The sequence below is a fragment of the Cryptomeria japonica genome, chromosome 11 (assembly GCF_030272615.1).
Source record: "Cryptomeria japonica chromosome 11, Sugi_1.0, whole genome shotgun sequence".
In the NCBI taxonomy this organism is placed as follows: Eukaryota; Viridiplantae; Streptophyta; class Pinopsida; order Cupressales; family Cupressaceae; genus Cryptomeria; species Cryptomeria japonica.
The window spans coordinates 567,587,362-567,659,450 of record NC_081415.1 but is presented as its reverse complement, the minus strand read 5'-3'; the positions used below and the strand labels follow the sequence as shown (position 1 = coordinate 567,659,450).

Genomic DNA, 72,089 nt, shown 5'->3' with positions numbered 1-72,089 from the left:
TTCTTGAAATCTTCAAATTCTCGAACTCTCGCTTCAATGTTTGAAGCTTGACCACTTTAACTTGATCACTACCCTGGTAAGCTTCTTGTAGAGTCTTCCAGGCATCTTTGGCAGTTGTTGCTGCTGATATTCTTGGAAATAAGCTCTTATAAAGAGCTATCTGAATGTGAAACAAAGCTTGAGCATTCTTTTTCCTTGCTTCCTTTCTAGCTATTTTGTCATTGGTTGTAAGGGCATTCCAATCAGCGAGCTCTTCATAACCTAATTCAATAATCTCCCACAAATCTTTTCCAATCAAAAAGGTCAGCATCTTAAAGCACTAATAATCATAATCATTCCCATCAAATTCTGGAATGGGCATATGGTTAGAATTCGACATGATTAACCTTGGTGAAATTCCAACAATAAAACATTAACCCAAAATAATTTTACCTGCTCTGATACCACTTGTAGAATTTTGAACCTAACCTATTATCTCTGAACCAACTGATTAGCAAACAATAATAGCAAAAAGAAGAAATTGCAAAAAGAAATCACAATTCAGAATAAAAAACAAAGTGCCTTGTTTTTTTGGAATTGCACACACCAATATCTTTATTGAAGCTTAATTATAAATTACATAGAGGCTGTATATATAAAGAATTTGTAGTCTAGAAGAATTAATAATAACTGCAGTTCTAAATATATTTCTAGCATTGCATGGAAAACTACTAAGGCTCTCAAACTAAAAAAAGCAAACTACTCCCTAAATTAAGAATACAATAAGTGCATGCACATCCTGCTTTATTTACTAAAAACAAATTCATGCAAAAAACAAAACTAAAAATAGTCCTAAGGATTAATGCATGTTGGAGTACATGTTTTATTTGCATGAATAAACAAAAAACTATTAACTAAACTAATCTAGCTACATGCTAGAGCAGCATCAGTTATCAACAAAATTCAATATTTTAAACTTCTCTTTGTGATGTACACAGAATTACCAACGATGGAATCTTAGCCTTACACTCTACTATTTTTAATTTTAATTTTACTTGAAGAGCTCTTTAGATTTCTGATTAAAAAGAAAAGGGTTCACCTTCATAGGCTTTTCCAAAAGAATGATTCATAATTAATACATAATGGTAAGTCGGTATACATTTTCATGATATGTGGAAAACAAATAATTGTAAACGTCGTTTAACTAATAAAAATGGACTGGTTAATTTTAGGCTACCGACTTACCATTGAGTATTCTCCGTCAACAATCTTTATTTTGGAGGATTTGTCCTCCAAATTAACAAACAATTAGCAGTGACCTCAATGCCTCCACTTTATAAAACGTTCATCCTGTCGCAATAATGGTCAGAAATTCACTGCGCTGTTATTAATTTTTAATCTTATTTTGGGGAACAATCATGGGAAACGTCATTAAATTAATTAAAAAAACTGAGTATACGAATGTCCCTTAGTGAAAGCAGCAATATCATTTTAAATAATAAGACCACTTGCTTATTACAGAACGTATTCTTGATTTGATATTTGTCAAATCCTTCTTCCTTAATGTCTACTATAACAGCAAATCAGTTGATCGTCAATCGTTGTAAGCAATGCGTTGTAGTTTTGAGATTTGAGGATAAATAAGTACGGGAGAGGGGCAGTAGTTATGTAGGTTAATTTTGTGACCATATGATAGTTATATAGAATATTATTTTTTATGTTTTAATATTTTCAAAAGGTCTTTCCTTGATATCGATTGGTTAAAATCGAATTTTGATGGTTCGTCAAGAGTAAACTCAGGTCGAGCGTTTGGGGTGGGGTAATAAGGGACTCAAGTGGCAGATTGATATATTGGAAATCTTAGAGTTCAAACCATCATAGAGGCTATTCTAATGGCATCGTAATGTTGCTTAAAAGGAAAGCTAGGATATATTGGAAATCTGAACACCTTATCTTGAAATGATCTGATTTTCTTCCTATGTTAGACCATATTAGAATTAATCACAGAGAAGGAAATAAGTACAGAGAAGGAAATAAGTTCACAGACAGACTAGCTAATTTTGGCCCTTTTTTCAGTCATCTTAAAATATGTATGGCTTTGCACAAAGTACCCGAAGATATTTGTGCTATTATCTTGGCTAACATAAGTCCTAATGATGTAGAATAATTCTCAGATCGTCATTTTACTTCTTGTCATAACCACCTTATCTGTCAATCATTTATTGTTCTAGAGGTGAGTCTTTCATACTGATGTCTTGATACACCGGGTCACACACCACATACACTTGGCAACCCTCAAAACCATAGGAATTCAAATTTGTAGAGTATGCACTAACGTCTGTTTATTCATACCATAACTTCATGTCTGATGTTATTTAGATTATTTAATCAAAAATTTTAACTTTTCTACACTACTCATTTGATAAGATTATGTCTTATTTTTATTTATGTTTCTACGAACTTTATTACCTAATTGTAAATAGAAAATTAAAATAAAATTATATCTGAATAAATTATGTTCCTCTCTAATTATTCTATGTGAAAGTAAAAAAGATCTAATTTAATAATATTAAATTTATAGACAAAGTACTTGTTGAAATATGAAATAGAATGAATAAATAAAAAGTATAAAGAATAAGAAGCTAGAGCTCTCTATTTGGGATGTGGTTACATTGCATTGTAGTCCAACTTACATAATGTAGTCTAGAGTATGCATTGTCATCAAAAACTATTGCAAAACATAAATATTAAAATTCTTCTATATAAAGGATGAGGACAAACACAAAAGTAGTCTAAAATATATAAACTATTATGGTAATACTAAAACAAAGTTTAGTCGATGGAAAAATAAAAATAGAAAGATAATAGAAGAATTAAATTTGATTTCTACACATCCATTATTTTTAAAAACTTGCTAGCTTGGACAAAGAGGAAGGTAATTTCTAAATACGATCTTAAGTCAAGAATATTCAAGACCTTATGTTTCTCTTTCAACCTCCATGGGAAACTAACTATGAAAAGGGAATGAAATAAATGCATTTTCCTAGCCTACTTGAATAGATAGAAAAATGGAAAGAGAAAGAGAAGAACAAAACCAAAATTCTATGCATTCATTATTTTTTAAAACTCGTCTTGGACAAAGAGAAAAAAAGGGTCTACATAGGAGCTTGCTAATAATAGTGAAGCCCCCATCTCCCCCTCTCAATCTCCATTGGGAAGCAAGGAAACAAAGAAATGAAATACATTTCTTCTCATATCCTATTTAATTCTAGAACTAGCACAAAATATGTAAATATAATGAAAATTGTTCAATTTTTACTACAAGCAAAAATCTAGTGTATATGAATTTCAAGGCTAGAAATGCCAAAAAAGTACCAAGAAAATAGTATTAATTAAAAAAATGTTAGAAAAAATAAAAATAAAAATAAGGTTGGAAATAACCTCACACCATGAATGAAAGTAAAACCTATAAGAACCACAAACTACATGCCTCAAAGATGCAAAGGATGGCAATGAAATCATCCTAGACAACAAAGTGCTCAATGACTTTTGGTATGATAGTATTATTTATAATAGTAGATAACATAAGAGCAAGAGAGCTTGATAGATTGTTCAAGAGTTAGAGTGAGAGATTTCAAGAGGTGAACTCAAAGAATAGGAGGAGAGATGAAGACATTAGTGGCATGAATTGCTTATTACTATTCAATACAAGTTAGTTACATAGTTGGTCACCAAGAGAAAGGTGGAAAACGCTCATAAAAGTTGTTGTTGTATAAAAAATAGGACCATTAGGGAATGATTGAGAATCAGGATTGTCGTATAACTCTTGAATGTGAGTCCAAAAGGTATGAGCGAACTCAGAAGAAACAAGTGAATCCAAGATGTTCTCATCTAAGTGTATAAAAATATCTCATAAGACTTGAGCCCTATTGTATTTCCAAACAAGATTCTAACATGGAGTGCAAGGAGGAGGAACAAGATTGTATAAATATAACAAAAACTAAAGCTCATTAAATTGAGTGATTATAAAATTTCTCCATTGCCTATAATTCCACTCTCCAAAGAAAAACCCATTTTCAACTGTGACAATACTTCAAATAGTCAAAGATATAACCATCACATCATAATATATAAACTTTCAAAAAGAAATATCCAATGGTGAAATAGAAATTTGATCGAAATTTGAAACGCCAACATATTGCCTTGAGGTAATAAACAAAAGAGTACCAGATAAGTTGAGAAAAAATTAGCAAAAACAATGTGCTCTAATTAGGGCGATGAGTTGGTGGGTAAGCGTGCCAACTTTCAATGTCAGCTCAAATTCTGCAATCAATAGTCATAGTCAAGAAACAACACGAGCTAAGCAACAAGCACATCAAAGAACAAATTATGAGAAAAATAACAAGTGTAGTAATTTCTAAAGAAGAATAATAACACATAACACTCAGATTTGCATGGAATAACCTAGTAAAAATATAACAGTAAAAAACCATGGACAAATTATCTTTTGTATTGATTCTCAAGAATTATAGAGTTACAAAAATCTTCAAAAACTGTACATCAAAACATGATTTTGAGCAGCCTAAAACAACCGAGTTACGGAGTACTACTTGAAGACAACTTACTAATTATAGTAAGTATGACTCGCACAACTACATATAAAACATATGCTGAAATTACTATTTATAGTAAGTTTCCTAACAAAACTTTCTATTTATAATAAGTCTAAAAAAATTTTGCACCTCCGATAGGACACCTAACTGTGAGCGTATAACAGTGCACTAGCTAAGAAGTCCATGATGACTCAACTGCTGCTAGATGAGAATCCATGATGACTCAATCACTACAAAATGAGAATTTAAGATGACTCAATCACTGCAAGATGGGAATCCAGTTTGAACTTCACATTCCAACACAGATCTCCAACACAGATCCGAGAAAATAATTTTTGATAAAATTATAGACAAAGCCACGAAATAAAGCAGATCACCATGGCTTCAAAGAATAATTCTTGGAAAAATATACGCTCTCCAAGCTGAATTTGAGCTAACAATCCAATGCAATAGACCACGAGCTAGATATAGAGCCACTTGTCTTGCATACAAAAAACTGCTACCGACATCAGACCTTTCAAAAGAAAATTGCCAATTGATTGGAAATGGAATCCGCTAAAAATTAAAATGCCTCCAAAAAATTCAAAGCAACCACCCGATTGTAAAACACTACCAGTGGATTTCGATAAGGAAACAAGCGTTAAGCCTCAAAGTACCCACCAAAAAGACATAATGATGCAGCAGCCAATGAAACACAACACTACACAGATGAATACTGCCTTCTCTGGAATGTCAACTGGAACCAAATAGGTTATCAATATATGACAACCAAATGAACTAAACATGTGATGCCAAGAGAATAATTGATCATCCTTGTGCAAGAAAGAGGGCCGCCAAATAATAAATGTGATCCTCCATGAAATGATCGGTCAACCTCTAAGAATAATTATACAGGCGAATAGAAAGAAACTTGTGCTATCAAATAGACTATGCGCTGGTACTAGAAGTGACCGCTAGTCAAAGGTACAATCACTCAGCTAATTATACGAGCCTGTCAATTTGAGATGACCTGATCCAAGCAAAGAAATTGCATCAGAATCGGCAACTAAATAAAAAAATGTTGAGCCAATATTAAAACCAGTGATGGAAAAATAATAAAGTGAAGACATGCATCTGCCAGTAGCTTTGGCTTCACAACGACACTACGACACTAGTAGTTTTTATTTAGCTGCAAGAAACTATTTTTGGTCGATTTCAACTACAATTACCACTGTTAAAGATTACTGCTTTTTTTCCTATTGGTGCTTAAATAATCTGCATGTATGCAGACCGTATTTCGGTTGTTCTCTAGTTTTTTATTTTTTCAGAACAGTCTATTAAGCTTCAGTTCCATTTCATAGAATCTTTCTATAGAACAATAGTTTGTTTTCAACCGAGTGAATCAATAACAGTGATCAATTTTCTTTCTCTGCTACACACACAACTAAGAGTTTCATGCTGAAATTTATATTATTTCAGTTATTGCAAAATATAATAATTTTATTTAGCTCTCTTTTTAGCATAGTGTAAGAGGTATTAATCATTTATCCTTTCGATTGGTAATAGAACCATCTTGTAGATTATTTCTTTGTGCAGATAGCAGTTCTTTTGAAGAAATTTCAATGGCAAACAACAACAACATACCATTGGAACTTTCGTTGTTCACCAGAGAGAACTATGAATATTAGAGCAAAGGATGAAGACTCAACTAAAGTCCCAAGATCTCTAGGAAGTAGTAGAAGTTGGATACACTGAGCCTGCAATTCAGAATGCTTATAATGCATTGAATCAAAATCAACATAATCAGTTGAGAGAAGATAGGAAGAAGGACAATCGTGTTCTCTTCAACATCCAATCTGCATTGATATTTCAATTTTTCCTCATATTGTAAGCATGAAAAAAGTCAAAAGAGGCATAGGAGGCTTTACAAACTGCACATCAAGGATCTTGTAATAACCCACTTTACTTAACCCAACAAAATTTGACCACTTTTTTTTTTTTGTTTACTTTAATCATTTGTGTTTGATTCAATCGCATACTCTGGGCATCCATCCACTAGGATTAGGCATTCATCCATTCGGGATGAGCATCTAACCATACGGGCTAGGCATCTGTCCATACGGAGCAGAAGGTTTCATCTATCCAATATGGGATAGGCATCTACCCATATGGGGTAGGCATCTATCCAATTGGGATAGGAGGTGCTCTGGCCAGAGACTTAGACTCATTGTGACCATTTGGGTCCCGAGTCACTCACTAAGTACTACACTCCTCTAATAGGAGTGCACCGAGGTCGCCGTCCTTAGGAGAAATCAAAATAACATCATACAAGCTTGAATTCCGCCTCGGAATTTGGCCTAAAGCCTCGGGAAGTGAAGCGAATCCATACGAGATTCCTTCTGAGTATGCATTGAATTACTTTTTCCTTTTATTATACGTATCTTTCAAATTAGGATTCTTCTCAATCCTTCTTCTTACCAAATCCTAGACCCCATCCATGAACGCTTGAGTACTAGGGACAACTCTGTCCCGAGACTTCCTACATACCCGTTTCGGCACGAGATCAAGGCGTAAAGTATGTAGTTTTGTCTTCTACTCTATGGTTTGATGTAAACTAATTAGTGGGTATGCAACCCTTTCTAGGGTCAATGTATGGTGGTAACACTTAAGAAAAGGCTCAAGATGGCCTATTGCTTGTGGCCTAAAATTATTAGATCCTAATACCTATCATAAGCGTCACCCTTGACCCAATTGTCAATCGTCAACATCTCTTCAAGGTTAAATCAATTTCATAAAAGCATTTCACTCAATCAACCCTAAAGGGGGTTTACTATGGTTTAACTTAGCAGATGTAAAATCATTTAAGGATTATCTTATTAAATTATCGATCCAAGGGGGATTACCCACCCCTTGGATTTTAACTTCCAAGTGTCCCTTATTACTCCCCGATGATTTATAGGGACGATGCCACAAACGTCATTGATGCAACTTTATTAGGCATTAAGTGTAGTAGTTCAACATGACGGCATTACCCGTAAGCGTGTTCCAGAGGCACCATAAATACCGAACGCTGCTAGGTTTTGGTTTTTTGGCTTCCTTTATTTAGTTTTCTTAACTAAGAAGCTATGAAAAACATCATGCTTGAAAACAATTATGAATTGAACGTGCATAATTAGACATTGCAAAACTTAATTAATTGAAATAACTACTTGATGAACCACGTGGAATAAAAACCATAACTAAATTATTTAATATTCAAAACTTGAAATATAACTTGCATAATAATGACAATTATGAAGCTCTCATATTAATAATTAAACGTGTAACTTGCATGAAGATGAAGAAAATGTAACTTTGTCATCAATAAATGCAAATAATGTAAAGTAATTCGCATGATGCAAGAATAGTGTAGGTTACATGCAAGGTTAAGCAATGTTTTATTTCTACCATGAGAATAATCACTTATAGAGTCACTGGTTCCAAAAATTGCAATTAGTTTAGACATTTGACAATTTTGGTTCAAATCATATTAATATGAATTAATTGTTTTTAATGAATCTAAAATGTCAATTAAGTGACCCAATGCATCTTAAATAGATTGAAAGATTCTAATTAGAAAATTTGATATATTTTAATTTACAATTATAAATTGCTAAAGATAAATTAATTATAAATTCACTAAAGATAATTATAAATTTACCTAAATTAAATTTTATTAAACTAAAATAATTTTTTTAACAAAATTGAATTGCCAAAAATTTAAATGTTAGGTAGTGGCTTTTTAAAGCCAAGTGGGAGTGGGGGCCACAGGTCCCATCACCACTGCAGACCTACGGGTGCAGGTCCGCAGTGATGAGGGGGCCGCCATGGTCCCCTCCACTCCCCTGCGGCCATTGTTGTAACAGTGACCGCAGGGTAGTGGAGGGTACCACTCCTGGCGGTAGTAATAACTTCACCCCCTGCATTGGCCCATTAATCCATGCAACATAAAAAAAAGACGAAATTTATTCTTCAGACTTCTTCGTACTATTTTGCATATATATTTTTTTTGTATAAATTTTAATAACATATATATATATGGTTTCCATTCCAGTTTATTTAATAATATATATATATATATATATATATATATATATATATATATATATATATATATATATATATATATATATATATATATATATATACAAAAAGAATGTTATTATAAAAATGAGAATAAGAATTTAATCATAGGGATGAAATAAAATAGAGAAATTTGTTTCAGCAATATATAGATAACTAAATTATCACGGAGATAGGTAAATGCTTAAATTTTGATTCCATGGTGAGCATATCCAACAAGTTTGCCCTTATGTTGAGATAAGCAAAACTTTCTTTCAGAGATTTTCAGGAAAATAATATTCACAGAGAGATTTGTGGAATAAATAAATAACAAAACAATAATGAGAAGAATTCATTTTTGATATACTATTTCTCATAGTGAGATTTCTCAATACAAGTGATTTTATGCAAAGAGAGAGAAAATATCTGGAGAGATAAAAGAATTTGAGTTTTTCAAAAAACAAAACGATAGAGGTGTTGAAAAACATGACTTATTTATTTTTATTTCCAGATTCGAGATTTTCTCTAGATTTCAAAAAGAAAAACAGAAAAGTAGAATCTAATTTCTTTCTTTTAAATAGATTAAATAAATAGATTAACAAGTAAAAGAGAAATCTGCATTTGCATTTTAAAAAGAAAAGAAACTTTTATCAATGTATTTCTTAAATGAAAAACATATTTCCTTTCTAATTAATCTATGTAAAAAAAAAAGATTTCCTTCAGAAAGCTATATTCAACTAAAGAATCTAAGAGGAGATATTTCCCTTGAAAATATAAAAAATTTACATAAGGAATTAACAAATGCAAGGAGGGAACCTGGAGAAGTCTTTTGATGTTGAATCCTCTCCAAATCTTCAAGCCTAGCCTTCCTTGATCCTTCCTTGCAAGCTTGGAAAAATTTCTTCAAAACCACCTTAACTATTCTCCAAATGAAAATATGACTACTAAATACAAACTATTTGAGAAAACTTTCTTCAAAGAATAACCAACTCCCTCTTTTGAAAACTTGCATACAGTGAATCATAGAAACATCTAGTGATGATATTGTGACTGATATGGGCACTATGAATTTGAATTCAAACAGAAAAAACCTCACTTGAAAAATTCAAGAGCCAACTATGCTGAAGAGTCTTTTGAAGAGGCCAAGCACTGAAAATTCTTTGCATGCAATTTTGCAAAGGAATCTCAAACAGATGTGTGGTTCCTAGACAGTCGCTGCTCAAATCATATGGCAGGTAAATGTGATTTTTTTGTCAAGTTAGATGACTCTGTGAAAAGTCAAGAAACTCTTTGGACTCTATAATGCACTTGCTACCTTTCAACAAGCTATCCTCACCATGTTTGTAGACTCGACAACATGTGTGGAAGTGTACATGGATGATTTCACTATCTATGGGAAGGCTTATGAAGAGGCATTGAGTTGTCTAAACCAAATATTGAAGATATGTAAAGACCACAAATTATCCTTGAATCATGAAAATATTTTATTAATGATGATGGAGGGCATCGTCTTGGGTCATCGCATCTTTGAAGGAGTCACGATAGACTCTATAAAGGTATAAGTTATTCAATGAATCCCAATACCCTAGAATCAAACTAATATAAGGAGTTTTTTGGGCCATGCAGGTTATTATAGGAGATTTATTTAAAGAAAGATACAAAATTCACCTAGACAAAAGACTATCAAGAGTCTTTTGGAGCCTTTAAACAAGCCTTGACAATTTCTCTTGTTATAAATGTACCAATGTGGCAAAAACCATTTCATATTCACGTTGATGCATCCAATACAATAATTCAAGTTGTCCTCAGTCAAAAGGATGAGTCTAGAGCAATGCATGAAATCTACTAAATCAATAAGAATCTCAATCCAACTAAAATGAACTACACCTCAATTGAAAAATAATTATTGCCAATTGTTTTATGCAATTAATAAATTTAGACATTACATTATATTGGTTACAAATTTTTTGTCAATACGGACCATGCAACTATTAGGTATCTAATGAACAAGGTTGTAATAGGAGAATGTATTATTAAATGGTTACTAATACTTCAAGAATTTGGCATAGTCATTATTGATAAACTAGGAAAAGATAATGTCACAGTTGATTTTATATCATGAATGATTCTATAAGATAACGATGAACCAATCAAGGATACATTTCTAGATGAGCATTTGTTTCCCATTTCTATCCAAACACCTTGGTTGATATTGTAAATTATTTGGTGATGGGGAAGTGTCCTTCTTAATTTAGCTCAAAACAAAAAATGAAACTAATTTGTAAGAGTTGTAAGTTTAAATGAATTAATGGCTTGTTGTTTAAAATGTGCCTTGGCCTTATTAGAAAGAACACTGAGATATAAGTGAAAATTATATCACGAATTTACATATACAATTTAGGATGTGAGGAATATACAATACTGCAAGTTGACCTAACTCCATGTTTAATGCATTATATGATTTAAAGTTCATGTGAATATTCACAAATTATCAATTTTACTTATATCTTCTTGTCTCAATGCTTTTTAACTCAAATTTTCAAGAGACTCAAGCCCATATCATTGTCCTATACCTATTGTTTCCAACATTTTGGTTCCAATGTGAAGACTTTAGTAAAGTGATAAAGGAAAGGTCGAATCAATACATAAAGCAAATGTCAAATCAATACTATCATTTGTGATGATAAAATACATTCATAAAAGATTATTTAAGACACAGAAAAATAAATAATGGGTAGAAATAGAATTACTACACATATGTATCACACTTTTATAAAGAAAACAATCAATACACATACAAATTTTCAAATTCAAAACACCTAAATGTGACATTTATTATTTGAATTTTAAATTGTTGTAAACAAATTTAAAATGTAGTTTATAATATACATTTAAAAATAGCTGGATTTATCATTTTTTTCTAAAATTTTAGAAAACAACAAGGTGGATGCGACATCACCGAGAAACAAAATCATTTTTCTCCTCATAGATTACTGGAAATCTAGTGCATGAAAAAAAAGAGAAAAAAATCAATGCTTTTTTTAATAATTTTTAAAGATAAACTTAATCAAAACATTACAATTTTCATGAGATATCAATTTTCATTTAAATTTTTTATGATTTAAAAAATGTAAACTTGGAGAGGATTCTCTCCTCTAATACACTCTATGCTTATAAAAAGATCTAGATATATTTGATATATATTTACTAATAATTAAATCGAATATGTTGGCCAAACGTGAACACAATGTGACTTCTTCATCTAATTAGAGGAAGAAAATTTGATGTACTTATTTCTTTTAATAAGGACATAAAAGAATGAGTTTCTTATGATGAAAGGTGTGAAAAGAGATAGAGACACTTCAATCGATTATGAATCTAATGTAAGAAATTTACAAACAATTTGTATTCAGAGAATTAAATATGATCTTCCTCATTGAAGTCAATATGTTCCCAAGTTGAATCTGATTCCAAACATGGATTTTTGCCCATTAAAATATGTCCAACATCAACATTTTCTAAGTCATGGACATCAATTGGAAATCCAATCTTAGTGGGACTTTCAATCATTGCACCATCTTCAAGTAAAATATTTTCCCAACTTGAATCTAATTCAAAGCACAAATTTTCCTCCAATGCAAGCATGGCATCAACATTTTCTAGTCCATCGAGATAAATCGAAGATCCAATACTAATGGGACTTTCAGTCATTGCACCATCTTCTAGCAAAGTGTTGGCAGTATAATTTGATTCACAACAGCTCCTAGGTTCTTGTAAATCTCTAAATTGACCTTCAATTTGTTTGGTTTCTGCCTCTGCATTTGGTTTCCCAAGATTATTAGAAGTAGTATTCAAACTAATTTTATGAATAGGCTCCTCACTAATATTGTTTTGGGAAATAACATCATCTTCATACTTCTTGACATAAATTTCACCTATGTATAATCCATCATCCAAGTTTGGACCCAAGTTCAACTCAGGTAGCCAATCACTTCTCTCCTGTAAAACTGGTGAAAAAGTGGAGTGAAAGCCATTTTCATTTATAACTAAATTCACTTCTGAACAACTACAATTATTTACATCATTCCTGTATACTAAAGTTTCAATGTCTCCATTTTCATGTGTACCTGGTTACATGTAACAAAACAAGTTAATATCAATATTAAACAAAAAACTTGACAAAGACCACGAATAAAGTACTATACCATGTTAAATTAGGGAACGAGAAATTTTAGTCGAGGGTAGAGTGCCCCATGATCCAGTCAGTCTTAAACCATACACACTAAGCAACATATGAAGTCTAAAAGTATATTAAGCCTGAAAAATGTCAGTCAACTCTCAATGTTTAACACTTTTGAGCCTAAAAATATAAGCTTCATGTGTATGATTTAAACCATTACTCAACACCCTAACAAGCTAATGGACAATGCTTAGATCTAATTTGATCCTACTGTTTGGCCAGAAAATATGTAGTACTGATTGTAGATTGTTTAAAACTTGTGTATCCAATTTAATGGTGGGAAACTTTTGTATCCAATTTATCAGGAAGATGTAAACCTAACATTATGGATTGAGAAGCTTGAAATCTTTAAATAATGGGCTCCTCTTGTTCAAGCAGAAAATATGCTAATTGCTACATCGAAGCTTTGTAAAACGACAATGTTCTAGTTCAGGGTGTTTTAAAGCAAATGAGGACCAAGAAAAGATTCATACCCATTACAGGTCGCTGGTCCAAATTGTAATTTTGTTGGTTCTTGGGCTTGAACTGTGCACCATTCTTCATTCTCTTGGTTGGGCAATCCCATATTAAATGATCCAGCTTGCCACAACAGTAACAAGTTCTCTTTCGAATTTGGTAGCTCTGTCCATAATCATTCTGCGAAATTACCCTCTCTTTTCCTGATATATGAGCCTCCATTCCCGACTTGACCGGAGTTTTAAACAAAATGATTCGCAATTTCGCTCTACAAAATAAGAAGATAAACTTAGAGAATTGTGAACAAATATTTTGCTCCGAGCTCGGTTATTTATTTGATAATTTCTAAAATAATGCTGTAGCAGTGACACCCACAAGGGTAATGGACGCATCGATTGGGTCTATAAGTTAAAACGTAGTTTTCATTATATAATTTTTTAAAATAAGGTTTTACTAATTATAGTGGCCACTGTAATGGATATATTAACCTCATTTTAAATTAATCAGATATAGATACATATTAAAATCTTGTTAATAATTAGCAATCACACTTTAGTGGGCGATGTTGAAGATGTGTAGAAAGTCAATTAGGAAGAAAGTATATTTTTTACATATATTTTCATAGTCCATGTGGTCAATTAATAGATAACTTTTATGCAACAAAGGTCTTAATAGAGAAGTGATATCTCCCAATCAACTCTGCATATGTTTACAAGGATATGAACATGATTGAAATAAAGCCTTTAAATTAGGAAGATAATCAAGATCAATTACCAATAGGATCATGTTATGTTTGCAATAGGGAGTGAAGGAGAGAGAGGGATACAAAAGGATGGAAATGAGAGATAGAGGGGGGAAGAGAGAGAGCGGGATTAAGGAGATAGAAATAAAGGATGGAGGTAGAAAGGAGGCTAGAGATAAGATGGAGATAGAGATGGAGATGGAGGTGGAGAAGAATATAGCTATGTAGAGAAGGAGGGGGAGAGATGAGGAGAGGCAAGATAACTAGATAGATAGAGATGGAAGAGATAAATATAAATAGAGAGAGAGAGAGGGGGGATGATGTGAAAGAGATAGAAAGATCAAGATAGAGATGGGAAGCGACATAGAGAGAGGTGGAAAGATACCAAGATAGAGATAGAGGGAGAGATGGAAGAAAAAATATAGAAAGATTAAGATAGAAAGGCAAAGAGATATAGGTGTAGAGATGTAGGAATAACGAGAGGGGTGGAGGATACATATGTAAAAGAGAGGAAGAGATATAGATAGAGGGTGATATAAGGAAATAAAGAGGGATATGGAAAGAGATTGAGAGATAGGAAGAGTGATAGAGAGATAGGGAGATAGAGAAAGCCACAAATAAAGATGGAGAAAGACAAAGAGAGAAATGAAGAAAAAGAGATATTGAGAGAGGTAGAGAAATAGAGAGCCCAAGAGGTAGAGGGGGAAAGATAGACTAATAGTAAAGGTGACATGTTTAAGAATCCATATTATGCATGCATGTCTACCAATGTAGTTGTGATATATGTCATACTCTATCCTAGATCTCTCTTTTTGGTACAAGAAAGGAGAAAGTAAGAAAAAGTTGTAGAGATTCACTTTATATATGTCAAATGCATTTGTTTAAAAGTTTATAAGTAATTTTCAACAAATCCATTTTGTGTAGTTTTTGCAATTATAGCAAGGCATGAGATGAAGCTAGAAACTAAGTTGTTATTTGAAACTTTTGACAAACTATCTCATGATGTGAGACATCATGCTAGCCAAACATTTGTTTTTGATGACTCTTTTGTACATTCTTCTGAATTCCAAGCATGTATGATTCTTAAGTATATAGGAAAACAAATAAGAGAACTATTGAAGAACATTAACCAAAAAATGCATCCACAACTATTTAAGGAATTACAAGATGAAGTAGATAAGGAAATGGAAGAGATGATCCCTTAAAAGAAAAGAAGATTATTGTAAGAAGAAGGGGTCCTAATCCTACCTAGATGGGATATTAGTTCAGCCATAGGTTTTGACTACTTAAGGAGCAATTAGAACATGAAAGTTAAATTGAGTGTTGAAGTTGCAGATAAGATCTACAGTGGATCAATATTTCACCCTAATAATAAGTCTTTGTATACTTGGGCTTTATCTCCACCACATAAAAGGTCTCTCAATATTGAGGATCCATGTCAAATATATGGATATCTTGTTCATAGATTAGAAGACATGAACCTTGTTGAGGTTGCAGACCTGACACTTAATGCAACAAATTTTACGAAGGCTCATATTGAAAAACTAATGAAAGAAAACACATGGTATAACAGAGAAAATGAGCACTTGAGAGAACAAAATGTGAAGTTTGGAGATAGATTGCCATCTTATTCAAGGACTACTCTGTTGCCCATTATTGATGCACCGGATCATGAGAAAAGACTAATGAAGGTTACTTCAAAGAGGTCTTATTGGAAACTAGAAGTAATAAAGTTAGAGAAAAGAATCAAACGGATAGTTCAATAGTGGAAGGCTTTAAAAGCCAATCTTGTCATAGAGTTAATGAATGACATATTTGAAAAACTATAGCTACATGTTGACAGATTTTGGACTGTATTTGTTGGAACATACAAGGCCATTAAAGAGCATGAGAGGTTACAAGGAAGGTTGGAATTAAAAAGAGAGGAAGTCACACAAGATCCTATTCAGGAGAAGTAAAAATATGTAGCGAAACAAGTTGACAAATGAATAAAAGTAAACGGAAAGTTTAATAAGAAGTTTCAATCAAATAATTAAATAGATGTGATCAAATGAAAGACACTCACTTCCCCTCATTCCTTAAGGATACTTATAGTAGTTTTAAAATTCAAGAAGAGTGGAAAATGAAGATTATCTAGATGTTACCACGGGCCACAAGTATTTTCCTTATTAATGAGAAGTTGTTGAGAATACGAGTGTTAAATTGAATAAAATGTTTTCACTAGAATTTGGAATGAAGCATGTCAATGGACTCAATGGTGTATATGCTAACCAAAAGTATATTTAATATTTGTCACAACTAAATTTATTTCTAACCTACACAAAATGAAGGAGAGAGCACTTAGAGACTATTCTCCACTTAAATAGAGCCTTGTCAGACCCAATGGCCACTGGTGTTTATTCAAGAGTGAGGAAAATGGGGTATCCTCTACATGCATTCAAATATGTCAATCTTCTCAATATATTACATCTTATGTTTTATTTTCTTTGTTTTCTAATATTTTAGTTGGAATAATCCATGTCAACAAGTTGGTTAGATGGAATCAACATCATCAGGGTTTGCAGTTTTGTTTTTAAATTCACTCTAGCACTGAGTAAATATTTGTGCTTTATGAGAAATGTAAAGATTCTTTTAGCTTATATCTAGTTACAAAAGGAATCAAATAAAATATTGCCAAGTGTGCCAATTGATCTGAAGCTTGTTGCTCTCTTGTATTATAAATGAGAAATCAAGATCATTGGCAAAGGTTCTAGAATAGACATTTGGATGGGTAGCTTGTATTTAGTCTAAGCTTGTTGCTCCCTTGTATTAAAATTGAGAAATCAAAATCATTGGCAAAGGTTCTAGAATAGACATTTGGATGGGTAGCTTGTATGTAGTCTAATTTTATTTTAGTAATGGAATGCAATTTGGAAAAAAAGTTTATATCTATGATATTGTATCAATCATTTTGAAAAATTAATGAGAATATGCTTTAGGATTATCTCTAACTTGTGTCATCTTATTCACATGAGCTAGTACATTGAGGATGTATTGGTTTGTTTCTGTTCTCTTTGTGTGAATGTGTAATGCATTTCATAAGTTTCTTTCAAGAAGAGAATTTGTCTTTAAGGACATTGTAGTGAATATGAGTAATGTGTTGTGATCATTGAGTAGAATTGTGGGTGCATATCTAATTAACATTTGTATAATGCATAAGTGTTGGGATCAGATAGTTGGATTTAAATCAATTCTGGATATAAAATATATATGCTATTTTACTCCATGGCCCTAGGAATCAAGTACCAATCTATCTTTGTTCCAAATTTGTTTCAGAAACATCTCAACTATGAAGATCTCTTTTAAATTTATTTTGTAGGATTACCTTTAGTTTAGGTTTTATTCCCAATTGTTAAGTTGATGATGATAATAAAGAATGCAGCCACATTCTAAGAGAATTAATCAATTCCTTGGTATATTTTCATTGAAATATATCTTCTATATATGCAATATTTGCAGATTATCTGTATGGAAAATTTGAATTTTGCAAGGTATACTCACTTAGGTTTAGTAGAGCCTAAAGAGTAGGCGATTACTTAATCCTCTAATTGAAATCTCATTCATTGGCCACTAACCCAATGGTTTGAGGATTGAAATTGACTATTTCGTAGGAAATCCTTAGGCAATCAAATGAAGTAACCAACAAATAGTAGTGCTAAGACTTTCTATGAATTTGTAACCTAGTGATATATAGCTAGCAAAACCATCTTCAATAAGCCTCGACTGAAATAATTTTATATGGGTTACACCTGCATAGTCCTATGATCTATATAGGGGTTATTGAGGTAGCAAACTATTTTTTGTTCAATGACATTCTTTAGGGCTAAGTCAACAAGTTGGGTTTGATTTTCGTTATAGTGTAATGGTCAATTTTGTTCAAATTTATATATATTAAGGTATTTATCTAGGAATACCCTCATGAATCTAAGTTGAATTCAAAATTTAGGAGATATAACCCAATCTCGTAGAGTTGGCCTCTAACCCTCCATGATCTATTGATGAGATGATTTCACTTGCATGAGTACAACCCTAGCCTTACGAGTTGATTTTAGTTCTAAGAAGTGGAGCAACAATTTTGGGATCCAAAAGGATGGACAAAGGTATTAATATTGGGTTCACATTTAAATATATACATTGTAATATTTTTTTGTCAAGGATGTTAGCAAGAGCAATTATGTTGTAGATTTTGCATGGTCCTATCTATATGGGTAGGGTCATGTCTACTCAAGGGTACTACCACCCTCCTAGTACATTGGAGTCTTGTACAGTACAAACAACGTCTCTACAAGTTTTGTGGTATCTTTTACAAGTGCACCAACATCCTATATAAGTTTAGCATCATAATTTATGTTGTCTCGAAAAACTAACAAAAGTATTTTTATTTAATCCTATACCAACATGTTTAAAAAGGACAAACTTGGTGCCTAAGGCACATTTGGGGGATCTATAGTAATCAATTCCTTGGGTTGATTCAATAATAATATATATTGAAATATGTTGTAAGTGTCTAAAAATACCTATAGGTGAATGTGTAGGTTGTTTCAAAACAATGGTGAATTGTGATGTGTTTTCCTGGAGGATATCTCATATGCTCACATTTGGTCTTAGATTCGTGTGTGTGTGCACAAGAGAGAGAGAGAGAGAGAGAGAGAGAGAGAGAGAGAGAGAGAGAGAGAGAGAGAGAGAGAGATCTTTTAAGCTTCTTAGATCATTGGAGGTGAATTAAGATTTTGGGGTAGAAAATGGAAAGTGTTGTGGTGAGAAAGGAAAACTTTGAATTGGGAGATGGTAGGATGTGCAATTGTGTCCATAAGAAGAGAGAGAGAGAGAGAGAGAGAGAGAGAGAGAGAGAGAGAGAGAGAGAGAGAGAGAGAGAGAGAGAGAGAGAGAGAGAGAGAGGTATTTGATGGTAGAAACATTGCCGGTGAATGGAATTTTTCAATTCAAATGTGAGTTCAAATGGGAGGAGACAAATTGGAGATGATTCACACTATATGTTCATTAAAACCAATTAAATTTATGCTTATTGAGAAAAAATGTCAAAAAAAATAAAATAAAAAATATTAGATATGTATATTCCATCGTTATAATTGCATAAGCTACTTATAAATTAAAAATAAATTTCTACCAAAAAATTTATATATATATTTCTTATATAAATTTTATAGATTCAACCAAATTATATAAATAATAAGGTCCCTATTCTTATAAAGACCAAATAAACTTCAACACAATCTATTTATAAGAAAATAATGATATTGCCCATTATCATACACACTAATTAAACTCAGCCCCTTCCATGTTAATAATATCTTATAATTAATTGCAATATACAATATGCCAATTAGGCTCAACTACTTCAGTAAATAATATTTTCGGTATTAATTACCCTTTGGAAGCAAGAAGATAAATCTTGGTATCAGGTGGGGCCATTTCACCTACTACCTTTAGCAAACAACCACACAACTCATGCCTAATGGCCCACATACATAGTGGATAACACAGTCACTTTTGATGGGGGCGTTTTGGAAAAAATGAGATCATTTCTGGAACTCAATAACCCAGACTCCATTAACACAACAAATTGGCTTCACACCTCCTGCAAATACTATTGCTTTTGAAGGGTCTTTGAACTCCTCCTCTGTATGCTCTTTGGCAAGGTAATCAAATGTATTCACCCCATGTACCTTGGTGAATGGTTGGCTCCCTTCAAGAATAGCATCCTTAAGATAATGCCAAGTGTCTATGAACACCTTGTCCTGGTTCATCAAGGCCAGTTGTGCCAAGGACAAGCCATCCTTGTTCTGCACAAGGTATTTGTAGAGAGGAGTCAGACCATAGAGCCTCTTAGGCTTTCCATTCTTGTATGTGCTTACAGAACAACTGAGGAGGGAATGACTTGCTAGAACTCTCAGAATCATATCTAGAGTAATTGATGCATCTGGGTTTGTTACATTTGGAATTTGGGACACAATGTGAGCAGGGGAAACTTGAAGGCCATCACCTGCATTGGCCATGATCTGTAGCGCAACAAGCTCTATTACATCGTTGATGGCCACAGGGAGGTAGGTGAAGAAGCCTAGCTCCATAGCCACAAGCCATTCTTCCTCGTTGATAATGGTGGCAGTAGTAGATTCTGAGGCACATTGACAGAGCTTTCTATATGATACACTAAGATAGATTTGGTGAGCTCAATGTTATCTCCACAGGATGCCATCGAGTGCATTCTTACGGCGGTTATTGCTACAATCCATAACGCCCTTCTGGGCAAATACCGCGAGTAGCCCATGCTGGGCGAATATCATGAGCAAGTCGCCGTATGTGAGATCGTATGTGAGACCACCGACAGTTTCTAGTACCAAGCTGCCAAAATCGGTTACATCTTCCCCAGCCGTTAGGTGTGCCAGGGCCCAGAAGTATGATTCGCTCTCAGATTTCTCATGCCTATTGCAATCATATTGTAACGGCTTTGCAGGCTCCATCATTCCCTCCGTTTCCACGTTAGCACAGACTTCCACATTGTCACCACGCTGAATCTGGCCTTTGCCTCCATTTCCTATCGGAGAATTTTTAAAAGCTTCATCAATAATCAGAAGATCAGAGAGAGCGCTTATGGTTTCACTAGCACTCTGCAAGCCATCGTAGCCATTTCCATAAGAGTCTGTCACGATGTATTCCATGAGAGAGAACTCTACACTGTCGTTGCCACTCTTCGATATCAATATCGCCACGTTCTTCCGATGGGTCACCACCGACATGGAGGAGTTGGAATTGCTGGGTTCGAGCATTCTGTATAAGTTCCCTGAGTTCCTCATTGCAACTGTATATTTTCTAGGAGATCTTTCCACCTGTATAAGTCCCCTGAGTTCCTCATTTCCGATTCACCTTCTTCTTTGTAAGGCCTCTGTCTGAGAAGGGATACGAGCTTCTCAAGGTTCGGCGCGATAAGGGTAAGCTCCATGTTACCGGGAGTGAGTTTAATGGGAATATCATCGGGTACCAGACAAAATTCATTATCTATAGGAACGAGGCATTCAACACAGCTAGTATCATTTTCATCGCCGCTCTCGGGGGGAAGGCGAACACCATTACCACTATAGTGAGTATCAGCGTGGTGAATTTTCCTTGTCGGACATAAATATTGCTTATGCCCCGACTCACCAAAAAATGACAGATTTCATTGTCTCCTAATGTGCCATTCAATACCGTAAATTCACTCACCTTCTCAACTCCTTTTACTTCTCCAAACTCCGAATCTGGTTTTGCCTCTTCAGTTTCCATGAGTGAAACAACCTGATTCTGTGCCTCGTCTCCAAAGTCTACATCACGCCTACCATCCTTATGTCTCCTCCATTCTGGAGCTCTTGACAAACCCTGCACACGGGTTGACCATTTTCTATCATCACACCACCTCCATTTTGTCTGCTCCTGCCCAAGCTGGCGTCAAACCTTATCAAAGGGATGCCTCTCTGTATACCATGATCGTGGACCTAGCAACTCAAAAACCCGTAATGCTTCTCTAAGTTGTGCATCGTCGGGCCACTTAATATCTCGATATGGCTCACATACCATATCTGCCTCCACCAAGGTGTTTCTTCCTCGCTCCTCTGCTCAGGTTTGAGGGAATGGCAGTCTTCTTGCCGCCCATCTCACAATCCGAGAGAATTTTGGTCAGTGACTGGAGGCTCGATACGCCTCTAACCCTCCATGATCTGTTGACGAGATGATTTCACTTGCATGAATACAACCCTAGCTTTACGAGTTGATTTTAGTTCTAAGAAGTGGAGCAACAATTTTGGGATCCAATAGGATGGACAAAGGTATTAATATTGGGGTCACATTTAAATTTTTACATTGTAATATTTTTTGTCAAGGATGTTAGTAAGAGACCTATCTAATAGATAGGGTCATGTCTACTAAGGTTACTAGCACCCTCATAGTACATTGGAGTCTTGTACAATACAAATAATGTCTTTACAAGTTTTGTGGTATCTTTTATAAGTCCACCAATATCCTATATAAGTCTAGCATCATCATTTATGTTGTCTCGAAAAACTAACAAAAGTTTTTTTATTTACTCCTATACCAACATGTTTAAAAATGTCGAATTTGGTGCCTAAGGCACATTTGGGGGATCTATAGTAATCAATTCCTTGGGTTGATTCAACAATAATATATGGCAATATGTTGTAAGTCTCTAAAAATACCTATAGGTGTAGGTGTAGGTTGTTTTAAAACAATGGTGAATTGTGATGTGTTGTCTTGGAGGATATATCATATGCTCACATGTGGCCTTAGATTCATGTGTGTGCATGAGAGAGAGAGCGAGAGAGAGAGAGAGAGAGAGAGAGAGAGAGTATTTGATGGTAGAAACATTGATGGTGAATGGAAGAAATTCAAATGTGACAAGGTTCATGTTCAAATGGGAGGAGACAAATTGGAGATGATTCACACTCTATGTTTATTAAAAACAATTAAAGTTATGCTTATTGAGAAAAAATGTGAAAAATTTAAAATTTAAAATTTAAAAGTGTTAAGTATGTATTTTCCATCTTTATAATTACATATCTACTTCTAAATTAAAGAGAAATTTCTACCAATTTTTTTTTTTTTTTAATATAAATTTAATAGATTCAACCAAATTATATAAATAATAAGATCCCTATTCTTAAAAAGACCAAATACACTTTAGGACAATCTATTTATAAGAAAATAATGATATTGCATGTTATCATACACACTAATTAAACTCAACCCTTTCCATGTTGATAATATCTTATAATTAATTGCAATATACAATATGCCAATTAGGCTCAACTACTTCGGTATTAATTACCTTCTGGAAGCAAGAAGATAAATCTTTAGGTATCAGGTGGGGCCATTTCACCTACTACCATTAGCAAACAACCACATAACTCATGCCTAATGGCCCACATACATAGTGGATAACACAGTCACTTTTGGTGGGGGTGTTTTAGAAATAATGAGATCATTTCTAGAACTCAATAACCCAGACTCCATTAATGCAACAAATTGGCTTCACACCTCCTACAAATCTTGTTCCTTTTGCAAGGTCTTTTAACTCCTCCTTTGTACGCTCTTTTCCAATTGGGTTGAATGCCAACATGAAAAGATCAACATGAAATGTTTGCTTGGCATAGGAAGAGGTCTCTGCAGCCACTAGCAAAATGGAATCCACTACATTCACTTTTCCATTCTCTGGGAAGGCCTTGTGACAATTCTTCAGAAGCTTTATACAATGATCATCACTCCACTCGTGCAAAATCCAGTCTTTCTGCTTGAGCTTTGCACAAAATGCATCTTGAGGGCCCTTCAAAGCCCATTTTAGTGAACCTTTCTGCTATGAGGATCCTCTTTTTGAAAGCCAACCATTCAAAGATTCCTTCTTTTGGGATAATCTTGTTGCTCCAAAATAGTTTTAGTGGAATATCTTGTTCCTCTTGATTCCCAAAGTTTGCAAGAACCCTGTAGCCATCTTTACCATTATATTGTCCTGTTTTAGAACAAGCCTATATAAGAGAATCTTTCCCTCTTCTAGGATTAATATTTCTTTCTCTAATGAGGTCTGATAGCTGGTTGATTTCAACAGTAGGAATAGGCAATCCCTCCAATTGCTTCTAGCTCCATCCTTGCATTCTAGTAGCCCTGTTCAAAACTAAATAATCACTAACTCGAGATCCCCAATGTTGTTGAAGCTAATGCTTAGTTGTTGGGAAATTGAGAGAGATGTAAATGCTTGGATATCATCCCCATGAGTCTTCCAAGAAAAGGCTAGAGGATCCATCATGGATATCCCAAGATAAAGAGTTTGCAATTAAATTTTTGCATGTCACAATGAAATTCCAGGTCCTAGATCCCTTTGGATGAGAATTAGATCATAGAAGATTTTGAGGATCCCCATCTATAAGGTATTTTGTCGCCATTATCCTTACCCATATTGCTTTCTGGTCTTTAATGAACTTCCAAACTAGTTTAGCTCCCAAGGCTTTGTTTTGCAAGTGGAGATTTTTTATTCCTAGACCCCCCATGGACTTGGGTTTGATGATTTTATCCCATGCAATTAGAGAAATTTTATGTTTTTCTTTAGTCTTTTGCCAGAAGAACTTTCTCATCTTTTAATGGTGAAGGAATTTGCACTAGCAGTGAGGGATAAAATGGATAAAAGGTAGATGGGTAGAGCAGAAATAATTGCTTGGAGCATTACTAGCCCACCAGCCCATGAGAGCCAATTCCCTTTGTAGGAGTTAATATTCTGATCCATCTTTAACTTCAGAGGATCCCAAAGTTTTGAGTTCCTCAATCCTCTGTCAATTGGGATGCCCAGATGAATACAGGGAAGAATGCATGTTTTATAGTTCAAAATAATTTGGATCTTAACCTCTAACGGGGTAGGGGTGGAGAAGAATTTTTATTTTTATTTTTCTTTGTTGATAATTTGGCCTAAGGCCTTCCCAAAGGATTCCAGGAGCATTTTCAGCTGAATTTCTTCCTTGATCTTCGCTACACCCAGCAAGAGGTTATCATGTGCGAATTCTGACACTAGTCAATGAAACATCTGACGAGGATGTTGTATATCCTATGGCATTCTCTCGTCAGACGGGTGTCAAAATTCCGACATCCACCTAGGAAACATCCAACGAGGATGTTGTATGCCCGACGAAATTCTCTTGCAGAATGAGCGATAATGGCTACCATCGAAAGAGTCCGAGGTATCATCGAAATTTTGATGTCCACCCAGGAAACATCTGATGAGGATGTTGTATGCCCGACAATATTCTCTTGCTGGATGAGCGGTCATGGCCGTCGTCGGAAGAGTCCTGGGTGCCCTCAAAATTCCGACGCTGGTCAACAAAACGTCCAACGAGGATGTTGTATGTCCTATGGCATTCTCGATGTTATCTTTTGTGGATGGTTGGTAAATATTATGTGGTTTATATTTATGCTTAACTATTATATCTATTGTTCTGTTATTCAATTCATTTATTCTAGTAATAAGGTTTCAATGCTTAAAGTTCTATAATCTATTGACAACTGATTCGCCCCCCCTATCAGTTGTCCTACGGTTATTTGTGTTGTCTAACAACAACAACATGCTAAATATGGTCTAAAGTTTTTGTGGAATTTTTTTTAGAGTGGACATGGAAAAGGAGAGCATGATGGAGCAGGAGCTTGTGTGAAGTGAGATATTAGAATGGTGCAAAAATAATTTTGGTGCATGTGACACAACATAAAAAAAATGTAATTTTTGGGAAGTTAACTATATTGATCGATCATAATTGCCAAACAATTAATGGAATTAGAAGTTTGCATCAAGTGATGACTAAAGGAAATAGCAAACCTCTTGTGATTCAGGTTAGATAAAAATCATGTTTTTGTATTGATTGCATTGAAAACAATGGAAATATTCAACAATGTCAGAACATTGGAGATGGATTTGTTTTAGAATGGAAGATGAAACATTTTGTCACAATGCCTCCTTTTGAAGATAGTGACATTGTAGATATTCATGATCCTATATATTCAATTGATTATGAACATGTTTCTGATTTAGTTGTGCTAGGTACACTTGCATTTTATTTTAATATACTTACACTTTTTCATGTACTTTGTTTAAATTTTAATTAAATGTGAATTATTTTTACATTCCACCATATACTTTATAATTTAATTGTTTGTATTTTGCCATGTACAGGTGATATTTTTCTTGTGCTTGCACATCCTAACAATGTAGAAGTTGGTTGACTATTACCTACCATGATGCATAAAACCAAAATGTAAATTGTTAGAATCAGTGGAAGATGTTTATGGGGAACAATATCCCATTGGATCAATCATTGTTGAAGGTACTTATTATCAACAAACGAAGATAGATAACAATGGTGTTACATTTACTAAATATATGCCTGACCAAAATGTTTTGCATTATAGTCATTTAGTTATAGCAACAAGATTACATTTTGAAACTTTACAAAAAATAGTTTGTGTCCCCCAAAAGTAGAGGTTGCCTATCGAAGATCATGAAAGGATATTAGAGATAGTAAAAGATAGAGAGGATCCAGATTTTATGTACCATGAGCTCACTTAATTTATTAGAAAAAGTGAACTCGTGTATTTTTTTGACCATGATACATGTCCATACATGCATATATATGTATACATACATGTATATAGATGCATATATATGTATGTGCTATTTTTTTAGATCATCATACATATGTACGTATGTATGTTCAAGCTCTTTTTTGGATCGCTATACATATGTACAAACATGTACATTTGAGTTATTTTTTGCAACATATATACACATGTACATTTGAGTTTATTTGTTGCAACTGCTTTGAAATCAAAATTTGCACAATTTGAGTTAATTTGTTGCATGCTATCTTATATTGATTTCAATCACTTAGTTGAATTGAATTAATTAATTGATTTGATTTGATTTGATTAAATAATTTGATTTAATTTGATTAAATAATTTGATTTGATTTGATTAAATCATTGGACGTATTTGAATCACTTAATTGAATCATTTTAATTAATTCATTGGATTGATTTGAATCGCTTAATTAATTGATTCATTCATTGGATTGGTTAATTAATTGGATTGATTAACTCATTGCATTAATTCATTGGACTGATTAATTGATTTGAATTAGTTTGATTAATTTGATTAATTCATTGAATTGATTTGATTAATTGATTTCAATTAGTTTGATCATTTCTTTGAATTGGTTTGAATTGATTTGAATTAATTTGATTAATTTGTTGAATTGATTTGATTAATTGATTTGAATTAGTTTGACTAATTCATTGAATTGGTTTGAATTGATTTGAATTAGTTTGATTAATTCATTGAATTGGTTTGAATTGATTTGATTAATTACTTCGATTAATTCATTGAATTGAATTGATTTGATTAATTCAATGAATTCATTTGATTAATTGATTTGAATTAATTTGATTAATTCATTCGAGCTGAATTGATTTTATTTGATTAATTGATTTGAATTAATTTGATTAATTCGGTGAATTAATTTGATTAATTGATTTGAATTAATTTGATTAATTGATTTGAATTAATTTGATTAATTCATTGAATTGAATTGAATTGATTTGATTAATTGATTTGAATCAGTTTTTGAATTGAATTGATTTGATTAATATAATAATTAAATCAACAATTCAACTAACTAAATCAAATCAACAATTAACAATTCAACTAACTAATTAATTTAATAATTCATTGGTTTGAATTGATCTGATTAATTGATTTGAATTAATTTGATTAATTCATTGAATTGAATTGATTTGATTTGAATCACTTTTTTATTTGAATTGTTTTGATTTGATTAATTGATTTGAATCAATTTTTGACTTGAATTGATTTGAATTAATTTGATTGATTCATGGAATTGAATTGATTTGATTAATTGATTTGAATCACTTTTTGATTTAAATTGATTTGATTAATTTAATAATTAAATCAACAATTCAACTAACTAAATCAAATCAACAATTAATAATTCAACAAGCTAAATATCAAGATTTATCATTCAAAATAACGTGATAAATTCTGCTTGAACTAATTATAAAAATATAGCATAGACACATAGACATGTGTAATAAACAAACAACTAATCTCATCAAACAAGTGTGTCTGATATATACAAGTGTTAGATACATAAAAAAACATGCACAAGTATCCGATATGTATATAATCTCATGAAACAAGTGTGAGATACATATATGTAATTTTTTTTACATGCATTGTACATATAATCTCATCAAATAATGATAATGTATAAACTAAGTCGGTCGACCCTCCACTAACCCATGCCCTGAATATTGTCCCTACAAAAGAAAGTACACTTGCAATAACATGTATATATCAGAACATGCAAATATTATCTAACTATAAGTATGCAAATTTTACTTCAACATAAGTACATGCAAATTTTACCTGGTCTGTTCCATCATCTGCACCACCAGAGTGTGCATGGGCCACACGTATCCAAGATGAAGAACTCAAATGTGTACCTGACTATGACAATGTGCAGGAGCAGAAGGTGGCTACAAATCTACTAATGTCTCCAATGTAATAGGACACTATATATAATTCAAAATTCAAATTGTGTTAATAATTTTCAGGTTGAAATTGACTATTTAAAATCAAATAAATAATATGACCTTACAAAGAAAAAAAAGTATACCTCACAAGGCTTGAAGGCTCTCTTGTTCCTGTTGATCTCAAATGAATGGAAGGACACGTGGTTAGTGTCTATATCCAACAATGTATCCTCTAAACTGTCAATAAGCAGACTAGTATAGTGACCATGAGCACAAGCAGGAGCTATAAAATTAATAGGTGGTAGCAATGTAGGTCGTGGTGGCTCGAGTGTTGGATTGCTTGGTGTAGGCTAAGGAGGAGGTGTGGGATCAAGTGATGTATGTGTTGGAGGGGTTGTAGGATGCATTTGAATTCCCTCATCTCTCCCCATATCATCGTGAGATTCTCTACCACCATGGCTCCTAGATCCACCTCCGTTTATATGTTGTCTCACCCGTGTTGGTACATCCTCAACTGGGATCTTAAGAATCAAAGAAATAAGTGTGTATGAATCCAATAAATATTTAAACAATAATGCACTCATCCGCTACAAAGGATCAACCTCTGTCTACCATGCAGCATCAAGTGGAGATGGTATATCTACATGGGCATAAGGATCAACACCACTACTAGAAGTCCCATATATAGCTTGTGGAATTGTTCCTTGCGATCACAACAAATATCTACCTACATGATCAGATGTCATCTAGTCAACCTGAGTGGCAATTTGTGCAATGCTAGAGTAGATATGTCACCTAGCATTATCAGTTGTTGCATCTGATGCTTGTGATAACTCCAAACATTTTGGTAGAACCAAAAGGTTTGGACCAACTAATTCTCATTTATTAACGAGCACTGGTACATCAAATAGTCTAAATTTATCATTGAGCCTCTGTCTCCCCTACCCAGCATTCACTGGTATAGATGTATAATCAATGTCTAAGCCCATATGAAACTCTGCAAACAATTGTTTGCAAAAATAAAGTGGCAACTCATCCTTTTGTGGCCACATATGATGAGTTCCCAACCATCTAGGATATATGAATGGTGCCACAACTGGATCAGTGCATCTGGTAACTAAATATCCTCTAATATTACGTTGTCTCAGACTTTGATAATGGGGGAACATAGTATGGACCTATGTAGAAGATACATCCCTCCTCATGACTTCTCATTTTACTGTAAGAATTATATGTTTGAATAGTGTCAATCATATGTAGAAACTCATCTCGAATAATCTTTTCCCTTTCCTTATTAGGTCGGCTTGTGGAAAAATCTAATTTGGATGTAAGATGGTCTAGTGCACACTATAGGGCCTAAGTGTTTTTGGAAAAAAGTCAAGCCCTGACATCACTATCACTAGACAACATTCGACTAGACTATCTAGATGTTTGGTTAGTGCCCTTGTGATGAACTCTACCATCTGATGCTTGATCGGCCATGTGAAAAATATCTGTATGTACATAATTATAAAAGCGAAGAATTTGAAAAATAATTATTCAAAACTATTTTAAACAATTCAAACTAATTTTGAAAACTATTTTAAACTAAGTCAAACATATTTCAAAATGATATATAATTGTAATTTAAAGTACAATTCGAAGTAATTGAAACATTTGATACAAATTACTTTAAAGAAACATTAAAATTAAATACATGTGTATAGACACATACACATACACATACACATACACATACACATACACATACACATATACAAATTAGTTTAAAGAAACATTAAAATTAAATACATGTACATGATACACACACATATATATACACATACACACATCCATGTGCATACACACATACTGTACCTACATACATACATACAGACATAAATACACATGTACATACATATACATGTACACACACACATACACCCACATACACACATACACATACGTGCATGCATGTATGCATACATACACATACATGTACATGTACACACACACATACACGCGTATATGTATATGTGTATGTGTGTGTACATGTGCATGCATGTGTGTATGTGTATGTATACACATGCATGCATGTGTATGTGTAAGTGTGTATGTATGTATGTGTGTGTATGTGTGTGTGTATGTATGTATGTGTATATATATATGTATGTGTGTTTATATATGAATGTGTGTATTTATGTATGTATGTGTGTATGTGTATGTACATGTATGTGTGTGCACATGTGTGTATGAATCTATGTATGTCTGTATATATGTATGTCGATGTATGTATGTATGTATGTATGTATGTATGTATGTATGTATGCATGTGTGTGTGTGTATGTGTATGTATGTGTTTGTGTATACACACATACATACACTCACATACACACATACACCCATACACACTTACACATACACATGCATGCATACATACACACACATACACATACACATACACATACACATACACATACACATACACATACACATACACATACACATACACATACACATACACATACATACATACATATACACAAACATACCCGCACATACCCATGCACACACATGTACATTTATGTATGCATGTGTATACGTCTGTATGTGTATTTGTGTGTATGTGCACATGAGTCTTTGTGTGGGTGTGGGTGTAGGTGTATGTGTCTATGTCTTTGTATGAGTACGAGGATTTATTTTTTATGTGTAGTGTATTAATTATATTTTTTTATGGTATATATGTAAGGGTAATGAGAAAATGATTTTTTTAAAAATTATTTAATAGGTATATGTGCATATTTTTTTAATAGTTTCATAGTGTTGGTTTTCACATTTTTCTAGGTTTAATTTTTTTTTACATTTTTCTAATGTTTTCCTTCTAAAATTTTTAAAAAATTTGATAAACTATTCAATAAATATAATTATAGCAATAAATATATTAATTTTTTAAATTACAAATACAAAACCAAAAAACAAGGAAAAAAATGAACCTTCCTAGAAAAATGTGGGCTGAAAATAAGCTCCTTGTGAGTTCGGCCAAACTCCCAAAGCTCGTTAGGGTGCAAATGGGGGTCAGTGGGGAAAATATCAGTTTATATAACCGATAGTTCGGTCGGACTCCCGACACCATTTTAGCGCCACACAAGCGCCATGTAGCCCGGGTGTAGTCTGGTCGGACTACCCACTACTCTTTGGACTCTATAATGAACTTGCTACTTTTCAACAAGGTATCCTAGCCATTTTTCTAGACTCGACAACATGTGGGGAAGTGTACGTGGATGATTTCACTATCTATGGGAAAGCTTATGAAGAGGCATTGAGTTGTCTAAACCAAATATTGAAGATATGTAAAGACCGCAAATTATCCTTGAATCATGAAATATTTTATTAATGATGGTGGAGGGCATCATCTTGGGTCATCACATCTCTCAAGGAGTCACGGTAGACTCTATAAAGGTAGAAGTTATTGAATGAATCCCAATACCCTAGAATAAAACTAATATAAGGAGTTTTTTGGGCCATGCAGGTTATTATAGTAGATTTATTTAAAGAAAGATACAAAATTCACTTGGACAAAAGACTATCAAGAGTCTTTTGAAGCCATTAAATAAGCCTTGACAATTTCTCTTGTTATAAATGTATCAATGTGGCAACAACCATTTCATATTCATGTTGATGCAGCCAATCCAACAATTGAAATTGTCCTTGGTCAAAAGGATGGGTCTAGAGCAATGCATGAAATCTACTACATCAATAAGAATCTCAATCCAGCTAAAATGAACTACACCACACTTGAAAAATAATTATTGGCAATTGTTTTATGCAATTAATAAATTTAGACATTACATTATATTGGTTAAATTTTTTTTGTCAATACACACCATGCAACTATCAGGTATCTAATGAACAAGGTTGTAATAGGAGAACACATTATTAAATGGCTACTAATACTTCAAGAATTTGTCATAGCCATTGTTGATAAACTAGGAAAAGATAATGTCATAGCTGATTTTATATCAAGAATGATTCTGTAAGGTAATGATGAACCAATCAAGGATACATTTATAGATGAGCATTTCTTTCCCATTTCTATCCAAACACCTTGGTAGATATTGTAAATTATTTGGTGACGGTGAAGTGTCCTTCTCAATTTAGCTCAAAACAAAAAGCAAAACTAATTTGTAAAAGTTGTAGGTTTAAATGGATTATTGGCTTGTTGTTTAAAATGTGTCTTGGCCTTATTAGAAAGAACATTGAGATATAAGTGAAAATTATATCACTATTTTACATATACAATTTAGGATGTGAGGAATATACAATACTGCAAGTTGACCTAACTCCATGTATAATGTATTATATGATGTAATGTTCATGTGAATATTCACAAATTATCAATTTTACTTATATCTTCTTGTCTCAATGCTTTTTAACAAATTTTTTCAAGAGACTCAAGCCCATATCCTTGACCAATACCTATTGTTTCCAACATTGTTGGTTCCAATGTCAAGACTTTAGTAAAGAGATAAAGGAAAGGTCAAATCAATACATAAAGGAAACATCAAATCAATACTATCATTTGTGATGGTAAAATACATTAATAAAAGATTATTTAAGATATGGAAAAGGAATAATGGGTAGAAATAGAAATACAACACATATGTATCACACTTTTATAATCAATACACATACAAATTTTCAAGTTCAAACACCTAAATGTGGACATTTATTATTTGAATTTTAAAATGATGTAAACGAATTTCATATGTATTTTATAAGATACATTTAAAAATAGTTGGATTTATCTTTTTTTTCTACAATTTTAGAAAACAATGAGTTGGATGGGACATCACCAAAAAAAAATCATTTTTCTCCTCATAGATTACTTGAAATCTTGTGCATGAAAAAAAAGAAAAAAAATTCAATGATTTTTTTAATAATTTTTAAAGTCAAACTTAATCAAAACGTTATAGTTTTCATAAGATATCAATTTTAATTTAAATTTTTTATGATTTAAAAAATATAACCTTGGAGAGGATTCTCTCCTCTAATACACTCTATGTTTTTCAAAAAATCTACATATATTTGATATATATTTACTAATAATTAAATAGAATATGTTGGCCAAACATGAACACAACATGACTTCTTCATCTAATTAGAGGAAGAAAATTTGATGTACTTATTGCTTTTAATTAAGACACAAACGAATGAGTTTCTTTTGATGAAAGGTATGAAAAGAGATAGAGACACTTTGATCGACTATGAATCTAATGTAAGAAATATGCAAACAATTTTTATTCAAAGAATTAAATATTATCTTCTTCATTGAGGTCAATATGTTCCCAAGTTGAATCTGATTCCAAACATGGATTTTTGCCCACCAAAATATGTCCAACATCAACATTGTCTAAGTCATGGACATCAATTGGAGATCCAATCTTAGTGGGACTTTCAATCATTGCACCATCTTCAAGTACAATATTTTCCCAACTTGAATCTAATTCAAAGGATGGATTTTCCTCCAATGCAAGCATGGCATCAACATTTTCTAGTCCATCGACATAAATCGAAGATCCAATACTAATGGGACTTTCAGTCATTGCACCATCTTCTAGCAAAGTGTTGGTAGTATAATCCGATTCACAACAGCTCCTGGGTTCTTGTAAATCTCTAAACTGACCTTCAATTTTCTTGGTTTCTGCCTCTGCATTTGGTTGCCCTAAATAATGAGAAGTAGTATTCAAACTACTTTTATGAATAGGCTCCTCACTAGTAATGTTTTGGGAAATAATATCATCTTCATATTTCTTGACGTAAATTTCACCTATGTATAATCCATCATCCAAGTTTGGACCCAAGTTCAACTCAGGTAGCCAATTACTTCTCTCTTGTAAAACTGTTGCAAAAGTGGAGTCAAAGCCATTTTGATTTATAACTAAATTCACTTCTGGACAACTGCAATTGTTTACATCATTCATGTATTCTAAAGTTTCAATGTCTCCATTTTCATGTGTACCTGGTTACATATAACAAAACAAGTTAATATCAATATTAAATAGAAGCCACAAATAAAGTATTGTACCATGTCAAATTAAGGAACGAGAGCTTTTAGTTCAGGGTAGAGCGCCCCAACATCCATTCAGTCTTAAACCATACACACTAAGCAACATATGAAGTCTAGAGAATATTAGTCAACTTTGAGTGTTTAACACTTTTAAGTCTAGAAATGTATTAAGCGTAAAAAATGTCAGTCAACTCTTAATGTTTAACACTTTTCAGCCTAAAAGTGTAAGCTTCATGTGTATGATTTAAGCCGTTACCCAACACCCTAACAACACCCTAACAAGCTAATGGACAATGCTTAGATCTAATTTGATCCTACTGTTTGGCCACAAAATATGTAGTAGCGATTGTAGATTGTTTAATACTTGTGTATCCAGTTTTATGGCGGGAAACTTTTGTATCCAATTTATCAGGAAGATGTAAACCTAACATTATGGATTGCAGAAGCTTGACATCTTTCAACAGTATTAACGGGCTCCTATTGTTCAAGCAGAAAACATGCTAATTGCTACATCGAAGCTTTGTAAAACGACAATGTTCTAGTTCAGGGTGTTTTAAAGCAATTGAGGACGAAGAAAAGAATCATACCCATTACAGGTCGCTGGTCCAAATAGTAATTTTGTTGGTTCTTGGGCTTGAACTGTGCACCATTCTTCATTCTCTTGGTTGGGCAATCCCATATTAAATGATCCAGCTTGCCACAACAATAACAAGTTCTCTTTCGAATTCGGTAGCTCTGTCCATAATCATTCTGCGAAATCACCCTCTCTTTTCCTGATAAATGAGCCTCCATTCCCGACTTGACCGGATTTATAAAAAAAATGATTCGCAATTTCGCTCCACAAAATAAGGAGATAAACTTAGAGGATTGTGAACAAATATTTTGCTCCGAGCTCGGTTATTTATTTGAAAATTTCTAAAATAAGGCTGTAGCAGTCACACCCACAAGGGTAATGGACGCATCGATTGGATCTATAAGTTAAAACGTAGTTTTCAATTTATAAATTTTTTAAAATAAGGTTTCACTAATTATAGTGGCCACTGTAATGGATATATTAACCTCATTTTAAATTAATCAGATATAGATACATAATAAAATCTTTTTAATAAGTAGCAATCACATTTTAGTGTGCGATGTCGAAGAGGTGTGGAAAGTCAATTAGGAAGAAAGTATATTTTTTACATATATTTTCATTGTCCATGTGGTCAATTAATAGATGACTTTTGTGCAACAAAAGTCTTAATAGAGAAGCGATATCTCCCATTCAACTATGCATATGCTTACACAGATATGAACATGAATGAAATAGAGCCTTTAAATTAGGAAGATTATCAAGATCAATTACTAATGGGATCATGTTATATTTGCAATAAGGAGTGAAGGAGAGAGAGGGATAGGTAAGGATGGAAAGGAGATATAGAGGGGGGAAGAGAGAGAGGGGGGTTAAGGAGATAGAAATAAGGGATGAAGGTAGAGAGGAAGCTAGAGATAAGATGGAGATAGAGATGGAGATGGAGGTGGAGAAGGATATAGCTATGTAGAGAAGGAGGGGGAGAGATAGGGAGAGGGGGGACAAGTAGATAGATAGAGGTGGAAGAGATAAATATAAATAGAGGGAGAGAGGGGGGGACGATGTGAGAGAGATAGAAAGATCAAGATAGAGATAGGAAGCCACATAGAGAGAGGTAAAGAGATATAGTGGTAGAGAGAGATGGAGAGATACCAAGATAGAGATAGAGGGAGAGATGGAAGAAAAAATATAGAAAGTTTAAGATAGAAAGGCAAAGAGATATAGGTGTAGAGATGTAGGAATAAGGAGAGGGGTGGGGGATATAGATGTAAAAGAGAGGGAGATATGTCTAGAGATAAAGGGTGAGAGAGTAAGATAGAGGGGGAGAGGAAGAGATATAGATAGAGGGTGATGTAAAGAGATAAAGAGGGATATGGAAAGAGAATGAGAGATAGGGAGAGTGATAGAGAGATAGGGAGATAGGAAAGCCACAAATAGAGATGGAGAAAGACAAAGAGAGATGAAGAAAAAGAGATATTGAGAGAGGTAGAGAAATAGAGAGCCCAATAGGTAGAGGGGGAAAGAAAGACTAATAGTAAAAGTGACATGTTTATGATTCCGTATTATGCATGCATGTCTACCAATGTAGTTGTGATATATGTCATAACCTATTCTAGATCTCTCGTTTTGGTACAAACAAGGAGAAAGTAAGAAAAAGTTATAGAGATTCACTTTATATATCTCAAATGCATTTGCTTAAAAGTTTATAAGTAATTTTCAACAAATCCATTTTGTGCACTTTTTGCAATCATAGCAAGCCATGAGACGAAGATAGAAACTAGGTTCTTATTTGAAACTTCTGACCAACTATCTCATGATGTTAGACATCTTGCTAGCCAAACATTTTTTTGATGACTCTTTTGTACATTCTCCTAAATTCCAATCATGTATGATTCTTGAGTATATAGGAAAACAAATAAGAGAACTACTGAAGGACATTAACCCAGAAATGCATCCACAAGTGTTTAAGGAATTACAAGATGAAGTAGATAAGGAAATGAAAGAGATCATCCCTGAAAAGGGAAGAAGATTATTGTAAGAAGAAGGGGTCCTAATCCTACCTGGATGGGATATTAGCTCAGCCATAGGTTTTGACAAATTAAGGAGCAATTAGAACATGAAAGTTAAATTGAGTGTTGAAGTTGCAGGTAGGATCTACAGTGGATCAATATTTCACCCTAATAATAAGTCTTCGTATACTTGGGCCTTATATCTACCACGTAAGAGGTCTCTCAATATTGAGGATCCACTGTAGGTCTCTCAATATTAGAAGACATGAACCTTGTTGAGGCTGCAGACCTGACACTTAATGCAACAAAGTTTACGAAGGCTCATATTGAAAAACTGGTGAAAGAAAACACATTGTATAAGAGAGAAAATGAGAACTTGTGAGAAGAAAATGTGAAGTTTGGAGATAGATAGATGGGTCTACTCCGTTGCCAATAACTAATGCACCGGATCATGAGAAAAGACTAATGCAGGTTACTTCAAAGAGGTCTTATTGGAAACTAGAAGTAATAAAGTTAGAGAAAAGAATCGAATGGATAGTTCAATAGTGGAAGGCTTTAAACGCCAATCTTGTCATAGAGTTAATGAATGACATATTTGAAAAACTATTGCTACATGTTGACAGATTTTGGACTGCTTTTGTTGGAACATACAAGGCCATTAAAGAGCATGAGAAGTTACAAGGAAGGCTAGAATAAAAAGAAGAGGAAGTCACACAAGATCCTGTTCAGGAGAAGTCAGAATATGCAACGAAACAAGTTGATAAATGGATAAAAGTGCATGGAAAGTTTAATAACAAGTTTCAATCAAAGAATTAAATAGATATGATCAAATGAAAGACACTCATTTCCCCTCACTCCTTAAGGATAGTGATAGTAGTTTGAAAATTCTAGAAGAGTGGAAAATGGAGATATGTCAATTAAATAGATATGATCAAATGAAAGAGTTGTTGAGAATACAATTGTTAAATTGAAGAAAATGTTTTCACTAGAATTTGGAATGAAGCATGTCAATGGCCTCAATGGTGTATATGCTAACCAAAAGTATATTGAACATTTGTCACAACTGAACATATTTGTAACCTGCAAAAAATGAAGGAGAGAGCACTTAGAGACTACACTCCCCAATGGCCACGGTTGTTTATTGAAGAGTGAGGAAAATGGGGTATCCTCTACGTGCATTCAAATATGTCAATCTTCTCAATATATTACGTGTTATGTTTTATTTTCTTTGTATTCTAATATTTTAGTTGGAATGTCCCATGTCATCAAGTTGGTTAGATGAAATCAGCATCATCGAGCTTTGCAATTTTGTTTTCAAATTGCCTCTAGCATGTGGAGTAAATATTTGTGCTTTATGAGAAATGTAAAGATTCTTTTAGCATATATTTAGTTACAAATGGATTTAAATAAAATTTTGCCAAGTATGCCAATTGATCGGAAGCTTGTTGCTCTCTAGTATTATAAATGAGAAATCAAGATCATTAGCAAAGGTTCTAGGATAGACATTTGGATGGGTAGCTTTTATGTAGTCTAATTTTGTTTTAGTAATGGAATGCAATTTGCAAAAAAAGTTTATATCTATTATATTGTATCAATCATTTTGAAAAATTAATGAGAATATGCTTTAGGATTATCTCTAACTTCTGTCATCTTATTCACATGAACTAGTACGTTAAGGATGTATTGGTTTGTCTTTGTTCTCTTTGTGTTAATGTGTAATGCATTTCATAAGTTTCTTTTAAGAAGATAATTCATCTCTAAGGATATTGTAGTGAATATGAGTATATGTCTTGTGATCATTGATTAGAATTGTGGGTGCATATCTAATTAACATTTGTATAATGCATAAGTGCTAGGATTAGATGGTTGGATTTAAATCAATTCTGGATATAAAATATATATGCTATTTGACTCCATGGCCCTAGGAATCAAGCACCAATCTATCTTTGTTCCAAATTTATTTCAGAAATGTCTCAACTATGCAGATCTCTTTTAAATTTATTTTGTAGGATTACCTTTAGCTTAGGTTTTATTCCCAATTGTCAAGTTGATGATGATAGACCAAGAATGCAACCACATTCTAAGATAATTAATCATTGCCTTGGTATATTTTCATTGGAATATATCTGCTATATATGCAATATTTGCAAATTATCTATATGGAAACTTTGAATATTGTAAGGTATACTCACTTAGGTTTAGTAGAGCCTAAAGAGTAGGATATTACTCAATCCTCTAATCGAAATCTCATTCGTTGGCCACTAATCCAAGGGTTTGAAGATTGAAATTTTCATTTCATAGGAAATCCTTAGGCAATCAGATGAAATAACCAACGAGTAGTTTAGGGTTAGGAATTTCTATGAATATGTAACCTGCTAATATATAGCTAGCAAAACCATCTTTCGTAAGCCTAGAATGAATTCATTTTATGTGGGTTACACCTGCATAGTCCTATGATCTATATAGGGGTTATTGAGGTAGCAAACTATTTTTTGTTCAATGACATTCTTCGGGGCTAAGTCAACAAGTTAAGTTTGATTCTTTTTATAGTGTAATGGTCCATTTTGTTCAAATTTAATATCTATTAAGGTGTTACTCTAGGAATACCCTCATGAATCTAAGTTGAATTCAAAATGTAGGAGATATAACCTACTCTCGTAGAGTTGGCCTCTAACTGTCCATGATCTATTACTGAGATGATTTCACTTGGAAGAATACAACCTTAGCCTTACGAGTTGATTTTAGTTCTAAGGGGTGGAGCAACAATTTTGGGATCCAATAGGATTGACAAAGGTATTAATATTGGGGTCACATTTAAATTTTTACACTGTAATATTTCTTTGTCAAGGATGTTTACAAGAGCAATTATGTTGTAGATTTTGCATGGTCATATCTATATGGGTAGGGTCATGTCTACTCAAGGGTATTGGCACCCTCATAGTACATTGAAGTCTTGTACAATACAAATAATGCCTCTACAATTTTTGTGGTATCTTTTATAAGTGCATCGACATCCTATATAAGTCTACCATCATCATTTATGTTGTCTCGGAAAACCAACAAAAGTTTTTTTATTTTCTCCTATAACAACATGTTTAAAAATGACAAATTTGGTGTCTGAGGCACATTTGGGGGATCCATAATAATTGATTCCCTGGGTTGATTCAATAATAATATATGGCAATATGTTGTAAGTGTCTAAAAATACCTATAGGTGTAGGTTTAGGTTGTTTCAAAATAATTGTGAATTGTGATGTGTTCTCTTGGAGGATATCTCATACACTCACATGTGGTCTTAGATTCATGTGTGTGCACGAGAGAGAGAGAGAGAGAGAGAGAGAGAGAGAGAGAGAGAGAGAGAGAGAGAGAGAGAGAGAGAGAGAGAGAGAGAGAGAGAGAGAGAGAGAGAGAGAGAGAGAGAGAGAGAGAGAGAGAGAGAGAGAGAGATGTAAGTATTTGATGGTAGAAACATTGACAATGAATGGAAGAAAGCAATTCAAATGTGACAATTAAAGTTATGCTTATGAGAAAAAATAGAATTTTTTTTTTTTAAAAGTGTTAAGTATGTATTTCCCATCTTTATAATTACATAAGCTACTTCTAAATCAAAAATATATTTCTACCAAAAAAAATATTTTTCTTTCTTATATAAATTTTATAGATTCAACCAAATTATATAAATAATAAGATCCGTATTCTTTAAAAGACCAAATACACTTTAGCACAATCTATTTATAAGGAAATAATGATATTTCTTGTTATCATACACACTAATTAAACTCAACCCCTTCCATGTTGATAATATCTTATAATTAATTTTAATATACAATATGACAATTAGGCTCAACTACTACGGTATTAATTACCATTTGGAGGCAAGAAGATAAATATTTAGGTATCAGGTGGTGCCATTTCACCTACTACCATTAGCAAACAACCACACAACTCATGCCTAATGGCCCACATACATAGTGGATAACACAGTCACTTTTGATGGTGGCGTTTTCAAAATAATGAGATCAATTCTAGAACTCAATAACCCAGACTCCATCATTAACACAACAAATTGGTTTCACACCTCCTGCAAATCTTGTTGCTTTTGCAAGGTCTTTGAACTCCTCCTCTGTATGCTCTTTTCCAATTGGGTTTAATGCCAACATGAAAAGATCTACATGAAATGTTTGCTCAGCATAGGAAGAGGTCTCTGCAGCCACTGGCAAAATGGAATCCATTGCAAGAACTATGACCAGTCTCTTCCTTCAACTGATCTGGGTTTACTAATAATATTGTATAATCATAGACACAATTTCCACTCTTCTATTTTATTCTGAGCTTTTCTTAAGTGTTGGGTCAAATTTCAGAATCCATTATCAAGAAGCAAAAAGCAAAAGAAAAAAAAAGTGTTAGAATTCAAACTATAGATCATAAAATTTGATCTGAAACATAAAAAAATTACCACAATCAAATCTCAGACAATATAAAGAAAAGATGAACCAAAATTGCATGATTCATAGAAGACTTCCTGCAAAACTGCATCTGAAGAGAATTATGAAGAAGAATCACTAGGATAGCTAAGTATGTTTTTTTCCACAAAAGAACAAGTTGAATAAACATAATAAAATTAAATAAATAGTTGGCAAAAATCTTAATGAGCCATTTAAACAAGTAGATTTACTATCTAGGAAATGAAAAGATGTCTCATACATTCATAAAAATAGCCCGACTAGATGGTACATTGTCGAACATATCTCCCCCAACATGTGTCACCCCTGAAACAAAAAAGTCATCACAAAAGGGCTTTTACTGCGAAAGAACATTCCAACCAAAATCCTATCTTAAAAGATGTCATATCTCTTTTCACTATTAATCTAAGCAATCATTAACTGCCTACAGGTGTCCCTGGATCTCTAGAAACCATGGGTTTGGGGCCTGAATTTAGTAGTCAACTAATATTCCATTGGAGAACACTCACCTAGAAACTAAGGAGTAGCTGCCAAAACATGAGGTTTATCAAAATTCACTCCCCTTATACGGGGTACTTAGAACTATAAGATTGAGAGTAGACCCAACTCCACCTCCTACATCCACCAGCTCCTCCAAATCCTTAAAACCCTCATATGTCTCCAGAATCCTCCCCATCATAAGTGTATAGTTCTCATCCATATCCCTATTAAAAACCCTATTGAATCTCTAGTCTTTGGTAGGGTACTCAAATGCATTCACCCCATGTGCCTTGGTGACAACAACATCCTTAAGATAATGCCAAGTATCTATGAACACCTTGTCTTGGTTCATCAAGGTAAGTGGTGCCAAGGATAGGCCATCCTTGTTTTGCACATGGTATTTGGAGAGAGGAGTCAGACCATAGAGCCTCTCATGCTTTCTATTCTTGTGGTTACAGAACAACTGAGGAGGGAATGGCTTTCTAGAACTCTCAGAATCTTATCTAGAGTAATTTCTACATACGGGTTTGATTTTTCTTGGTCGATAAAAGGAAAAGCCAAAATAATATATTTATTTTAAAGAAAATTTACATCAAGAAACCATAGAATTCTAAAATGGCCCAGTAGGGCATAAACACTGTGAAAATAAAGATATGTCCATGAGTATACACAAAAAGAGAAAACCACATCCAAAACCCTCAAATTATCTGAACTCGGAGTGGGATTTGAGTGTTGATTACAATTCATTTATCCTTTTCAAAAATCTATTAAAGGTTTTTCAAAATTTATAAGTCTAATGCTATGTCTAAGTTTCTTTGTAAGTTTAAAATTAACAGAGAAATAAAAAATAACCAACTATGTGCTTTATACCAGCCTCAAAAAAGAATAGACCAACTGAAAACCTATCTGTTTAATCCTCTCCTTGAGGCATGGGAAAATGCATTGGGGCACGACCTCTTCTGAGACCCCTTTGTGGAGGATGACCCCTTCCTCGACCAGGAGCACGACCATTACCTCAGCCACCACCTTGCCTACTCTGCTCCGCTTGGGGACCCCCTGCTTCTATTTTGGGAGGCATAAAACCATTGAGTTTAGAAAAGTTTAGGAATTCTTATTCCCTGCCCGTGTCCTCTGGATTGTCCCCCAGAAACCTCCATTTTAAAAACTCGAGGGCCATGGCAGAAAAGGATCTGTGCTTTTGTAAGTCCTTTCCTGTCAAGTTTAGCAAAAAATGATATAATTTAATTATCTCTCCCGAGACATTGAAGAGGATTCTCTCACTCAGACACGGAGCGCCAGAATCATGTCGCACTTTGTTTAGGACTTCTTGCAATTCAAGCAAGATGTCACCTGGGAAGAGTCATCTCGTGAGGTTCCAAACTTCATGTTTATCAAGCTTGAGGTCCATCAGGGAGGTGATAACCTGAGATGAAATGTTCGTATTGTCTTGGGGGTATTCATCTTTGGTAATATGCCCACTACTAAGAATGAGCTTAATGGACATGATGACTATTGGCTCAGGAACTAAGAGGAGCCTCTTCAATCTTAGGTCTGTGATTTATCTAAAAGAGACTTGGCAGGTTGAGGTAGAGAGAGAGAGATGGAGGTATCCACTCCAAAGCATGAGATTGGTGTTAGGAAGACACTCATTATAAACCCGAATGATGCCTCCCTAGACATCACTTAGAAACCTGAAGCAGCTTTAGCTTCTATGAAGATGGTTGCAAAGAGAATCCGATTGATAGTCTTGCAGAGGAAGCCAAATTAAAGCTAATAAATGTTGTCCTCAACATGAATTTAAGGAAAAATGCCTTGCAATGAATTAGCCTGCAAAAGTGGCAAGGGATATCTGTCTAGCATCATGCCAAATATTGAGCTAAAAAATTGAGCTCTTTCCAATGGATAGCACATGCCTCGTACTTGCAATGATGATGGACCGCAGGCTATCTTTTCAGGATGAAAGTGGGAAAAATTTATTTTAGAAAGGCCAAATTAAGATGACGCCATAGTTGACATGACAATTTCACTTTTGATAAGCTGGCGAAAAAGTTTGAATTTGAAAAGATAGTAATTTAGACCAAGCTAGTGAATTTTTTTTATGTCTGAGGTATGAAAAACAAGAATCCACTACTGAGCAATGTTGATATACTCTTTGTAGCTTTAACCATGATTAATGTTATCCTTCTCCCACCAATGTAAAGAAAGGTCTTCTGCTATAGTTTTAAAGAGACAGTATGCTTCTCTGTTAGCCTCTTTGTAGACATGTTTAGCCTCATATTTCTCTAATTTGATCAAAAAATCAGTTATGTTGTCAAAAATCGCCTATAGCCGTCAGTTTGGGGTTCTTCTCTATTTAATTTGCATTTATTTCTAACTCTGAGTCTCCCTCTACTATGAGGTTTCTTATCCCATGTTTGTGGCAATCAAGTAAGCCTAGGAGAAAATCTTTTTATTCTGTTATATTGTTAGTATCCGGTGGCAGTGGTATGGCCATCTTTCCAATTATTGTTCCTATATGATCTCTAACCACATATCCTATACCTGAAGCACCTGGGTTTTCTTTGGAGGCTTTATCAAATTTTAGCTTGAACCAACCCTATTTAGGGGGAGACACTATAGCATCCTTTCTTACACTAGGATTTCTCCCAAATGAAGGAGGAATCTTGATCCCTTGCCAATTGTTTCTTATACTATCATCCCAAGTAGAATATTTTTTGCTAGAATCTATTGAGAAGGCTAGTTTACAATTTACTACCTCAACAATTGATGTTTCAATTGAGGATAAAACTTATTCAAATCTTCTTGCTTTGTCATAAAAAAGTCTTCAATTCCTTTCTTTCCAAATTTTCCAAACAAAGCAAGAAGGAGAGATTTCCAAAATATGACTTAAAGTTCTTTCCGTAGAAGGAAGTGGCCAGGATTAAAAAAGAGTGACTATATCATTAGGGAGGGTTTTTATACAGCCAAGTTTTGCACAAAACCATCGCCAATATTTTGAGGCAAATGGGAAGTTTAAAAGGAGATTGTCTACTATTTCTGCTTGAGATTTGCACAAAATGCATCTTGAGGGCCCTTCATAGCCCATTTTAGTGAATCTTTCTACTATGAGGATCCTCTTTTCGAAAGCCAACCATGCAAAGATTCCTTCTTTTGGGATAATCTTGCTGCTCCAAAATTGTTTTAGTGGAGTATCTTGTTTCTCTTGATTCCCAAAGTTTCCTAGAACCTTATAGCCATCTTTAGCATTATATTGTCCTATTTTAGAACAAGCCCATATAAGAGAATCTTTTACTCTTCTGGGATTAATATTTCTCTCTCTAATATCTCTGATAGCTGGTTGATTTCAACAGTAGGAATAGGCAATCCCTCAAATTGCTTCCAGCTCCATCCTAGCATTCTAGTAGCCTTGGCCAAAACCAAATAATCACTAACTCAAGATCTCCAATGCTATTGAAGCTAATGCTTAGCTGTTGGAATATTGAGAGAGCTGTCAATGCTTGGATATCCTCCCATGAGTCTTCCCAGAAAAGGCTAGAGGATCCATCATGGATATCCCAAGACAAATAGTTTGCAATTAAATTTTTGCATGTGACAATGAAATTCCAGGTCCTAGATCCCTTTGGATGAGAATTAGATCTTAGAAGATTTTGAGGATTCCCATTTATAAGGTATTTTTTTACCATTATCTTTACCCATATTTATTTAGGGTATTTAATGAACTTCCAAACTAGTTTAGCTCCCAAGGCTTTATTCTAAAAGTGAAGATTTTTTATTCATAGACCCCTCATGGACTTGGGTTTGATGATTTTATCCCATGCAATTAGAGCAATTTTATGTTTTTCTTCAATGTTTTGCCAGAAGAAGTTTCTCATATTTTTAATGATGAAGGAATTTGCACCAGAAGTGAGGCATAAGAAGTTTAAAAGGTAGATGGGTAGAGCTGAAATAACTGCTTGGAGCATTACCAGCCTACCAGCCTGATAGGGTTAAACATACCTTGCTCACACTTCACCTAGTTGGTGTTACTCAATTCCACCAACCTCACCAGGTCTAGCTATGCTCCAAGACCTCCAAGTCCATCCCAATCTCTGCTAGGACTTTCTCTTTGCCAATCTCAAGGTGTTTGCAACAAGTGTTTGACTAAAAACCCTACCTTCTCAATTTGTTTCCCATATGCACAATCTTGCAATATTGACAACATGTTATCAATTTCTCACTTTTCACCCCCATACTATTGTGAGTCATTGCAAAGGTGTGGAGGTGGCATTTACCATGGAATGAATTCAATTTGGTCCATTTGAGGTTTTCCAATCACTATCTTCCTTACCAATTTCATAAATTTGCCTAGAAATAAGGCTACATGGATGAGCCCCAATTAGGCCTCCTAAATCCGATTTTCAAGGGTTTTGAGGGAATCAGTCCAAATGACCCTGCAACAAGGTTTATTTTTTTTCAATCACTCACCCATCCCCAAGATATTTTGTTAGTTTTAGTCTTCCATCTTGCCGTACAATTCCCTAACTCAAAAATGAGGGTTTGCTAGGGTTTCTAGGCCTTAAGTAGCAGTGACTATCTAACTTTGTGAAATGAGCATCTAGAGAACTTGTCAAGTATTCTCCTTACAGTTGCAAATCTATATGAATGTCATGAACCAACCCAAATTATTTGGTTAAGGTTTTGTATTCACCCCTGCAGTATGCATTCAGTTTACACCCTATTTTCTCTAGCCGGGTTGCTCTTGGACTCACCTAGAACAAGGTGGAAACTATGATGAATTCCACTTTTAGAACTCCTCCCTCCATATTTACACTATACATAGGGTTTCCTTCCATGTCCCAAGAGGCCGTGATGGTAGCACAGAGGTATTTAATGGGCAACCATTTTACATAAATTTGCTATTTGCAAGCCAAAATTGGTTGTTTGGAAATAAAATAGTAAAAGTACTAACATACACTATCTACAAAACATGAAATGAACCAAATAGTACTGGAACAAACCAAAGAACCACTATCCAAAACTAGACTAATGGATTCAATTAATTTGTGTTCACTTTCTATGCAAAATAAGACAAAAATTGTGATAATAGTCTGAGAATGAGTAGTTTCAGTTTGTTATTCATAAAATTTAAAACTTCCAACCTTGGTAACCATGCAAGAGGAGGTTTAAATATCCTTCCCCATGTGTGGAGGCATCCTAGGTCAATGCGCTAACCCTAACTCCACCGCTAATCTCTTTTAGGACCAAAGTTGTCATGACAACTTTTATAACTTTACACATTTTGTCTTTTCAACTTAAACAACCTATTTCAAGTCATTATTCATGTCTTTTTCAACATTCTTGAGACTATTATAAACCTCTCTAATGGTCACACCAACTTTTGCCTCTTTTGACCATCAAAAAGGCTATTTACCTACTCAAACTACCACCTACTCACAAAGTGCAAACCTAGAAAGGAAACTAAGACAAGTAGGCCTACACTTGACTCAAATAAAACATTACACACACACCTTGGACCCTCTTGGAGTCCTTATTAGAAACCTGACTTGGCTAAGGTTAGTACAAGTCAAAATTATAGAAGGAATATGAGCCCAAGTCCTTGGTGCTCCTGCACCATTCTCCAAAAAAAAAGAAAATTAAGTCACCTCTTTGGTGATCAGATTTTGATCAATGCCTAACTTCTTGAACTCTATCTTAGGCACCCATGTAGCCTCAACATCATCCACACCCTACCACTTGATTAGGTGCTCCCAATAAATCTGGTGCCTTGTCTTCTTAGCCATCCTTGAACTCAATACCTTTCAACCTTTGGAATTTTTTTGTTGGTACTTGAAGGTTATTTACATCATCTGCTACCTCTAAGTGACTGCAATCTGAACCTAGAATTGGTCCTTTGTAAGCAACTATGTCTGCTATGTTGAAAACCAGTGACAATCCTATTTCACTAGGTAGGTCCACCTTGTTTGCATTTTCTCCATACTTTTCTAGGATGGCACATGGAACCAGCCTTCTCATCTACAACTTATTAGGTACTCCTTTCTATAGGCTTGCTTTTTTAAGGTGCACCATGACAAGATCACCTACTTGGAATTGTAGGTTCTTCCTTCTCTCATCAACCTTTTGCTTGATCTTACTTGTGTTCTCCATCAATGCTTGCTTGACTGCTTCATGTACCTCCTTCATTGACTGAGAAAAATCTTCAGCATATCCACTCCTTGTTGCTACATTTCCTAAATCCCTTAACTCCAGTATACCCCTTGGGTGAAGACCATAGACCACCTCAAAAGGACTCTTGCCTATGGTTCTATTAATTGTGTCATTGTAAGCATATTTAGCTTGTGATAACACTTGATCCCATGTATGACCATAATCCTTGGTAAGGCACCTCAATAAGTTTCCTAAGCTCTTATTAACCACTTTGGTCTGCCCATCTATTTGTGGATGGTAAGCTTCTCCAAAAGACAGGTTGGTGCCAAGATTTTGCCAAAGTGTCTTCCAAAAATGACTCATGAACTTTGAGTCCCTATTTGAAACAATGCTCATAGGTAAACCATGCATCCTTATCACTTCCTTGAAAAACAAATGAGCTATATGACATGCATCATGAGTAGTCTTGCAAGGTAAAAAGTGAGACATCTTACTAAATCTGTCCGCTATGACATAAATGTTGTCAAATCTCTACTTTGTCCCTGGTAAACACACTACAAAATCCATACTAATGCACTCCCAAGGTCTATTTGGTATGGGAAGAGGTTGGTATAAATCGACATTTGAAGAAATGCCCTTGGCCTTTTGACAAACAATACAAGTTTCCACATACTTCCTAACATCTTGATTCATCCTAGGCCAATAGTAATACCTTTGAACTAACTCTTGAGTCTTGTTGACTCCAAAATGACCACTAAGACTGCCATTATGCTTTTCTTGTATGAGATTTTCTCTCATTGACCCTCTAGGCACACAAAGTTGCCCTCCTCTAAACAATAACCCATCTTGAAAGGTAAAATATGAATAATCACTATGAAAATGATTTTGATACTCTTTGCATACCTTGTAGGCATTTGAGAAGTCTTCATCATCTGGGTATAGGTCTCTAAAACTATCAACACCTATGCTTCTTAACTGAATTTCTTGGACTGTGAAGAGTCTCCTGCTCAATGCATCAACAACCATATTTAGTTGACCTTTTTTATGCTTGATTGTGAATGTGTAGGCTTGCATGCATTCTACCCACTTCATGTGTTTGTGACTGAGTTTGTCTTGTGAGTTTAGAAAGCTTAGAGCTTGATCGTCTGTGTAGACTACAGATTCCTTAGGAAGGATATAGTGTCTCCACTTCCTCAAAGCCTGCACTAAAGCATATAACTCCAAGTCATATGAGGAGTATTTCCTCTTTGCATCACTTAGCTTCTCACTATGGAAAGCTACTGGTCTTTCTTCTTGACTTAGGACAGCACCTACTGCAACATTGCTTGCATCACATTCCACTGTGAAGAGTTTTTCAAAACTAGGCAACACTAACACGAGTTGAGTATCTATCTTTTCTTTCAAGGTTTCAAAACCTCTATTTTCTTATTCATTCCACTAAAACTTTTCCTTCATTCCACCTCTAATAGTGTCCAACATTGGTGCACTTATAGCACTAAATTGCCTAATGAACTTCCTGTAATACTGAGCTAGTCCATGGAAGCTTCTCACCTCTATTATTGACTTAGGAGTGGCCAATTTACTATGGCTTCAACCTTTCTAGGATCCATATTGAGATTCCCTTGTGACAAAACAAGCCCAACATAAACCAACTCCTACTTAAAAAATTCACACTTGTCCAAGTTCATGGTTAGCTTCTCTTCATACAATCTTTGTAGCACAATTTCCAAATGATTAACATGACCTGCCCTATCCTTACTAAAAATCAGAATATCATCTAAATATACGACCACAAATTTACCTATGAAGTCCTTCATCACCTCATTCGTGAGCCTCAGGAAGGTTCTTGGAGCATTAGATAAGCCAAATGGCATTATAAGCCATTTATAAAGACCCTCTGTTGTCTTGAATGTTGTTTTCCATTCATCACCCTCCTTAATCCTAATTTGGTGCTATCCACTTTTAAGGTCAATCTTGGTAAATTATTTGGCTTCACCTAAACAATCCATTAGGTCTTATATTCTAGGAATTGGAAACCTATATCTAATGGTGATTCTATTTATAGCCCTAGAGTCAGCACACAATCTCCAAGTACCACCTTTCTTTGGGGCTAAAATGGTAGGTACAACACAAGGGATAATGCTTTTCCTAATTAGGCCTTGGTCTAAAAGATATTGGATTTGTTTGGAAATCTCAACATTTTGTTGGGGAGTCATCTTGTAAGCTGCCTTTTTAGGTAAGGATGCTCCAGGTATGAAGTATATTTGATGGCTTATGGTTCTTTTAGGAGGTAGGGTGGTTGGTTGTCCATCACTCATTATCCCTTTGATCTGTTTCAGTAGGTCTTGAACCTCTACTGGCAAATCTGGCTTCTCTTTCTTGTCTTCCTCTTTAGGTTTCATCACTAATGCAAACCCTATACCTTCACCTTCCTCAAGTGTCTTCAAGAACTATTTTTCACTCACTAAGAGGACAGTAGGACCTACTGCTCTCTTTTCACCTTCCTGAAGGATAGATTGGATCTTGAATGGGACTCCATCTTTCTTGAATGAATATGCCTTCTTGGCTCCATCATGAATAGCTTGTCTATAAAATTTCCATGGTCTTCCTAATAGAATATGGCATGCATCCATGGGTAGGACATCACACAACACTTTGTCCTTATACCTCCCAATGGTGAAATCCACCCATGCTTTCTCATTGACTAGGACATGTTGGCCTTTTTTGAACCAAGTGACCCTATATGGGTTGTTGTGAGGTATCCTTTGTAATTTAATCTTACTCACTACCTCTTATAACACAATGTTGTCTATTGACCATGAATCAATGATCACTTTGCAAACTTTGTCCATAATCTTGCATTTGATCCTAAATAATGACCTCCTTTGGCTAGGCTCTTCTCTGACAGGTTCCTTTATCAAAGTTCTTATTATCATCAGATTGTCACCTACCTCTGATTCTAAGGCAACCTCTGAAGTCTTTTTGCTTGTAGTCTCTTCTTGAAGATAGTTCACTCTCCTTTCACTACTCTATGATGATGATCCCTTCTCTGGACACCTTTATGCTGGATGACCAAGTTGATTGCAATGGTAACACTTCATTGAGGCAAAATATGAGTAACCACTACCTTTTCCACTATACCTTCCTCTATTGAATCCTCCTTTACCAGTGCCACTTTCTTGTTGCTCAGTGAGCTTAGACTCACCTTGTGTTCTTTGCTCTGAATTTCTTCCTCCAAAGCCTCCCCTATAGCATCTATTTTCTTTTCCTCTACCTCTGCCCCTATTACTACTTGAATCATGTTTTCTTTTAGATTTTTCTTCCACTTTAAGGGCAAGTTGATAGCTTTGATGAACTGTCTTTGGGCTCATTAGACTGATTTCCTCTTGGATGTTCCATCTTAGTCCATTTAGGTACCTAGCTACCTTAAGGCTTTCTTCTTCCACCGCATGAGATCTAAGGATAAGTTTATGAAACTCCTCTATATAACCACTTACATCAAGGTCTTTTTGTCTTAGGTTTTTTCTTTTCCTATGAATCTACACTTCATAGTCATCAGGGAGATAGGCTTCTTTGATTTTGACTAACATCCCTTTCCAAGAAGAAATGGGAGTTTTAACCGCACTCTTCCTCTCATCCTACACAAATTTCTACCATGTGAGAGTGGCTCCCCTCATCCTAGTCTTGGCCATTTTAACTCTTTGAGGTTTATCTATGCATTCACATTCAAAATGGTTCTCCATACCCTCTATCCATTCTAGAACCACTTCTGCTTCTATCTTACCAGTAAACAATGGCAATCCTTCTAGTGATTTACCACTTAAGGCTTTCAATGCCTTTTGGAAAGGTTCTTGTTCTAAAATAGGATCAAGTTTAGGTACTTTGTCTACTTCTGACACCTCTTTTCCCTTCCCTTCTGCTCCTTCAACCTTTACCAACACTTCATCTGCCTTGGTTTCAATCTCACCAAGCTTACCTTTTAATTCTACCAATTTTTTCTTCAAGAGTCTATTGTCTTCCTCTTGATCATCCACTTTCTTTGCCAACTCTACATTGGTCACATTGGTGTTGTCTCCTATAGATTCCACTAAGGACATCTACTCTCTTAGCCCAAATCTTATAGGCTCTGATACCAATTTGATAGGGTTAAACCTAGCTTGCTCACACTTCACCTAGTTGGTGTTGCTCAACTCCGCAAACCTCACCAGGTCTAGCTATGTTCCAAGACATCCAAGTACTTCCCAAATTCTTCTAGGAATTTCTCTTTTCCAATCTCAAGGTTTTTGCAACAAGTGTTTGACTAAGAACCCTACCTTTTCAATGTGTTTCCCATGTGCACAATCTTGCAATATTGACAACAACTTATCAATTTATCACTTTTCACCCCCATACTATTGTGAGTCATTTCATAGGTGTGGAGGTGTAATTTACCATGTAATGAACTCAATTTGGTCCATTTGAGGTTTTGCAATCACTATCTTCCTTACCGATTTCATAAATTTGCCTAGAAATAGGGCTACAAGGATGAGCCCCAATTAGGCCTCCTAAATCCGTTTTTCAAGGGATTTGAGGGAATTGGTCTAAAGGACCCTGCAACAAGGTTTATTTTTCTTCAATAACTCTCCCATCCCCAAGAGATTTTGTTAGTTTTAGTCTTCCATCTTTTCGTACAGTGCCCTAACCCAAAAATGAGCGTTTGCCAGGGTTTCTAGGCCTTAACCGATAGTGACTGTCCAAATTTGTGAAATGGGAATCTAAAAGACTTGTCAAGGCTTCTTCTTTCAGTTTCAACTCTATATGGACCTCATGAACCAACCCAAATTATTTGGTTAAGGTTTTTTATTCACCCCTGTAGTATGCATTCAATTTACACCCTGTTTTCTCTAGCCGGGTTGCTCCTAGACTCACCTAGAACAAGGTGGAAACTATGATGAATTCCACTTCCAGAACTCATCCCTTCATATTTAAACTATAGATAGGGTTGCCTTCTATGTCCCAAGAGGTCGTGATGGTATTACAGAGGGATTTTATGGCCAACTATTTTACAAAAAATTTCTATTTACAAGCCAAAACTGGCTGTTTGGAAACAAAACAGTAAAAGTACTAACATACACTATCTACAAAGCATGCAATGAACCAAATAGTACTAGAACACACCAAAGAACCACTATCCAAAGGTGGATCAATAGATTCAATCCATTTGTATTCACTTTCTATGCAAAATAAGACAAAAATAGTGATAACAGTCTGAGAAAGAGTAGTTTCAGTTTGTTATTCATAAAATTCAAAACTTCCAACCTTGGTAACCATGCAAGAGGAGGTTTAAATATCCTTCCCCACATGTGGAGGCATCCTAGGTCAATATTCTAACCCTTACTCCACCGCTAAGCTCTTTTAGGACCAAAGTTGTCATGACAACTTTTACAACTTTACACATTTTGTCTTTTCAACTTAAACAACCTATTTCAAGTTATTATTCATGTATTTTTCAACATTCCTAAGACTATTATAAACCTCTATAATTCTCACACCAAGTTATGCCTCTTTTGACCATCAAGAAGGCCATTTACCTACTTAAACTACCACCTACTCACAAAGTGAAAACCTAGAAAGGTAACTAAGACAACTAGGCCTACACTTGACTCAAATCAAACATTACACACACGCCTTGGACCCTCTTGGAGTCCTTATTAGAAAGATAACTTCGCTAAGGTCAGTACAAGACAAAATTGTAGAAGGACTATGAGCCTAAGTCCTAGGTGCTCCAACACCACTGCCCATGAGTGCCATTTCCCTTTCCAGGAGTTAATATTCTGATCCAGCTTTAACTTCAAAGATCCCAAAGTTTTGAGTTCCGCAATCCTCCGAAAATTGGGATGCCCAAGTGAATACATGAAAGAATGCCTATTTTACAGTTCTAAATTCTTTGTATCTTAACCTCTAAGGAAGCAGGGGTGGAGAAGAATTTTATTTTTTATTTTTCTTTGTTGATAATTTGGCCCGAGGCCTTCCCAAAGGATTCCAAGAGCATTTTTAGCTGAATTGCTTCCTTGGTCTTTTCGACACTCATCAAGAGGTTATCATCTACAAATTTTGATGCCAATCAATGAAACATCCGATGAGGATGTTGTATGTCCTATGGAATTCTCTCATTGGACATGTGTCAAAATTCTCACGTACACCCAAGAAACATCCAACGAGGATGTTTTATGCCCAATGACATTCTCTCGTCGGATGAGGGGTCATGGCCGCCATCAGAAGAATCCTAGGTGTTGTTGAAATTTTGACGTCCACCTAGGAAACATTCAATGAGGATGTTGTATGCCCGTTGATATTCTCTCGCAAGATGTGTGGTCATGGCCACTGTCAGAAGAGTCTTGGGTACCATCGGAATTTTGATGACAGTCAAAGAAACATCCGACGAGGATGTTGTATGTCCTATGGCATTCTCTCATCGGACGAGTGTTTGAATTCTGACATGCACCTAGGAAACATCCGACAAGGATATTGTATTCTTGATGGAATTCTGTCACGGGATTAGCGGTCATGGCCGCCGTCGGAAGAGTCTTGTGTGTCATCAGAATTCTGATGCCAATCAAGGAAACATCTGATGAGGATGTTGTATGTCATATGGCATTCTCTTGTCGGATGGGTGTCATAATTCTGATGTCCACCTAGGAAACATCCGACGGGGATGATGTATGCTCGACGACATTCTCTTGCCAGATAAGCGGTCATGGCCACCATCAGAAGAGTCTTGGGTGCCCTCGAAATTCTAACACTAGTGAAAGAAACATTCGACGAGGATGTTGTATGTCCTATGACATTCTCAATGTTATCTTTTATGGATGGTTGGTAAACGTTCCATGGTTTATATTTGTTCTTACCTATTATAGCTATTGTTCTGGTATTCGGTTTATGTATTCTAGTAATAAGATTTTAATGCTTAAAGTTCTCTAATCTGTTGACAATTGATTCACCCTCCCTCTTAGGTCTCCTCTAATTATCTGAGTTGTCTAACAACAACAACAACATGCTAAATGTGGTCTAAAGTTTTTGTGGAACCTTTTTTAGAGTAGACATGGAAAAGGAGAGCATGATGGAGTAGGAGCTTGTGTAAAGCGTGCACTTCGCCAATATAAAATTGGAGGTAACAACATACGAAATTCAAGTGAGATAGTAGAATGGTGCAAAAATGATTTTGGTGCACATGAGACAACATACAAAAAATGCTATTTTTGGGAAGTTAAAGATCTTGATCAATCATAATTGACAAAAAATTAATGGCATTAGAAGTGTGCATCAAGTGATGACTACAGGACATAGCAAACCTATTGTGATTCAGGTTAGATAAAAATTATGTTTTTGTATTGATTGCATTGAAAACAATGCAAATATTCAATAATGTTAGAACATTGCAGATGGATTTGCTTCAGAATGGAAGATGAAACAATTTGTCACAATGCCTCCTTTTGAAGATAGTGACATTGTTGATATTCATGATCCTATATAATAAGCTGATTATGAACGTGTTTCTGATTTAGTTGTGTCAGGTACACTTGCATTTTATTTAAATATACTTACTATTTTTCATGTACTTTGTTTAAATTTGAATTCAATATATATTATTTTTGCATTCTACCATACACTTTATAATTTAATTGTTTGTATTTTGCCGTATACGGGTGATATTTTTCTCATGCTTGCACATCCTAACAATGTAGAAGGTGTTGACTATTACCTACTATGATGCACAAAACCAAAATGTAAATTGTCAGAATCAGTGGAAGATGTTGATGGGGAACAATATCCCACTGGATCCGTCATTGTTGAAGGTACTTATTATCAACAAACAAAGATAGATAACAATAGTGTTACATTTATTGAATACATGCCCAGCCAAATTTTTTTACATTATAGTCATTTAGTTATAGCAACAAGATCACATTTTGAAACTTTACAAAAAAGAGTTTGTATCCTCCAAAAGTGGAGGTTGCCTATCGAAGATCATGAAAGGATATTAGAGATAATAAAATATAGAGAGGATCCGAATTTTATGTACCATGAGCTCACTTTATTTATTAGAACAAGTGAACTCATGTATTTTTTTGACCGTGCTACATGTCTATATATGCATATATATGTATACATACACGTATATATATTCATATATATGTATGTACTATTTTTTTGGATCGTCATACGTATGTACGTATGTACATTCGAGCTCTTTTTTGGATCGCTATACATATGTACACACATGTACATTTGAGTTATTTTTTGCAACATATATACACATGTACATTTGAGTTTATTTGTTGTAGCTTCTTTGAAATAAAAATTTGCACAATTTGAGTTAATTTGTTGCATGCTATCTTATATTGATTTGAATCACTTAGTTGAATTGAATTAATTAATTGATTTGAATAAATAATTTGATTTAATTTGATTAAATCATTGCATGTATTTGAATCACTTAATTGAATCGATTTAATTAATTCATTGGATTGATTTGGATCACTCAATTAATTGATTCATTCATTGGATTGGTTAATTTATTGGATTGATTAACTCATTGAATTAATTCATTGCACCGATTAATTGATTTGAATTTGTTTGATTAATGTATTGAATTGGTTTGAATTTATTTGATTTAATTTGATTAATTCATTGAATTGATTTGATTAATTGATTTCAATTAGTTTGATTAATTCTTTGAATTGGTTTGAATTGATTTGAAATAATTTGATTAATTCATTGAATTGATTTGATTAATTGATTTGAATTAGTTTGACTAATTCATTGAATTGGTTTGAATTGATTTGATTAATTGATTTGAATTAGTTTGATTAATTCATTGAATTGGTTTGAATTGATTTGATTAATTTCTTTGATTAATTCATTGAATTGATTTGTTGATTAATTTAGTGAATTCATTTGATTAATTGATTTGAATTAATTTGATTAATTCATTGAATTGAATTTATTTTATTTTATTAACTGATTTGAATTAATTTGATTAATTCGGTGAATTCATTTGATTAATTGATTTGAATTAATTTGATTAATTCATTGAATTCATTTGATTTGATTTGATTAATTGATTTGAATCACTTTTTTATTTGAATTGATTTGATTAATTTAATAATTAAATCAACAATTCAACTAACTAAATCAAATCAATAATTAACAATTCAACTAACTATTAATAATTCATTGGTTTGAATTGATTTGATTAATTGATTTGAATTAATTTGATTAATTTAGTGAATTCATTTGATTAATTGATTTGAATTAATTTGATTAATCCATTTAATTGAGTTGATTTGATTTGATTAATTGATTTTAATCACTTTTTTATCTGAATTGATTTGATTTGATTAATTGATTTAAATCAATTTTTGATTTGAATTGATTTGAATTAATTTGACTAATTCATTGAATTGAATTTGATTTGATTAATTGATTTGAATCAATTTTTTATTTAAATTGGTTTGATTAATTTAATAATTAAATCAACAATTCAACTAACTACATGAAATCAACAATTAATAATTGCTACTAGATTTTTTAATCTTAAAGATGGGTCCTCCTCGGTCATTTCCAACATCTATGCTCCTAATGGGAGATCAGCTAGGAAATCTCTATGGTCTTCCATTTGCCTTGCCAGATCTCTCTTCCCTAATGAGAAATGGATCCTTCTAGATGATTTCAATACCCCTCTTTCTAATCTGGAAAAATCTGGTGGTTAACCAATTTCTATTGATAGTAGACAAGACTTGGTTGACATGATCAACTCTTTGAGCCTCTTAGATCTTGATGTTATTGGGGCTAAATTCACCTGGTCCAATAGACGCAGTGGGGAGGAACTTATCCAAGTCAATCTTGATAGGAGTCTTATTTCTTTAGATTGGCTTCATCTGGCCTCCTGCAGACTCAATGCCTTAGCCCGTGTTGGATTAGATCACTTTCCAATCTGCCTCTCAGTCTACCTCTCAGTCTCTCCATTGTCTGGCAGAAAGGCATACCCCTTTAGATTTGAGAAAATGTGGCTCATGGCCCTAGAAATCTAGGATAAAATTTTGGAGTGGTGGAATATTCATATCCAGAGAATGGTTATATTTCATAGAGCCAAGAAGCTCTCCAATGTTAAGTCTAATATCCAACGCTGGAATAAATCCACTTTTGGCAACATCTTCAAAGCTAAAGAGAAGCTCAAACTGGAACTTTTGGAGGTTCAAGAGCATATCCTAGCTTACGGGTTTGATATTGATGTCTCGAATAAAGAAATTGATATTTTCACCAAATTATATGATATTATCTCAAAAGAAGGAGAATTTTGGAAGTAGAGATCTAGAGTCTTATGGCTCAAAAGTGGTGACAAAAACACTAAGTTATTCCATATGATGACTCTTAAGCACAGGGCTACCAATAGAATAAACAAAATTGAGATTGGACAGAGATGGGTTGATAAGCATCATGAGATTTCTCAGGAAGCCATCAATTTTTTCTCCAAACTCCTTTTTGTGGATGATCCTCTTGATCCTTCAGGTTAGATTGAAATCTTGCAGCAATTTCCCTCCATCATCTCTAGGGACATGAACCTTGAGCTTACCAGAATCCCCTCCCCTAAAGAAGTTTGCAATGTTGTTTTCTCTTTTGAAGGTAACAAGGTCCCCGAACCTGATGGTTTCCCTCTTTTTTTCTTTCAAAAATTTTGGCATATTATCTTCTCTGATGCGGTTGCTACTACTCAAGAATTTTTTGGATCACGCTATCTCCTGAAGGAACTAAACACCACCTTCATGGTCCTCATCCCAAAGAAATATGGCGCCTGCTCTTTTCAGAATTTTAGACCTATTAGCCTTTGTAACTCTATTTATAAAATCTTCACCAAGATTCTTGTGCTTAGACTTAAGATTTTCATCCCCTCTTTAATCTCTAAACATCAAAATGGGTTTGTGCTTGGGAGGTAGATCCTGGATTCTGCTATTGTGGTTCATGAGAACATCCACTCCCTTTGTATTAACAAAAAAATGGGTTTTCTCTTGAAACTTAACCTGCTGAAAGCTTTTGATGGAGTTAATTGGTGCTTCCTTCTCAAAATCCTCAAGGCCTTTGGATTCAGAGATAACTTCATCCAAATTATTGAGAAATGTGTTTCCACCCCAAAATTCTTTGTGTTGATTAATAGATCTGCCTCCGATTTTTTCTCTGGGTCTAGGGGCATTTGACAAGGGGATCCTTTATCTCCTTTCCTTTTCATTCTGATGAGTGGAGATCTTAGCAGAATAATTTAGAGGGAGGTCAGAAATGTCAATATTATGGACCATCGACCCTCCTCTTAGGCCCCCACTTGCTCTCACCAACAATTTGTTGATAATACTCTCTTGATGGGGGAAGGTTCCATCAAAGAAGCCAAGAATTTAAAAATGACTCTGAATATATATGAACATGGCTTGGGACAAAAAATTAGCCTGGATAAAAGCTCCATCTTCTTCTTTAACACCCCTGAGCATAGGAAAGTTAAGATTGCCTCAATTATTGGCTGCAAAATTGGAACTTTGCTTGATTCCTATATGGGCCTTCCCCTCTACTAAAGTCTAGCTCCTGACTCTTTTTGGGTGAATCTTATAGACAAATTTTAGAAAAAATTTGTTGGATGGAAAGGCGCCTTGCTAAGCCAAGCTGGTAAACTCCAATTAATCAATGCCTCGCTTCAAGGCCTTCCGGTTTATGCTATGAGTCTATTCAAAATCCCAATTAAAATCATGGATAAATTGGAAGGAATTCAAAAAAAAAATTATGGACTGGAACTGAATTCAAAAATAGATTACACCTTGTGGCTTGGAATCAAGTTTGCTTGCCCAAACTCATGGAAGGTCTGGATATCCAGAATTTGAGAGATTTCAATAAAGACCTGATGTCCAAGCAACTATGGAGATGTCTTAAGGAGACTAATGAATGGATTTATATATTGAAACTTAAGTACCAAATTCCTAATATCCAAAACACTCTGAAAACTTATGAGCTCCCCAACGCGGTTTCTGATTTTTGGAGCAATTTCTTTGGCTCCTCCAAATTTATCTTGCATGACAGTAGATGGATGCTAGGTAATGGTAACAGGATCAGGTTTTGGTATGACTAGTGGACTAGTGATGGCCCCCTATCAGACTTTGTTTGGGCTCCCCCCTACAAAGAATTATGCCTCAGAAGAATTGGTGCCTGGGTGGCTGATTACATTAGAAATGGAGAATGACTGGACCTCTCTTCTGTTGATAATGATCTAAGACCTATGCAACCTTGGTTGAATTGCATCCACATCCCCCACTCTCAAGGGGAGGATAAAGTGTTCTGGAACTTCTTCTCTTCTTAGAAGTTCAAAGTTGTTGATGCCTATAAGTTTATCTCTAGATGCTTCTCCCCCCCCTATTGGGTAGGTATTTGGAACAAACTCCTAATTCCTAAAATTAACATCTTTTTTTGGTTGTTTATGTGGGGAAAGATCTCTACCATTGATAATATTTGCAGAAGAGGTATTCATCTCTCTAATAGATGTTTTCTCTACAAAGAGGCAGAGGAAAATGCTAGCCATCTACTGCTGCATTGCGCCCATGCCAAAATATTAGGAATCACTTCCTTAACATTTGGAACATTGCCTGGGTCTCCCCTGTTTCTACTCAATGAATGTGGTTTGAATGGAAATGCCCTTCTAATAATCAGGCCTTAGGTGTTCTCTGGAATTTATCTCTTCTTCATATTGACAAGGGCATCTAGAAAGAAAGAAACAATAGAGTTTTCAGGGACTTCGAAACTCCTCCTTTTCTTGTGGCTGTTAGAATTCATAATGCTAGTAAAGAGAACTTTATCCACTCCTACCCCAATAGAAAGAATGAATCCCCCATTCCTACTCTCTAGGAGGATTGGGATACTATCAATCAGTGGAAAACTGATTGGAACATTGCCAACCCAGTCCACAAAACCAAGTAGTGTAGAAAAAATGTTGTATGGCATCCTCCCAATATGGACTGGATAAAAATAAATGTGGATGGGGTGGCTAATAGAAATCCTGGACCGACTGGGTGCAGGGGAGTGGCTAGGAATCACTCTGGTTTGCTGGTTTCTGTGGTGGCACTCCCCCTGGGCACCTAGACTAACCACTATGCGGAAGCCAATGCTTCCCACATTGGGATACGCATGGATAAAAGAGAGGGGTTTACTAAAGTGTGGCTAGAGTCCAACTCGCTAAACACTGTCAACTACCTGAGTGGCTGCACAAATCCTAGCTGAACGATTGCTAGCTTGATCAAGAACTGCTGAAATATATTTAATGAACTGATAGATTTGAAAATCTCACATATATATCAGGAAGGTAATAAGGTGGCGGATCTACTGGCGGTGGGATACTGGGCAACCAACAAGTGGAGTAGCAGGGATGCTTTCCTCAAAAAATCTGTGCGATGTGGCACGTAATGATTACTATGTTAATCAATGATCCCTCATCATGACATGACTGAGTTGATAGGGAAATGACTCTTTCTGGTTTTCCCTAATCAAAATTTTAGAAACCTCCTCGGTGACTAGATTTACTATCTCATTTTGTGGTTTTTCTGCTAATGTTCTGATATCCTTTGGGTGTGGCCCATTTTATGTGATTGGTTGGTGACAATGAGCCCCTTCTCCTATAATTTGGTGACCACGAACATAATGGGAGGGGATAAGAACAGACAAGAGCCCTCTACTTGTGAGAAGTTGAAATAGAATAAAGATGTTTGGTAGGAAGTCGTCGATTGTGGTCTTGTCCCCTACCTAGACTGGCTTCATGGCCCCTCTCCTCAATTACAGAGGCCTTTGTTAATGGATGGAAAAAAAGGAGTCTTAGGGCTTATGGTGTTGATTATTAGATTGATGAAACTTTAGTGGTGATGGTCATTGGTCTGGTTACGACTGGAAGAACATTTTACAAGGATAGAAAAATTGGGCAAGAGGACATGTTGAGTTTCTTTGACAAAGACAAGGAGTTCTCCAGAGTCACCAAGATGGCCGATGGTGGCTATAATAGAAAAGACCTCATGGTCCCATGGTCTAACATAGCAGATTTTATAATGAGGTATATCACCCTAGATGGAAGGTATGCATGCATCTTCTCCTACCATTTCACTATCCTAAATCATTTTCATCACGATAAAATTATCTTTGTTCCCTACTATCTTGCCTCCTCCCTTGAGAATAGCCTCGAAAAGAACCTGGAAAACCTTAACAACCCTTTTCTTCATGAGGGACTTATTGTCCTTATCATGGAACATGCCAAATCACTTGAAATTGTGCCTCTGCTTGCTGAGATTGGCCTGCAGATGGAGGTCCAAGATGCCTCTGATTCGGAGATGGACCTAGATGATAGTGGGGTTCCTATTGATGACTCTGAATACGAACTTGTGGATGAAAAGTAAAAGATGGTCACTCCTTAGATGCCCGGCAGAAAGAATCCCCCCAGATGGGCAATTAGTAAATATAAAACCAACAACAAGCTGATCTCCAAGGCCGAAGCCATCACCAAAAAGAAAAAGCTAGCGGCAAAGGATCATGTCCCAAAGATTACGGACCAAGCGATTAAACTGGACATCCCTATCAATGTCCAGAAAGATAATTGGGGGAAGGATGGTAGTCTAATGAATCTTGTCATGGAAGCCACTAGAAACTAGTAGTGCTATTGGAAATGGGTCGAGCACGAAATTGACACCCTCAAAATGGTGGTCAAAGAAATAATTGACATTTTCACTATTTCCTATGAACCTAGCAAGCCGTAAAAACTCTGATCATGACTCAAAAACTCTCTCAGAATGTTGAGGTAATGAAATGTAACCACAAACAAAGGATTGATAAGGTGGAACAATCCATGGTTGAGATTAAGAAAAATCTCAAGAACCTGGTCGACATTAGTAAAGAAGCCATGAACAACAACATTGAGGGGCTTGAAAATATTAATGACATGGTTGTTGACTATAGATCCTTCAACAATGACCCAGTGGAAGATCTTGGAGGAGATGATCTGGATGCTGGAGAAAGCAAAACCATTGGACCCAGTTCCAAAACCAGGAGTAGAAGAAGCAACAAGGGTACCTCCAGATTCATCATGGAGGAGCTTGAGGAAATCAATAGGATTTCCATCCAAAAGAACAAAGATCTAGTGCTCTCGCTTAACTGAGAGCTTTTTTTTCTTTGGCTTGTTTGTCTATGTTTCTTTTGTTTTTATTTCTATTTGGGGTTGCTCCCTATTTTGCTGTTGTTTCTTGTTGTTTTGGCTGTTGGCCAGCTATTGTAAAACTTTAGGTTTTAGGTCCCTCTAAAACCTTTTTATCCTTATCAAAAACAATTAATAATTCAACAAGCTAAATATCAAGATTTATCATCTAAAATAACATGACCAATTCTACTTGAACTAATTATAAAAATATAACATAGACACAGACACGTGTAATAAACAAACAAGTAATCTCATCAAACAAGTGTGTTAGATATGTACAAGTGTTAGATACATAAACAAACATGTACAAGTATCTGATATGTATATAATGTCATCAAACAAATGTCAGATACATATATGTAAGAAAAAACTACATGCATTGTACATATAATCTCATCAAACAATGATAATGTATAAACTAAGTTGATCGATCCTCCACCAATCCATGTCCTGAATGTTGTCCTTGCAAAATAATGTACACGCAAGAACACATATATATAAGAACATGCAAATTTTACCTGGTCTAATCCATCATCTGCACCACCAGAGTGTGCATGGGCCACACGTATCCAAGATGAAGAACTCAAACGTGGTCCAGGAACCTGGATCATATATAATTTAAAATTAAAATTGTGTTAACTAATAATTTTGAAGTTGAAATCCACTATTTAAAATCAATTAAATAATATGACCTTGTAGAAAAAAAACAATATGTACCTAACTATGACCATGTGCAGGAGCAAAAGGAGGCTACAAATATACTAATGTCTCCAATGTAATAGGACACTATATATAATTCAAAATTCAAATTGTGTTAATAGTTTCTAGTTGAAATTCACTATTTAAAATCAAATAAATGATATGACCTTATAGAAAAAACAATGTGTACCTCACGAGACTCGAAGGCTCTCCCAATCCTACTGACCTCAAATGAATGGAAGGACACGTGGTCAACTTCTATATCCAGTGATGTATCCTCTAAAATGTCAATAAGAAGACTAGTATAGTGACCAGGAGCTCGAGCAAGAGCTGTAAAAGTAATAGGCTGTAGCAATGTAGGTCGTGGTGGCTCAAGTGTTGGATTGACTCGTGTAGGCTGAGGAGGAGGTGTGGGATCAAATGATGTATGTGGTGGATGGGTTGTAGGATGCACGAGAATTCCCACATCTCTCCCCATATCATCGTGAGATTCTCTACCACCAAGGATCCTAGATCCACCTCCGTGTATATGTTGTCTCACCCGTGTTGGTACATCCTCAAGTGGGATCTCAAGAATCAAAGAAAGAAGTGTATATGAATCCAATAAATCTCTAAACAATAATGCACTCATCAGCTGCAAAGGATCAACCTCTCTCTACCATGCATCGTCAAGTGCAGATGGTATATCTACATGAGTGTAAGGATCAACACCACTGCTAGATGTCACATTTGTAGCCTGTAGAATGGTACCCTGCGATCGCAACAAATATCTCCCAACATGATCAGATGTCATCTAGTCAACCTGAGTAGCATTCTGTGCAATGCTGGAGTAGATATGTCGCTTGGCATTATCAGGTGTTGCATCTGATTCCTGTGATAACTCCAAACATTTTGGTAGAACCAAAAGGTTTGGACCAATTAATACTTGTTTATTAACAAGCACTAGTACATCAAGTCATCTAAATTTATCATCGAGCCTCCCTCTCCCCTACCCAACATTCACTGGTATAGATGTATAATCAATGTCTAAGCCCATATGAAACTCTGCAAACAATTCTTTGCAAAAATAAAGTGGCAAATCATCCTTTTGTGGCCACATATGATGAGTTGCCAACCATTTAGGAAATATGAATGGTGCCACAACTGGATCGGTGCATCTAGTAACTAAATATCCTCTAATCTTACATTGTCTCAAACTTTGATAATGGGGGAACATAGTATGGACCTATGTAGAAGATACATCCCTACTCATGACTTCTCATTTCACCGTAAGGATTATATGTCCGAATAGTGTCAATCATATGTAGTAACTCATCCCTAATAATATTTTCCCTTTCCTTATGAGGCCGGGCTATGGAAAAATTTAATTCGGATGCAAGATGGTCTAGTGCATGCTATAGGGCCTAAGTGGTTTCAAAAAAAAGGCGAGCCCTGACATCACTATCACTAGAAGGCATTCAACCAGATTGTCTAAATGTCTGGTTAGTGCCGTCGCGATGAACTCTACCATCTAATGCCTGATTGACCATGTTGAAAATATCTGTATGTACATAATTATAAAAGCAAAGAATTTTAAAAATAATTATTGAAAACTATTTTAAACAATTCAAACTAATTTTGAAAACTATTTTAAACTAATTCAAACATTAAAATTACTTTAAAGAAACATTAAAATTAAATACATGTGTACATACACATACACATACACATACACATACACATACACATACACATGCACATATATAATTTACTTTAAAGAAACATTAAAATTAAATACATGTACATGATACACATACACATATACATACACATACACACACACACATGTGCATACACACACATACTATACCTACATACATACATACACACATGCACACATAAATACACATGTATATACATATACATGTACACACACACACATACACCCACATACACGCATACACACATACACATACGTTCATGCATGTATGTATACATACACATACACATGCATACACGCATATGTAAACGCATACATACATGTGTACATGTATGCGTGTATGTATGTATATAAATATGCGTGTATGTGTGTGTACATGTGCACATATGTGTGTATGTGTATGTGTGTATGTGTGTATGTGGGTGTATGTGTGTGTATGTATGTATGTGTATATGTATTTGCATATGTGTTTATGTGTGCATATGTGTATGTATATATGTAAGTGTATGTATGTATGTGTCTGTGTATGTATATGTATGTGTGTGCACATGTGTGTATGAATGTATATATGTATGTATATATGCATGCCGATGTATGTATGTATATAACATGTATGTATGTATGTATGTATGCATGTATGTATGTGTGTATGTATGTTTATATGTGTGTGTATATATGGAAGTATGTGTGTGTATGTGTATGTATGTGTCTGTGTATACACACATAAACACACATACATACATAAACACATACATACACTCACATACACACATATACTCATACACACACATATACACACATACATACATACACACAAACATACCTGCACATACCCATGCACACACATGTACATATATGTATGCATGTGTATGTGTGTGTATGTGTGTTTGTATGTACGTGCATGTGAGTCTGTGTGTGGGTGTGGGTGTAGGTGTATGTGTTTATGTGTTTGTATGAGCACAAGGATTTATTTTTTATGTGTAGTGTATTAATTATAATTTTTTATAATTTATATTTAAGGATAATGAGAAAATTATTATTTTTTTAATTATTTAATAGGTATATGTGCATAGTTTTTAATAGTTTCATAGTGTCAGTTTTATTTTGCTAGGTTTAATTATTTTTTAACATTTTTCTAATGTTTTGCTTCTAAATTTTTTTAAAAACTCGATAAATTATTCAATAAAAATAATTATAGCAATAAATATATTAATTTTTTTAATTACAAATACAAAACCAAAAAAAAAAAGAAAAAAAATTGAACCTTCTTGGAAAAATGGGGGCTGGAAATAAGCTCCTTGTGAGTCCGACCAAACTCTAAAAGCTCCTTAGGGTGCATATGGGGTTCACTAGGGAAAATATTAGTTTATATAACTGATAGTCCGGTCAGACTCCTGACACCATTTCAGCGCCATGTGGCCCAGGTGTAGTCTTGCCGGACTGAGTCGGGTTAGACTACCCATAGCTGGCTTAAAGTGTGACAAATGTTCATGCATTTACCCCCTGGGTAAAAGTACAAACCTGTGTCACACCTTTACAAAGGAAAAGGCTAACACAACAATAACTGTTGAATTTCGTCGCCATAAAAGTGTCATTTGCATTTTGAATTGAAGATGATGTAAACTGATTAAATGTGTAAAATTGGTTGAAGTTTAAGTCTACTATTTTTCAAAAAAAAATTGTCAATAATTTATATATTTTTTTAGCTTTGAAGTCCATTTTTTTATTGCTGAAAAACACTAAAAAACAAGGGGTTTAGTTCCCACCTCAAAAGAAAATGTAAATCAACTTTTTTTTCCGATTTTGATATCCGTTATAGATCACATATTTATATAGTGCATGAAATTTTTTATTTTATTTTTGATTTATATTTTCTTTGTTATAGCATTTGGAAGTCAAATACACAAGAATTTGACAGTTTTTGTTTCCCACCACAATTTGTCTATTCAATTTATGATAATCAAAAAAATAAAAATATTCTTTTGGAGAAGACTCTCTTTTCTAGTGAACCATATTTTTTTCAAATTGTTTTGAAGTGATTCCATATTTGTTTTTGTTTTTCAAAGCAGCCTGTTATTAAATAAAAGAATACCTAGTTGTAGTATTTTTATTTTTTTATATATTAAATGTAATCAAAACATTAAAAAAATTATATGAGTAGAATCCTGACTTCGATATCTACAAAACAGTATTTTTAAATTTTTTAATAAGTTTAATTTACCTATTGAAATTTGTTGCAGAAGTGACAAGTTTGAGAAAATCATGATTTTTTTTTAATGTGGTTGCCACTTGGCATTCCACATAGTGTGTTCCGACCGGAACCGTGAGGGCCGACGCGACCGATCACTTGAACCACATATAAAAAAGAAGTAAATTATATTAGATAGGTCTTATTTTTATAAACTCATATATATATTTAGATATTTCTAGAAATGTGTAGCAATTTGGATAAGTCGTGGAAATTTAGTTTTGTTGATGCATTTATTTTACGTTTTATATGTTGATTTTACATGTTTTATTCTTAAATTAAAAATTTTGTGTCTATGCATTGAACATGTATACATATTGATTTTAATTTTTAATTTTATTTGTGTATGGATTCACTTCATTACATGTTGTCTTAAGGGGTCATTTAAACACATTTATGGATTCATTTATAGTTGTACAAATGCATGGATTCATTTTATTCATCTATGTATTCATTTAATTTATATTTACACATGTATAGTTTCATTTAATTATATTTTATATATAGTTATGCATGTATATATAGTTACACAGGTGTCTTGAATTTTCAAGATATTTGTCTTAAGCAGATATTTGTGTCATGGATTCATTTAAATTTTTACACATGCATGCATTCATTTTATTTATCTATGTATTCATTTAATTTATATTTACACATGTATGGTTTCATTTAATTATTTTGTATGGATTTATTTAATTATGTTGTTGTAAGGTGTTTTAAGTGGTCTTAAGGGGATTTAAGGGGATATTTGCATCATGGATATATGTTTATTAAATTTAAATATATAGATATAAGTTCATTAAACATACAAAAACACTTAACTAAAATGAACAACTAAATTAAATTTTAATGACTAAATTTGTATGCTTAAGGGGATTTAAGGGGATTCAACAACTAATTATGATGTCTTAAGGTGTTTTAAGTGGTCTTAAGGGGATTTAAGGGGATATTTGCATCATTGATTATTTTATATTATTACACATGCATGGATTTGTTTTATTCATCTATGTACATTCATTTAATTTATATTTACACATATATTGTTTCATTTAATTATGTTGTTTGGATTCATCTAATTATGTTGTCCTAAGGAGTTTTAAGTTGTCTTAAGGGGATTTTTAAGGGGATATTTGTGTCATTGATTCTTTTTATTCATCTATGTACATTCATTTCATTTATATTTACACATATATTGTTTCATCTAATTATGTTGTTTGGATTCATCTAATTATGTTGGCCTAAGGTGTTTAAAGTGGTCTTAAGGGGATATTTTTGTCATGGATATAAGTTCATTAAATTTAAATATATAGATATAAGTTCATTAAATTTTTGAAGTAAGTTCATTATACATGTACATAAACACTTAACTAAAATGAACAACTAAATTAAATTTTAACAACTAAATTTGTTTAACAATGAACAAATAAAATATAAATAAACACTTAACTTTCACATACACATACAATTAACTAGAACACTTAACTAAATTCAAATGACTTAGAGATTCTATCATTTAAACACTTAAATTTCAAAAATGTAATCTATATATATGTGCAAAGTAGTATGAAATGTAGATCTATCTAGCACATACACATATATGTCTATCTATCACATGTACACATGTATTAAATGTCTAGTACACATACACACATGAGATATGGAAAATAAATATCTAGTACACATACGCATATGAAATGTGTACAGTACACATGTATGAAATGTCTAGTACATATGTACAAATATGAAATGTCTAGAAAATTTGTGCACATGCACATATATATAAACAATGGGTCAGTCGAGGCCCTATCCTGAACTATGTCCCAATCCATGCGCCTACAATAGAGTATGCACGAATAAAATCATACATTAAACATTTAATTCATGTACTAGAGTAAAAAAATTTAAGTAACATATATTAAGAGAATTTGCACATAGACAAACATACCTTTCAAGAGTCTCTACCATCACCACCATGTGCATGCAGGATTGTAGGGCATCTATGTGACGAGGAGCTCAATCTGCGTGATAGTGGTGCATCCTGCAATGTTGAAATTTTGTTAGATATACATACACATATATTTATAACTTGGAACCTAACCCTTTAAAAATAGAACTTAAATATTTAAAAAAAACAATTAATTTAAAGTTATAATGTATACCTATGTCTCCTGGTGAACAGGGCCGGTGGCAATGTGAAAATCCTCAAACATCGCCCCATGTGCCTGCAATAGAGTATGCACGCATAAACCCGTATATTAAAAACATTTAATTTAAATACTAGAGTGAATTTTTTTAAGTAACATATATTAAGAGCATATGTGTAGACAAACATACTTCTGAAGGGTCTCTAACATCACCACCATGTGCATGCAGGATTCTAGGACGTCTATGTGATGAGGAGCCCAACCTGTGTAATAGTGGTGCATCCTGCAATGTTGAAATTTTGTTAGATATACATGTACACATATTTATATCTTGCAACCTAACCCTTTAAAAATAGAACTTAAATATTTAAGATTGAATTAATTTAAAGTTATAATTTATACCTGTGTCTCCTGATGAACAGGGTCGGTGGCAATGTGCAAATCCTCAAACATCGCCCCTTGCATCTGCAATAAAAATTACACAGGATCTCACATATACATTATATATATATATAATTTATTTTAAAGATCAAACCGAATCTACATCAACATGTACATGTACGTGGTTGTAGATAAACATACCTCGGGGTCTCTAACACTTCCATCGCACGCATGCTGGACTCTGGAATGTTTGCAAGATGAATGACTCATCTTGCACAATGCTCTCTCATCCTAGACAATGCACACATTTTGTTCGATATATATATAATTTAAATCACTTGAAATTATTTAATCAACACCTAGATATCCATTTAAATAGAACTTAAAAACAAAAAAATAATAATTTAAACTTTGTATATACCTGTGTCTCTTGATGAACAACTGGGTTAGTGGTAGCATCCAAATCTCCATACATCGACCCTAACGTGATACCCTATATAGTTCAAAAAATACAATCCAATATATATAATTAATTTAATCTATGCAGTTCATGTGTACAATAAAGTAGCTATATAAAAATTTTAAGTTAAAATTAGTACATTATATATTATAATTCATACCTCTCCTGCAGCATGTAAGGCTCATCTAATCTTCCTAATGTCAAAATCATGCAAGGAGCCCACTGCAACATGATCCCCCTCACTATCTAGCTCCATAATAATTGTAGTGAATATCCCCAAAAAAACTAGTACCAGGTATTGTGGCTCGATCAACTGATGTATAAATAGGAGGAGGAAGTGTATCCTGACAAACTATTGTATGCTATGGTGGGACAGTAGGATGTGGAGCAACAGTAGGCTAAGAATCTATATGCTCACAACCATGGCCACAAGCACCCGGTCTACCAAGTACATGCCTAACAAATGATGGGACATCCTCTAGTGGGATCCCATGCTCTATAGCAATGACCTGATATGAATCCAAGAGATCACTGGATAAGCATGCGCTCATATCCTGTAAACGATCTATGTTATGCATGCATGCAACATCCATCGACGATGGTATGTCTACTCGAACATATGGATCATCTCTCATTGATGCATTAGGAATTCTAGTATGAGAGCGCAACAAATATCTACCCACCTGATCTGATGTCATCTCATCCACTTGTGTGGCTATAGTAGCAATACTGGAAAATATGGACTGTCGAGTGTCATTTGGTACACTATCTACAACATGTGCTAGGTCCGCACTCTTGGGAAGAACCACAAGGTTTGGACCAATCAATAGTCATTTATTAATGACCAGGGGTGCACCTAGTCATCTAAATTTATATGAAAATCTTCCCTTCTCTTGCCCAACATGTTTCAAAAAATCGGTGTAATCAACATCATCCAACAAATGAAACCCTGCAAATAATTGTTTGCAGAAATAAAGGGGCAACTCATCCTTTTGAGGCCACCTATGATGAGTGGCTAACCATCTAGAATAGATAGAAGGCTCTACTAGTGTATCTGTGCACTTGGTAGGCATATAACCCTTCACCGTACCAAAGACCTGATAATAAGGAAACATAGTTTTCACATCAGCTGTGGAAACCCTATCATTCACTATGTCCCAATTCACCACACCATGTACACTGCATGAAAGGATCTATAGAATTCCTCTATGTTGAACTTGTCATATGGATTATAATTGTCAACGAGGTCGATCATATGAATTAG

General features: G+C 34.4%; 1 protein-coding gene and 1 pseudogene across 1 annotated transcript; both read right to left on the bottom strand.

The window, feature by feature from the left end:
- Window positions 1–19,689: 19,689 nt before the first annotated feature.
- On the bottom strand, window positions 19,690–20,238 carry LOC131860336 (caffeic acid 3-O-methyltransferase-like). The gene has a single exon (XM_059214734.1). It carries the CDS (start codon window positions 20,236–20,238, stop codon window positions 19,690–19,692), a length of 549 nt encoding a protein of 182 aa, XP_059070717.1.
- A 2,906-nt stretch (window positions 20,239–23,144) lies between these two features.
- On the bottom strand, window positions 23,145–64,371 carry LOC131860335 (caffeic acid 3-O-methyltransferase-like; annotated as a pseudogene).
- Window positions 64,372–72,089: the final 7,718 nt, after the last annotated feature.

Coding starts and splice junctions, on each gene's coding strand:
- LOC131860336 (XM_059214734.1), bottom strand. CDS start 20,238: ATGGAGCTAGGCTTCTTCACCTACCTCCCTGTGGCCATCAACGATGTA.